A 72,089-nucleotide genomic window follows, 5' to 3' on the forward strand; every position below is an offset into this window, starting at 1 on the left:
TATCAGAAAGCCTCATTTAGGGAGAAATTTTGATCTCCCAGCCATGAGCTATATGGTGTTGCCCGTTTTGGTTGGGTTTCTTTTTTCCCCCAAGCTAAGACTTCATGAAAACCCTCTCTCCAGGGACTGGCAGCAACAAAACAACAGCCACCGCATTATCTCTCTGCTCAAGGCAGATACAGGTTCACCTAGAGGCAGAGCCGAGTATCCGAGGATATCAGCAAGTTCCTTGCTCTGGCTGTACTACAAAAGGCAGATCCGTCCTTTCGGAACAGGGGGATATGAAACTGCAGCCCTTACATTTGCAAAGCACCCGAAGAGTAAATGTAAGGGAAGAGAGGCTCAGGCGTGGGAAAGAGGCACAGCCTTAATGGAAAGAGCAGAGCAGCACCAGCCGGGATGTTTCCGCTTCTTCTGCGGACCTTGGAGTAGCCTCGGTGGCTGCCTTATCAGACGAAAGTGGTAAATGCGTGCTTAGCTTCTGAAGTCCTTGGGAGGCTCGGATCACCCGCGTCGGGACGTCAGGGACTGCAGCGCGCTCGGGGGAGGACAGTCCCGGAGGCTTGAGGAGAGGGATGGGAAGGTGGGCAGTGCCCTGCGGCGCTGCAAGTCCCCCGCTCCGCTCATCTGGGCTCAAGGCATTACCCCGAAAGGCAAAAGCCCCAAGGTCTGCTGGAGCCTGGGGGCACGGGGCACCACGGGGCGGGTGGCCAAAGAGAGACCAAGCGGCTGGTTCTGGCAGTGCCAGGCCGGGGCCGGGGCCAGGCCACGTTGCCCGGGGAAGAGAAAGGACCGCTCGGGCATCCCCGGGTCCTTTCTCCCGGTAAAGGAGGGGAACACTGATTTATCCTGCTGAATAGCGCTGCCGCATGAGTATGCAACAGGTAGTCCTTACTTTGTAAAGGCTGCAAAGGTGAAAAAAATAACATTCAAATCAGAGCTGTATTTACAGGTCTCCAGGAATTGGGAGCAGCTCCACGGCAGAGCCCCGGGCAGCCGGCGTGGGCAGCGCGGGCCGGGAGAGCGGTGGTGGGCGGGATGTCGGCGGGGCCGGGGGCGAGGGCGGCTCCAGCCCCGGGAGGAAGCCGGGGCTTGGAGCGACAGCGGAGGGGGAGGAGGTGGCCAGGGTCCCTCCCCGTCCCCGGGTGAGGGCCAGACCTCCTGGGCAGGGCGGTGCGGTCCTTCCGCGAGTAGGCAGGCGATGAAAGCTCTGCGCCGGGGCACCGAGCGGTGATGCCATGCTGTGTTGGGTGCTTTTTTTAATCTCTTGAAAAGTCCACTTCTGTTAGTACTCTTTATTTCCCACCCGTTGGCATCGCTGCCAGGCGGCTGGGTTCCCGCATCCAAACGTGCCTTCCAGGTCACACGCCAGAGTACCTTTTGTGGCAAAGATTGCACTGGCTGCTGCCGGTGTGTACACCTACTAGAGCTGCTGGCAGGACTTCGTTGGGCCAAGTCCTTTAAAAATTACAGAAAATACTTTGAGGAGAGGCAAATGCAACAAACCCACTTGCAAGTGTAAGCCCCCTCATTCTCCCTGCGTGTACATTAGTAATTTACTCGTTTGGGTGAGATAACCAGAGTATAGAAGCAATATGAAGTGGCTCAGTTGACCTAGAAAAATGGCTTATAAAATACAAACTACTGCTATATTTTAATGACATAACATTTGCATCAGGCCATCACACATTATCAGTGTTTCCTACCAAGCTGTTGTGCTTCAAGTTGTTTTTTTAATTATTATTTTTAAAATTTATTTTGTCAATACACTGCTGGGCAGTTCAAGGAATTCTCCCTTACGGGAATGTGAAAGAGAGTGAAAGAAATGGCAGTTGCTGTATTTCATAATGAGAAATAGTAGTTATTATGAAAACACTAAGTATTAAAGATGCCCTACATGAGAGATCTCATAAATGTTGTTTTGCACTACCATATCACCACTCTCACTTGGTTTTGGCTATAAATTCCAAGAATAGATGGGAATTCCAGCTTCACCTACTAGATTTGCAAAGTGTTTATGCATGTGATGAAAGGGGAACTGCTCTGTGGTAATTTATGAGTACCCTGTTTTGACTTTGCTCCATGAACAGAATGGTTCAATTCAAAAGGAAAATGAAAGGAAAAGTATGGCTCAAGATAAGCCACTTTTCTACAAACAATAGCTGAGGGACAGTGCCAGGCTTCTTTGCACTGGAGAGGAAAAGAATTAGGGATGTGAAAAAAGGAGCACATTCACAAAAGGCTGGGAATTGTCTGGGAGAATTAATCTGAGACATTTAAGTGCTTGACAGAGCCCAGTTTCCTGTGGTTACCTTGTAAATTTTACATTGCAAAGACACAAATAAATATATCTTTTTCTATCTTACTTATCTTCCCCCCCACACACTAAATACTTTGTTTCAACTGCTAAATGCTTTATGTTTTAGATGTCATGTTATATCGCTGTGCATCACCGACCACGAGCTCCTGCAGGCAAAGAGGACTAAAACTCATCCTGACTTCTGAGGAGGTGCCCTTGACAAATAGACACTCAGAATAATGAAAGGCCCATGACAAGGCAGGGTGACCTCAGAGTGGAAAGGAGACTGGAGAGTAGATACGTCTGTAAACTCTGTGTACCTTTGTGTCCTGTGCATCTTCCTCTCACTGAAACACAGTAATATTCACTGTCCTGGGCAGCACCAGTTCGACTAGGCACCTTAATAAAGTGCTTTATTTGTATTAATGCTAAAACAAAATCCAGCTGTGGCCCTGAAAACGTGCTCAACAGAACGCGTTAGAGGGAGACGAATGATCAGTCACATCAGGATCCCTTTATGCTATGCTGGCAGTATAAGGCATTTAATAACAAAGAAATGCAGCCCCTGTAGCCCTCCCTGGGCATGTGCCTGGCTGGGTGCAGATGGTAGATTTGTGTGGTATGAGGCCAGCTGTAAGATCTTGGCTGTGTTCCTCTGTCCTCTGCTGTCGTGCAATGCCATTTGGAGATCCCTACGAGAATGGCGTGAATGAGGATAAGACCCTAATATGAAAGCTAAGTACATACCACAGAAACCTCCATTGGGCTAGGCAAATGCCCAGTAAGAATTACTGGTATCATATTACTTATTTATTTATATCGAAACATTTTTTCCTTTACTTAAAACTCGTTATTTGTTCTTACAGGAACACACAGTCACAGACTACCAAGACCCCCCTAATTCTCCTCTCTCTTTCTTTTAATTTGTTTGTAATGTCTAATTGTTTTCTCTTATGGTAAATTAGTCATGCACTCCCTCCTGGTGGAATGGTTTCTTACATGCTTGTGTAGCTCTTAACATAATAGGACGTCTGGGTGTTGGTTGAATAATACAAATAATCAGACACAACACTTTTACAACACGTTTATTTTGGCAATGCTGATATCCTTTGTCTGATTAATGCTGACATTTGATAACTGAGCTGTATTTGCACAAATAATTATGAAAAGTAGATGCTAAGCCTGACTACTTAGATTAGCTATCACACATCTTACAAAGCACAAGACAGTTTTTGGCAGTGTAGGACTGCCTAAATTCTTTTCTAGGGCTGAGGCACAAGAGAGTTTACAATTACTTAGAAAAGATGTGAAGAGGCTCAATCTAAATGTAAATTTGTTCCTCACCAGCCCATCTTACAGTAGCCTAAGCCTAAGCTGTTATTTTCTCCTATTTCAAATCCCTATTTGAGATCTTCAATGACACCATAAGAGCAGCCAACTTATAATGGCCAGGCTCAGAGTTATAAGAGAGGACTGATGTTTACAGAGCTAAATCAAAATACTAAATGAAGACACAAATGCATCCATACAGGCCATATGTATGGATAACCTAGCATAAGTCTGGTTGAGTCTATCATTATTCCCCCTTTATATGTTGCAGATCACGAGCTATAATTTCTTTGTGGGCACATTGTGCTCTGTGATTATACCATCCCAGAGGAATCCTAATCAGGGCCAGCAGGTGTTACAGTGACACGTTAACAACAGCAATGAGGCATAGCTTCCACAGAAAAATGTGTGACATTTTCAAGTTCACAAATCCTATTTTGTTTTCTTCTTTTTTGCAAGTTCTCCCTCAACCGCTCTCTCTCCCTGAGGGATTCAAAGCCCCAAAGACCTTTTTTAAGCTTTATTCTTGGTCTCAGGAGTTATATCTAGATTTTCACTTCTTGCTCTTTATTTGTACAAAACCTGATTATTAAAGGTCTCAGTTCTTCACCGGAGCTTCTGTCCCACAGTAATGATATCACTAATTGCCGTAACTCAATCATGGAATGGAAATAATTGCATGACTAGCTCTTGTAAGGGACTTTAGCAGTAGAAGAAGAGCATAGGGAGATGTTAGGCACATTCATCCAAAACTGTGATCCCCCAAAATCCATCAGCCAACCCTACAGGCTCCTAACTCTGTTGGTAATCTTAATTTTGGCCATAAAGCTCCATGGATGACCAGAGCTTTTTCTCTGTATATGTCTATGCCTGCTCATTCAGAGCCAGAAGTGGAGCCCCTGGGCATTGTGCAGTTATCACCAACGTTTCTATAGGGATTTTTGGGGTCCACACAAAACACAGAGGCAATCAGCTTTGATGAGAGAACAGCAGTACCTCACCTCTTGCAGAGGTGGCCATGTGACAGGGCAGCAAGTGAGAAGCCTGACTTTGAAGCCTTCCTCAGACTGCAGGGGTTAAAGACCAACCCGACTGCAGGGATTAAAGACCAAACCCTTAAATACCAAGGGGCTGGCGGGGCTTGCTGACTGCTATCAGTAATTCCTGCTAGTGCTGAGCCTTTGGGTGTGCGTGTGAGAAACCTCCTGGGATCAGGCTCAGGTTGGGAAGCAAACGTGTCTCTTGCACCCTTGCTGGGGAGAGAGCTTGCGCTTCCCTCTGCAAGCAGCAGGTGGTTCCCATAGGTGAAGCCATCCCTCCTCTTCCCAAACATGGAGCTACCTCTTCTCCCAGTTCCTCCAGCTCTGAGTTAGTGCTACCCAGGCTGAAATCTACAACCCAGCTACAGGTGGGTGTTCCCAAGTGTGCACTGTTCCTCTTTCAATATCCAAGGAAACGTCAAAGAGACAGAATGTAAAGTCCTTTATGTTCAGCACCACAAAGGCAGAGTTTTTCCAGTCTGATGCCTGCTTGAGAGTCACAAAAGTTCATGCTGAGGTCTGACTTGGTCTGTTACCCATGGTTCCATCTCTGCAGAGTACAGCCAGCTGTCATTTCCAGTGGGCAAATAACCTCCAAAATTATGTATCATGATATTGTACCAAGGAGCATATACCCTGCTGTTAGAGTTATTACCTCTTTTAGAACTAAACAAAGAAAACGTGGTTTCCAATAGTAATACATTTATACTTTTTCTCCTCACAAACCACCTGTGATGTCAATAAACACCCACATGCACACTTCAAAATGTATCATCTGCTTCCCATTGTAGGCACAAGTACTTAGGATCTGCTATTGTCCATAGCACACCACTGTGTGCCACTCATTTTCCAGCTCCCTAACTTTCAAAGGATCATTTATGTTTGACAACATGCAACAGGGAGAGACAAAATAAGTCAAAAACCACTGAGACTCAAAGGCTGTCTCTAACCATAGGCACCAGAAAAGAAATAGCTTGTTTTGGATCTTCCATCATAGACTGTGTGGAGCTGGCATAGAAAGGTAGTGTTAATTTATCAGGTATTCAATGGGGAAAAAGAAAGATGGGTCATACACTTGTTACTTACTGAAGATGGATGCTTGTAACAGTTTCTGGTTATTGAAATTGATATGCATTACTGGATACACTGTTTGTAAGATAGTTTGATAGAATCTCAACACCAGAAATATTTCCCAGAATTATGAGACATTTTAAAAGCCAAGGAGCCAGACTAATAAGGTGCCTGTTGGTTGGCAGTGTGACCAGTTTGGCTATCCTGCAAGGAAAGTGTCACCTTTCACTGAGCAAAACATCAGTCTTAGAATATTACAAATTATCCATTTCTAATGGTACAGTTGGCTGAAGAAAGCTACAGAAAATATCATATTCTGCAGACACACATACCTCTGATAAGTAACCAATACCCCAATATAGCAAACATTTAGTAGGATTAACTTCCTAGATATATCTCTGCCAAATTTAGCTATTAGAGTCAGTATTTTTCCACAGTGCTTCATTCCCACTTGTATTATTTCCCCCTATCCTTAGCAGTTCTACAACAATTCTTTTCTGACCATGACTAAGGAGGCGGTTCCCAGCCAAAACTAACCCCCAGATTTTCATTCATTCGCACTTCAATTCCTCCTAAGATGCATGGGCAGACATGCTGCATTTTTTGTTTTACCTCTTTTCAGTAATTTCTATAAATCTACCTCCATTTTATCCTAAACCTTTAGCACCTGAGGCTTTAGTGCCAGTTCCCTTCAAAGCTGTAGCCATTTTTGATTTAAGTCTGTTTTTTGAGATAGCTGCTCCTTATTTTTTTTCCTGCCTCTGACAATCCCAAACAATTGCTTCTTACAAATACTCTGACTGTCATGGTTTAGGACTTCCTTTGTCCTCAGTGCATCTGCTGTTCTGTTAGAGCTCAGAAAAGCTGATTGCTGAAGTCTGCTTCACAATTCCTGTGTTTCTACATGGAATTTCCTCTTCAGCTCTCTTATCCACATGTGGGGCATGTCATTGCATTCCCATGTGACACGCAAGCTCTCGATTCTGCAGCACCTTTGAGGCAAGCACACAGCTACCTCCTGCAGTTTAGACTCAGCTGAGAAGGCTCCACGATGAGTTGAGGAATCAGGGATTTTTAAGGAGCATGCAAACCGTGTCTAAGGACCAAAATTAAAGGCTCAGAAGAAGCAGAGCCAATGAGCAGGAATGCATTATCCTGACATAAAGAGAAGTATAAGCAAGTAGAGACTGATTTCCATTCACTGGAGGAATGTTTGGAAGATGGACCATTGATTGTGGGAAACGTGGAAGAATACAATACCTACAATCTCAACACTGTAACTCACCAAGAATGGTATTAGGGGTATGCTCAGGGTTCTATGCTCTTTCAGTATATATGTAATTAATTTTTGAATTTAAATAAATATGCTAGCACCTCCTTTACAGAAGCCAAAGAAGCAGCTTTGCTTGCTTTCTTGTCTTGTAGGGTGTTACAGTTTGTCTCTTATCAGTAGCAGAATGGAGAGTCCAGGTGTTTCCCTGCACCTGTAACAGATGGTTCAACAATAAAGATGTTCACTAAACCAGGGAGCTAATATTCACTGAAAAATATCCTCAGATCAGCAGACCCTTGTAGCATATCCAAGAGGTGTCATTAGGACTGAATTATTAGAATTTCAAAGAAGGCTCAAAAATTTGACATGCTGTATCTTTAAAACACTGGGGGTTTTCTCTTTTGAGGCTAGATTAAAGCAGTTCTTTATATAATTTAGTATCAGAAATGCTGGTGTTTTATAAAGAATAAGATACAATCTGATAACTAATTGTTTTACTGCATTTCAGGTTGTAGAGTTGAGCCCAGAATTCTGTTGAAGTGTCTTGCCAGGGCAGGAAAAACAAGGAAGAAGAAAATCTTTCTAGTTATCTTATTTTGTAAAAAAGCTTGGAGTCTGTTCTCCAGTTTCTGAAGGAAGAAATATCTCTTTGTCAACTTCTTGCCTGGCAATGGAATTAAAGCTCTGCTAATCTTTATTTAAAATTGTGAGGTGACAGCATGGTGCTAGCACTGACCAACCTTGTGATGTTAAATGTATTTAAATGCCTCACCTGTGCAATAATTAGTCCCATACTCATATGAAGCTCTTTTTACATTAAAGACAAGATAATCCAAACCCTCAGTTTATTGGATATGTATCTTGGTCTGGGAGTGATTACAAGTTCACACTGCTGTCCTTCTTACACTGATGCTGCAACTTCCTAAATGAATTTTATCCTGACCCTTGTTAAGAACAGGCACTTGTTGGAGAGGTGCCACAGGGGTGGGTGTCCCAGGAGTGTTGCTCACATCTGACGCCAGCCCTCAGCCCCGAGCTGAGGAGGAGACGGGACCCGAGTTTGGTTTTCCACCCTTTCTCCCATCTGTGCTGCTGTGGGCTTGGCTCTCTGTCCCAAGGGCTTGTGTTCTCCACCCCAAGGATGGGCTGGTGAGCTGGGTGGTTTGCTCATCTCTAGGTAGCTGGGCCATGTGAATGGTCCAGGAGCGCGGGCTGGAGTGTGGGCTGGAGCCCTGCACATGCTGCCTCTGCCGCTCGTTTCCCTGGAGAACGTTAGATCCACTGACTGTGGTGGCACAGCTTGTGACTGCTTGGGTAAGACTAGATTAAGCCCAGAGGAAAAAAAAGTGTAGGAAGATATCCCTACCAAACTGGGACGTCAGCACAGAAGTGAAATCACAAACCAGCTGCCGCTCTGTGTGAGTGCAGAAGATGATTCAGCATTGGATGCAACACAGACATTAATTAAAAATAATAACAAGAAGCCATTGAGACTTCCATGGAAAATCTAACGTTCTTCTAAACATCAAGAGCTTATGAAATGCATAATAAACCATTTAGTTCAAAATTTTCTGAAGAGTTTTTATAACATCTGACTTTGGAGGTTCTTGACAATTCATCTTGTAATGAGCTAACAATTTACTGCAGGGTGGCAAGTATGTAGGTATGACTGGAAAAAAGGAAAGCTGTTAGTCATTGAACTTTTCAAGGAATATCACAATAGGATTGGCATTTTCAACCTGTTTATTTGAAATTTAGAAGAGAAGGGGAACATCTTCAGTCACCAAATTTGCTCATAGCAAAATACTATTCTGGTGGCTCCAGACTGTGACAGACTCTAGGAAAACCTTAATGAAATTACATAATAGACAATTCTGTGGTAAACTAAATTCAGACCCATGCAAGACTGGGAACTAGAGATGAGCAAATAATTCTTTCTAAAATGCATTCAGCATATATAGCTTTTGTATGTGTTTGAGAAATGCTGAAGACATTTATGTGAATATGATTGAGAGCGGTTTCTGAAAGTTTAGAATAGCTGAATTGAGTGAAGTGAAAAAGAAACGTACGGCAGAGTGGAAAATGTGACAGTATGACATAGAACATGGATCAGCCTTTCTTCACCAGTTTTGTATGAGAGGGAACTCTACAGGATTTTAAAAATATAAGCTAAAACATATACTCTGCATCATAGCTTAGCAGCAATAAGAAAAACTAAGCTAACAAATATAAAATGAAGTTTAGAATAACAACAGGAGTAAATACAGAATGGGGGAGAAAAAAATCACATTTTGAAGGGAAACGATAGAAGAACAATAGAGAAGCTCAGAGAGTTTGTAGAGCCAAAATGATCAGTTTGCTATCACAGGAACCTCTTTAATGTTGTCTATTCATTTGGACAAGTCAAGAAAGAGTTCAGTAGTTAAAATCATAACTTTAGTTCGCTTTGGAAAGGAACTACTCTGTGGGTTAAAAGTAAGAAATGTGTTGGTCCCCCAGCCAGTGGCCATTGTATCTGTGTGTGCTGAGAATAACTTGGAGATGAGAACTGGATTAACTTTTCATCATTTGATGAAGATCTGTGCTGAGCCTGTTTTGGCACTCCTTAGAGATAACTAGCATCAGATTGTAAGTTATATTGCACACCTAGATTTCTGTAAATCTACCATCACACAGCAAAGTGGAAAATTTGGGGGAATGGAGAAAAAATATGGATGAGGAGAAAAAGGAAAGCAACGTTACAAATAAAATTATCTTCCAATAATTAATGAAACACCCCTATGTCTAGGACATACTTCCTGTTACAGTATGTTTGGAAAACTATCCCAGTGCAGCCTGACAATGACTTGTACCTCCCTCTCTTCCACGTGTCACATGCCCTTTCCAAGTGGATGAAGAATATGGAGGGCAGGGAGGAGGAAGAGACTGGTGGAGGCTCCATGAGTCACCACAGCTGTGTACAACACCTGCTGGCTGTGCCTCCCTCTAACAAATCCACCCCATACACCACAGACCTTTCTTGCATGAGGATATCCCTCTGCTGTGTTCAGTGGTGTAGAAGCCTTTCATTCCTCTGAGGATGAGCAGCTTTGCTCCAAGGAGTCTCAGCATAACGTGGCAATTCATGAGGAACACGGCAGTGCAATTCCACTTCAACAACAATGAGTTTATGTTTGTGCCACCTCTCATTTTTAATTCATGAGTACATTAATTTTGTATCATTTGCATCATAACTAGAGCTTTTCCTGCAAAGGAACACTAAGGATTCATTATTTTTATCTTTTTTTCCCCACTATTCTGCTTTGCTCTTAGTAACCTTCTTTACACAAATCAATATTACTTTTCCCAAAAAACAGGCATGTGGGATTTATTCAGGCAAAGTGCTGATTTAAAACTGGGACAATTCCCTTTAGCAATAAACAGTGAACAATGATGTAAAGTGTTATGGTGTGACAGCCATCATCTGAATGAAGAATACACACCTGACTCATCCTTTTTGCTGTCTGTCAACAGCAATACATTTGGATGTGGCAGTGCTTCTGTATGTCACACAACAGGTTGCCTTCTCATTTCTTTTGGACTTTTGTACTAAAAATATGTGCTCTCCACATTCCAAAGATGTTTACCTGTTTTTATAACACTCCTGTTCTTCACTGAAGGCCAAGAAGGATTTGTAACATCTATTAAATCAGCACTTGTTGCTAATTATTTTTATCACATTTTGTAACTTTAAAGCTCCCTTTAGTTGCTTTAATTTTGGGCTCTGTACACCATCCTTTTTCCATTCAAGACAAGAGTTCACTATCTCAGGAGGCAAAGCCATGTACTATTTTAACAGACTCCCAAAGAGATGAAAAAGTTATGAATGGATCTTGTGGTCTAGATGAACACCTATTGTGCTGATGTGACTGTATGAAACACAAAAAGAGGATAAAAGGGGAGGTTCACTTTTGGCATTCAGAATCTTTTCCTTTATTACGCTTTCCCTGAAGCATGTCCCTGCCTTTGTTTAACTCCATCTCCTGCTTTCTCTTCTCTTTTAACTGCTGCTCATTCAGAGTATTAAAATCCCCTTTGTCCTTTGGGCCACATTACTCCTATCTTCAAATCCTTGTCGCCTGCAGCATAATTTTTAAGGTCTGATCCTCCCATCTTTGTGGGGCTACCCCTGCTTCATGCTTCTTTCCAAGCGTAAAATATAATTAGAGTAAGAAAGATGCCGGAGGCCTGCAGAGTTTGAAACCATTATGTTTAAGTCTGGCAGTAGGTCAAGGCAGAGATGCAGCTGCAGAACTGCACTTTGGTGTATTTTTTATGCCTGATCTGTAGCAGAGGTGAGTTGTGCAAAGTACCTGCTGAAACCTTTGTGTGATGGAAAATTACAGTGCCAGGAAATATACCACCAAAAAGAGAACGGGAGGAGAGGGGAAAAAAATAACAGCTGCTCATTGAACTCATACCTCACTATGGGATGAAAGAAGGTGACCAGGAAAACCTAGTCATGGGTACTTGGCAGTGTTTTCCTGCCTCACCTCCTCAAGAGCAAGTAATGCCCGTCCATCGCAGGAACAGCAGTCACAGCCTTTCATGATGGATACAAACTATGGCTTCAATCTCTCTCTCTTTTTTCCTCCCCAAAATGACACATTTATGGTGTTTACCCTTGAAGAATTTTCAAGACTATGTACTTGCTAGTTTGCTGCAAAATTAGTTAAAGACTCGAAGTGATGATATATGTATCCATTCCTGTATCATGCATGGGATATGCTGGGAGGAATCAGGTTACAGTTCTGCTAAGTTAATAAATGCTGTTTTGGGTAATCACTGTGATTGCACAGACTACAGGCAAGCTCAAGACAGGAGTGCAGGTGACACTTCAGTGGTCACTGTGTGATCAGAGACAAGCCAGGTACATGTTTTTCTATGTCCAAGCTCATTGTCTGCAACAGTGCAGCTCTCTGGAATGAATCTGGAGTCTCCATCAGTGACTTACACTTTGGGAGGAACCAACTGCTACAGCCATGAAGGTTCAGACTCGAGTCCTGCTGCTCTTATTTGATATCATATCTGTAGCTTCTTAACAGCCCTGCAAATTCAGAGCTCAGCCTCTAAGCTAGAGGTCAGATTCTCAGGCTGTGTCTCAATGGCTTGATAATGTTCTTTTGAATATGGGAAAAATTCACAGGAAAATACAAACTGTAAACTCAGTATTCAGTAGATTGTATGCTTTACTTTTTATTCTTTGGTATCTTAGTGAATTTGCCCATAAATCTGTGTTGCTACTGCTTGTTTTATCTGATAAGTGATATTAAATACTGCTATTCTTTTGGCTGGGTATAATTTGTCCCAATTAGTATGCATATTTGAAATTTTACGTTGTATTAAATGAAGACTACAACCCAAGCAGAACTATCAAACATAAGGTTAAGAATTTAAATCTATATTGTTAACTCAAGGCCACCACACAGTAAAGAGCAAAGCCTTTTAAAGAATACCACACAATACATTACAGATCTAAGCTTTTCAAAGCAGGATATGCAGGATTAGGGCTACATTTGAATCCAAACATGATAAAAGGGAAAAACCAAATAGGCAAAACAGGACTACTTTACAGTGTTACATAAGAACTCACATAGGAAAGTAATTCAACCCCTGATTCTATTTTGTAATGGTATCAGGAGGAAAAACAATATCTAAAAACATGAATTTCTTTTTTAATTTGTCCTTATCTGATCTGATACCATAAATATCAAAATGCTTTAATCCAAACTGTTTGGCTGTTGCCATCACAGCGCCGAGCTCATTTTGTTTGTGAGCCTCAGTCCTGTATTTTCTGTTTCAGCACAATTCAGCATCTCTTCAGTACCAGCTCAGCTCTGACATTTGGGAGTTTGTGACCACTGAAATACTCAGCTTCGTGACGCTTTTCAAATAACCACAGCATTATCTACACTATGTTCTATTTTCAAGCTGGTGACAGATATTCTCAGTACTGACTCAGTCTTGAAGTCCCTCGCATTTTCAGAAGAAAATGCTAAGATTACACTGTCCTTTGGGACTATGTATACTGCCTACATAATATACATCTACTTTGTAAGCAGCTTAGGGTAGGAACCGTGTATTATATAAAGTTGGGTGTATAGCCAATGCCCTTATTTAGTAATAACCCATACTTCCACTCCTCCTGACTGCAGTGCCTGGTGGCAGACTGGGATTTGTTTGTGAGGAGATGAGTGGTAGCACAATAACATCTACTAAAATGCACTTGTTATTCCTGCCTTTCTCATTCAAAGATGAAGACGGCAAGCAGCCAGCGGCATAACTCCTTGGTAATTGATATGCGTAAGAGGCTCCTAGATCCTACCCATGCCATTCCATCTTCTACCTCCCCACGAAGAAATGCTGTGATGGAGATGGCAGCATCATCTTCAGGAGAGTACCACTGCTCTTTTCCTTCCCTGTCTCCCTTGCACTCTCCCCCGGGCTCTCAGAGAAATATGTTGCCTTTGAAACTCATGTGCCAGGATATTATTCAAAGATTTATGGTTCCTGATTCTTGCTACAGTCCGCTTTTGCGGTTTTGTTTACTTGGCAGGGTGGTGGAGGGAGGAGGGAGCTGGATTAGCCTCAAAACCCCACAACAAAAGGCAGAAAAGCGCTGCTTTAGGCATTTAATAATCTGCATTTCTAGAGAATTACTGAATGTGCCGGAATTATCTCTGGAAAATCTGGTGTATTCTAAAAGTGTTATTCATAGCGCTTAAGAAACACTTCACATCAAAATAGATTTGAAATCAACAGGAGTTTAGTTCTGACCTGGTAACCACTGCCACATACCATAAGAGAAGAGCAAAACAAAATGTTCTGGTTTTATTTTACTCTACCTTTAGAAGCATAAACGTTACACTGATAAAAATAATCAGAACCACTGGGATCCGTGCACTGGGAAAAAGAAAGGCAAACAATTCAGGGTTTTGGTCAAGTGAAAAATTTTCTTCCCATTTGTAAAGACCTTTACAGCTGAGAGGGGACTACAGTATTTCCCTCAACATCGTTTGGGGAGAGGACTGGACTATTGCTTTTGTGGATATTTTTTTTAGGAGAGGAAGAAAACTACCTAGTCTTTGCTCATGGTATTGGACAGATATCATGCAGTGGCTCAAAATGCTAATTTGCTTAATTGCATTAGTCCACTCCCCTCCTGTTATGGGAATTCAAGCTTCAATGGCAAATTCAACCTCCTAATGAGATTATGGTGACGTTCCAAATATGAGGCTGTGGGGTGGCAAAGGAGCCACGCGTTTCCGTGGTGACTGGCTGAGTGGTTAACCCTGGTAAGATGGGGTGGAGGGGAGAATCAGCCTGAGTGACAGTACTTCATCCTTTAAAGTTCAGTTTGTGTCTGAGCAAAGCAGAAATAGTGCCAAGCAACGACCATGGGGAAATTGCCCTTGTTTTAATCTTTGTCTTTTCCAGCTGATGTCAGTAGAAGGGGACAAGACAAAGGACCTCAAGCTGTGGTAAAGATCATTAAAACAGAAGAGTATAAAGCCATGGACATGCCTGTGCCATCTATTAAATATTAATATCAGCTGAATGCAGATATTTTTCTTTGTTATGCTGTTTGATACCATTGTGATTATTATACCTTTTATCCACTTCATGTAGTTTTATTCCTTTTTTAAGCTCCTTTGTAATGAAGGTGCCTTTTAGTCAGCTCCACCAGCTAATCAGATTGCTTTCCCTTCATTACTCACATTGAGCTTTTAAAGCCTGAAGCCTAAGCTAACTGGAATATATGGTCACGATTTAAGTAATGTGGAAGAGCTGAAACTACGCCAGAAACACAGCACATAGCTGTGTTTTTATTGCCTTCATATTAAGAGCAGGTGAGATGCTTTTGAATCAGGGACTATTCAATCAAAACCATGCCCAATTACTGTACAGGACTATAACAGACGTGTTTATCACTCACACATTTCAGTGGAAACAACTAATAGCCTTTTTTGCCATTTATCCAATAAACTTTGTGAAGACAAATGCAGGGCAATGTTAAAGAGACCATGTCTGTGAATGGAGAACGACAATAATTTTTTGGGAGTATATTATTTTTTCCCAAGGTAAAGATATTTCTGAGTCAGAGGACAATGCTGCCCACATGCAATTAAGGAGTCTATAACCCCCATACACAGATCCCCCGAGCCCAGTTTAGTTCACAGCAGTGCAAATCTAGGGAATTTCCACTGTGGTCAGTAAAGTTAAGCTGTTGTCAGAAATAAGCATAAAGGCAAAATTGTTACCTCTTTTCACAAGCCTGAGTATGTGAGAAAAGATTGGAGGCGCAGGCCTGTGGGCAAACCTGAATGAAGGGCTTCAAGGGCTAGATGAATTCAAAAGTGATAAAAAACTTACTCTGACCACCAAGCACCACTGGCGTGTGATTTGCCTCTCTCCTTTGTGGCTGCTGCCTGGGAGGGTGCTGGTGGGGAACAGCAACCTGGTGCAAGGGCAAGAAGAAAAGGAGAGACCATTACTATGTGACACCACCAGCATCAACTCCTAATTCCTCCACGCTCTAATTTAGTACAACTGAGAGTGTCATCAATTGCTGAAATCTTTTCACTATTTTTAAACCTTAGGGAGCAAATGGAAATCACATTTTAAAGACGGAAACTTAATTAGGGTTTTTGAGAGCTAGTCATTTACCAAAGGAGAAGCGGCAAGGGCAGCTCTACATTCCTTACCTCTCCTCTGGGAAGGTTTCTGATGTCTGCTGCCGATCCACGCGGTGTTTCTTTTATTGTGGATTTATCTGTGATGGCTCCCGGCAGATCGGTTTGATGCAGCTGGTCATCAGGATTAAAATGGAAGAATTGATAGGTTTTTCAGTTTGCATTTTTGTTTTCCTTAATTACAGGAAAGCCCGTAATTCTCATAATCACATCCTGACCTTGATTCCCAAGATCATCTATTTTTGAAGATACCTACACTGTAATCAAAGTTGCCATTACGGCTCTGCTAGTTACATGTATAGCTGCTTTCATCTAGCTAGACTCATATTAAAGGTTCCTGCAACATTTAGGCTGCTGAAGCCAATGGCAGGAAGGCTGTTGCAGCAGTGGAGCCCTTACAGCCCCACAGGGGATGATGGGCATCCACTTGTGAGGACCAAGGGCTTGGTGGCCCTTCCCATGACAGCTCCTGCCTCTATGGCTCTGCTGGAGTCACACTTTGGCTTCCTAGAATAATTTGTTACCCCCATCACAACCAATTGTCTGCAGTTAGGTCTTTAAAACATGATCTTCTTCAGTCCTTCAGCCCAAGTACTTAGTAAGTGCGTGGACAATTTTGCTCATTAAGTTCTCACAGTCCATGTGGGGTGAGAGCAGCAGCCACTGCTGTGGCTGTGACACACATTTGCAGCTCCTCCTCTTTAACTCTGGAGTTTTTTAATGAAAATTTTTCTGTCTTGGCTTTCTTCAAGTTTCTTTGTTTCCTGTTGCTCTAGAGATCAGAAGTCATTCTGGTGTAATTCTGAAAGTTCAGCAGGACCAGTAAGTTAACAGTTTAAGAGGTTGAGAGGCTGGGAGGAAGGCAAGATAATCACAGCACCTTCATAAGGTATTTAACACTCAATAAAATACAATCAAATATTTTGATAAATAAATTAGGAGCCTAATCTCTCTTGGCTTTCCTAACAGTGAAAGAGATGACTTGTCCTGATTCCACTTGGTGGAGAAACCTAATTAAAGCATCCAGATTTAGATGAGTTAGTATATGATGTGACGACTCCTTCCCACTCCTGTTCATTTTTCCACTGCTCACATGGGTAGGAAATTCAGATGTATGTTACTATTTTTTTTTTAGCCATGTGATGTGACCCCTTATTGTTAATGAGAAGAGATTAACCTTTTGAAATGTGAGGATGAAATTACACTCTTTTCAGGACTAGAGACACGAGCTACTATAATAATGTAGAGCCTAGGAAAGAGCTATGGAGACACCCAAATCTCAGATCTGAAATTTGTTCCTATAATGAGAAAACCAGAACACATATTAAATGGTTATTTAAACAGGCTCAGGATCACAATCCCAACCAATTCTGCTTTGGCCAGGAATAAAGAAGAGTTAAGAGAGCAAGGATGCAAACTCAGACCTCCACCCACAGTTTCAGTGGGAGAAAAATTCATCTTCCAGATGGGTTTTGCCATTGACTAATCCTGCAACAGCAAGAATTTTTATTAGCATTAAGAGGCCTAGGAACTAAAATGAGCTCTTAAAATGCAGCCCCAACACTGTCTGGAACTGAATTTTGGGTGTGTAATATACACTCACAACAGTCTTTGGCTGTACTATGTTTTGAACACAGCTGCGAGCACTCATGTACTTATTCCCTTAGAAACATCCGTCTAGGTTATGGAAACATTAGGAAATATGGTTCTAGAAATCCCTAGAAAGTAACTACTAGTTATTATGAGAGACTACTCTCATCTGACCAGAAGAACTGTGGAATATAGACAATGTTATGTGGAAATTAGTGGGGGGGGGGGGAGGAAAAGGATATGAAGGCGAAGAAATACCAGGATATACCTTTGTTATGCTGCATTACCATAAAATATAAACAAATGGGAGAAAATGCTCTCATGATTCCAATTCAGAATTTGAGGGATTCCTTAGTTACAGCTCTGCCAGAGGTGAGGGGTCAAGGACACTGCCCTTCTGAATGCCAGCAACATTTTCAGACTATCTGACATAAGCTGAGGTGCTTGTGTGTCCACAGGGGAGGAAGAAAAAGGTATCCTGCAATGGGCACTATGTAGGTCCCTACATTTGTTGTGGTTTAACCCCAGCTGGCAACTAAGCACCACAGAGTCCCAGTCACTGCCCCCCTACCAGTGCAGTGGGGGAGAGAATAGGAAGACTCAGACTCGTGAGTTGTGATAAAGACAGTTTAATGGGACAGAAAAGGAAGAAAACAATAATAATGATAAAATAATTCAAATATACAAATCAAGTGTTGCACAATGAGACAGCTCACCACCAACTGGTACCAGTCAATTCTGGAGTGGTGGCCCCCAGCCAGCTCCCCCCCAGTTCATATACAGAGCATGATGCCATATGGTATGGGATGTCCCTTGGGTCAGCTGGGGTCAGCTGTCCAAGCTTTGTCCCCTCCCAGTTTGTGCCTCTCCAGCCTTCTCACTGTCAGGGCACAAGAAGCTGAAAAGTGCTGTAAGTTGCTCCACAACAATTGGAAACATCAGTGTGTTTTCAACCTTACTCTCATACTAAATCCAAAACACAGCACTGTACCAGCTACTAGGAAGAAAATTAACTTTGTCCAGCTGAAACCAGGACAGAAAATGCAGAAAATACTTACCTACATTAATGCATCTCCCTTTTAGTTCTACTGTCTTGCACATCACTTGGAATGTCATGTCAAATATTGCAATGCTAGAAAAAGAGGTTTTGCTGCTGTAGTTGACATAGTTTCAACAAAAGCTGAGGGCTGAAGTTTTCCATCCACCACAAAAGTAGCCTGATGTTGTATATTTTAGAAACAAAGTACATACAGATCATTTCTAGTTGAAAGATGCTTCCACTCATAGGCTAATGCTTTTATGGCAAGATCTAGAACATGTTTTTTAGTATTATCAACATTTGTTTCAGTTTCTCTCTTCCATTTCAGCCTGTCTGCTTCTTTCTTCCTTCCTTCTTTTCCATGCCTTCTAATTCTTCTGCTCCTACTGCAATAGTGCTCTGGAGGCTCCTGGCAGTCCTGTCCATACGTGCATGAGACCTCCATGCTACAGCTCCTTGGATCCTGACCCAAGGGTCTGAGCCCTGCTTGCTGGAGCTGCCAGAGGGCTGCTGGTGTGCAGCTTGCACAGTGCTCAGCCACGTCCCTTCTGACTGGCAAGAGGCTGCCTTGATGGCTCATCTGGGCACATCAGGAGCTCAGCTCGGCTCAGCTAGTGCTGACAAGGTAGGCACTTCTGACACTAAATCTGACAGCCTGACAACACAGGTTTAATACTAAGGAGGACAATTTTCTCTCCCTGTACCTCATTAATATTTGCTTGACTAGTCTCATGTCTTCTTCCTTTTCTCTTCCACTTTCACTTTCCCATCTAATTTCAATCTACTTGTGACATACTCCCATCCATTTTCCATTTTCTCTTAGTTTTCTCCACAAACACTCCTGTAATTCTCTTCCCTAAAGTAGCAGTGGCCAGGCACACAGAGTGGTTGAAGCCTAAGGGGTTACTGAGCTCCTGAGTTCTCACTAACACAGCTTTGTAAAGGGTAAAATGAGACAGAAGTGACACAATGGGTCACGCTCTCAGGAGAGAGGTCAAGGTGCCAGCCACGGCTGAGACACACTTTCTCATGAGGAACTTTTAAGGGATATCAAAGATGAGGCTGTCCAGATGTACTATGGCTGCTGTGTGCCAGAGGAAAGGAAACAGGCCCATCTTTGCAGAAGCTTCTCACAGGAGAATGAGGGGATCTAAGGGAAGAACGAAAGCAAAAGGCACTGAATGGCCCAAGCGAGGCAGGGTAGATCTGACTCCCATCTGAGTTACCTGGTGTGCAGCATTTAAGACATGAGGTTTGGCTGTCCCACACACCTATTCACATTTGCATTCTACCTCTTATTAATGGTAATTACTCTTATGTTTTGCTGTAAGAGGGAGGGAGATGTGGACCTTAAAAGGCACACTGCTTTCAGAAAGCCATTACTGCAGCATAACCTCCTCCTCTTCTCATGGCGGAGCTCAGACAAGTTAGAATTTCTCTGAAACCACTGACTTGCTAAAGTTTTTTGAATAACTGAAACATACAAAAGAGCTCCATATTAATACAACAGGAATTCACTTTCTAGATGGCAGCTGATTAGAAGTGGATGACTTATTTGATTAAAGAACCTTGATGCCTGTTGGTCAAACTGGTAACTGATGTACTGCAGGGACTGCTTTTTGACCTATCCAGAGAGGGGTAGGCACCTGGAGGCAAATGTCTAATTTTAATTTAGACCCCTTCAGCAGAAAGTCCCTTTTTTTTGTTGTTTTTGTCTCTCAAACACTGTGTCCCAGTCTTGTCACCCCAAGACACACTGATATTTACTTATGATGCCTACTTAGAGCTGTGCAGTGCATAGCAAAAATTGGTCTTATTGCAGAAAAACTGAAGTTCACTTTTTTATCACTGGCCAAATTGCATACTGTGTCCATTTAGGAGGAAAAGAGAAGCTGAACTGTTCAGAATAGCTCTCTTCCATCCTCCTTTGAGTTTCATTATTAATGACATTTTCTATTTCAGCAGACACCTAAACTTTCTTTATGAGCTTCCAGCACAGCCTGGCACAACTGCCACTATTTAAATCTCTCCTATACAAATACATTTTATCCATCAGTATCTCATGACCCAGGAAGACATAAAACTCAATTTACTCATTAACCTTAGCTTTCTGAAACTGCAATTACTGCCCTGTGCACGGTCAGTAATTGAATTGAAAATGGGTAGCATGCAAATGCCAGTCAGTGCTAGCTACTGCTAAATAGATAATCCTGCATGCTTACCAAAATTGCATGTGGCACACAGACAGCAGGTAGAAAAGCAGGATGTTAGAAAGGAAAGTGCACAAAGTAGCATGTACAGGGATTAAGGAGATGCAAAAGACCAGACTCACAAGAACACAGTGGGAATAAACACAACATTATATTAGCTTAGGTTTACGATTACAGTTAATAGCATGCAGTTATTACTTTTGCATTGAAAAGCATTTTCTGAGTGGATGATTTCACCACAGAATCAGATCTTTTCTCCCTGCCTTTTGTAATTCAAGATGCTGGCTAACATTTTATATAGCCTAGTATCTCCTGCCCCAGCTGTCATGAAAGAGATCAAGACATTACAAATAAGGACTGGCCTAACAGAATGAGATTCAACTTGAAGTGTGCTTGTCTTTCAACATTGTTACTTTTCATTTTTTTTCCTCCCGCTGAAGCATGAGTGTATGCTTATCCAGGCTTGCAGACAGTGCTTTTCAATTTTTCAGCTTGATCTATGTGTAGATGACCCTGGTCTCTTGCAGCTACATTTCATATCTCATCACGGCCCTTGCAGAAGTATCTCACTGGTTGGCTGAGTGCATTTATCATGAAACCTCACACCCCTCTCACATTTAACTTAGTTTTTTTAGCTTCCTGGTTTCAGTCCTAATTTCTTAATGTCTTCCTTCACTACTGGGAGATGCTCCAGTAAGTAAAAAATACCACTTAAAAGCTCGACTCACCGTGGTTCTGAACCCTTACAAGGCATACCTACATTAGTATTTTAATTCAGATCAGGACCATTCCCTCTTGCTGGACCTTGGTTCATGTCACAGAACTGTGTTGGAGAACATGAAGAGGATATCTACTTGAGGAGTCTAAAGCAGAAGCTGTTCTTCAGGAGCACAGGTAGCAAATTCCAACTGCTATTGGCAGTCACTGCCCGAGGCCAGACTACAGCAAGCCCAGAGCAATCCCTTCCCTAGCAAGGTCCATTCAGTTTGGCAGAGCTCTCATTTTGGATCACATCACTTGTAAAGACTGACATAGCACCTGTAGCATCGGTATACACAACCTTCTCCTGCTTCAATTTGGTAAGTGCAAGAAAGCACCTACAGAGAATCTACAGCTCTGTATAGAAAAGTGTTATTCTGCTAATCTTTATGTTGGAAGGGATCTCTCTTTAATCTGATTTTAATCAGCAGTTGTCTGGTTCTCCTCTTTGGCTGAACTTGTGTCAGCCTGACTAATAACCTTGGTTTAGCTTCCTTAGCTGTAACATTTTTTTTTCTAGTGATCAGACAGCTACTCCCCATTCTATGTACTTTTGCTTAATTTAATCACATGATGTAATAGTTTTTGTAGAGACAATGGTGGCAGTTGGTTATTCTACATAGAAAGATGTATTTAGGACTCACACATAGAGCAGCCAGTGCAATTACACAGGAATAACAGCAAGGCCTTCAAAGTGGGAACACTGGACAGGGTCTAGACAAATACAGGCCTGGGCTGGTAAGAGGGGACTTGAAATCACACAAAGAATGCAAATACTCATCAAAGGTAAATTAAAGATACTCACAGTTTGGAGCTGGGCAAAACTAGTGTTAGGAGCAAAAGAGAGCAGAAAACATTATCCGACACATATAAAATTCACTGTATATTGTGAATGCAGATGAGATGTACTTGCAGACCAGTGGAAAAAAACCAACCAAGGTTCATTGAAGTGTGAGCAAACATGAAAATAGCCCGAAGTGGAAACCTAGAGTGAGGAAGAAGTTGCCAACATCATATTCCTCTTGGCAAAGGAGAGGAAGAAACCCAGTCATCAACACCACACCCCACCCAGTGTGTGTGCAGGTGCTTGTGTACATTTCTCTGCAACAGTGTAAATTGATTTTTTTCATACAGTGAGAAGTATTAATTTAGTTAAATAATAGGGACTGTGAAATTTAGTAACTGGAGTGATCTTAGTAACTGTATATTTAATTTTATTTAAGCCTACTAAAATGTCAGTTAGACGAACAATATATTCTTGACTTCCAAATAAGGCATGTCCCCATTTTGGCTTATAACAAGACTTTGAGAATAACAAACTGATTTCAATTAAGATGTATTTTGTTGCCAGTTTAAGTAATCCTGGTCTGGATGCAGAGAGTTCACAAAAACCTGCAAAAGGGAGTTATTTTGATACAGATTTGTATCCAGCACCAGTGGTGCTGGATGTTACAAGTAACCAAGTTTAAACTTATCAATGTGTCAATGTGGAGATTTTCACTGCTTTTGAACTGCTTTTAATGTGCATTTAAGGTGACAGAAATAGTGTAAATTGCCTGTGCTTTCTTTGGAGTGGTGATTATACGTCTTGTACAAAAACCAACCATCTCGTCTTTCCTCCCACACATATTCCACTGAGGAGAGTTCTTTAAGGGACATTGGAGTGACATGGATTTGGGATAGTTGATAGATACTATAATCAAAGAATATAAGACATATAGAAAAGTAATATTTAGCATCTAAGAATATCTGTCATATCCAGCCATCATAGACTGCATGAAAAGGGAGATCCACTTGATCTAATTTACCTGGATTTATAAAAGCCATTCTACACATCCCTCACTGAAGGCTCTTAGAGATACTAAGATGCCATGGGACAAAAGTCCTTTTCTGGATGAACTGCTGTTTAAATGATAAAAAGGTATTGTGTAAACTGATGCTGAAACTACATTTTTGAATGCAGTTCTGACCCTCTTGAAAAGAGATGATAAAAGATGTACATAGGAGGGCTGTAAGGGTGTTTACAGTTATGAAATGGCTTCAATAACAGGAACAACGGAAGATAACACGACTTGCCAAGACTGCAAAGGATATGACTGATGGAAACACTTGATATAAGATCTTAAAATTATGGGAAGTTATTTTACCATAGAAATGATAGAAAGGAAACAACTATTCAACTGTTTCTTCTTGTAAGAAAATGCTGGGGGAGGAAATAAATTAGCAGATGATAAATTCAAAATTAAAGAAGCTCTTTTTTCCCATAGCCTATTTTTATGATGTAGCACTTACTACCACATCATATTGACGGTATCAATAGTCCTCATGGGTCTAAAAAAATTCAAGCAATTGGACCAATTATTGGAAAAAAATCCATTATGCTATTACGATTCATCAGCTCAGGGACAGCAGAAGTTTACCATCCCATTTCCTGCCCAGCAGGGGAAAAACTTTATTTTCTGTAAATTCTTGTCTATTTTAGGACTGCAGTGGGTAAAAAGCCTCCATTTTATGCTTGTCTACATCACACAGAATTAAGTTAATGAGGCTTGAGCAGCCCCTTCCATTTCTCTGTTCTTAAAAATCAAAACTGCATTGGAGCAAAGAAAGCATTGACCTTTCCCAGAGGTCATCTCTGGCTGCAAATGGATGTTCTGGTCTCCTCTTCTTCCCAGGGACTACTGGAGCTCTTTGGAATTTGTCCTTCCCCCCCCGACATGCCACTGAAGCCCCATTAGGGGCAGCTGCAGTATCCTGCAAGAAGGACTGCAGTCAGAAGCCTGGAGCATAAAGTAAGTAATTTCATAATTTGGCAGGTAATACATTTTGGCTTCCTTCCCTCTACTGCCTTCCACTACTGCCTTCCTTACCTCTTTCCAGGCAAGCTTGGACAATTCCATAAAGCCTGTGTTTACATGGCCACTGTGAATCTGCACCACTATCCCTGAGGAAAAAACCTGACATCTTTCTTCAGTGCTGGACAGCTTTTAGGGACCCAAACTCACACCAGCTAGGGAAGGTGTCTGTGGGATTGTGTGTACTGACACATAGTAGATTTTATAATCCCTAAATACATCATAAGAAGGCTTTAGAGGATATAAGGAACTCTGGGCTAGAAGAAAGCGCAAAAACTTTAATCCAAACAAGCGTCTTAATTTCCTCATCACAACAAAAATCATAGCCACCACCAACCAGGATTCCTCCTTTCTAAGAGCCAAAATCATCTTCAGGAAATAAAAATTCAAACTTATAACTAAAATAAAACTAAGTATTTCAGAACTATCTGTTAGGATCAACAGGAAGCTGGATTCTTTTGCAAGGGCTGGCACATGGCCAGACCAACATAAAATTTTGTTTAATAATATTAACCCTGTAATCCTCCGTGACACAACATGATCCTTGAAGAATAATGAATTGAAGCAGAACTCTGAAGTACCTAGAGCTAAAACAAAAAGTTTACCTCAATAATTTTAAGGAAAAACACCCTTTACAAGAGACAGTTTACCTATATTTTAGCCAGAGTTGGAAGGAAAAATAGTTTCACTCCAGGCCACCTAATCAAGTACATAGAACAGATTCCACAGGAAATTCTAAGAATAAAAAAAAATAATATTATGAGTGCTGAGCAAAAGCAAGGTAATAAATCACACTGGGAGTGGTTTTTTTTTGCATTTTGATTCATTTATTAGGAAATTAAGAAGGCCCATCTGGATACTTATTGATTCCTGAATAAGTCACTGAAGGGGATCATCAAGAAGTATAACTAAACAGATTGTATCTATCATGCAGATCACTGGAAGTTAGCTAAGAATAGCTTTTCTGTCAGAAAAGATACTTAAGAAAACAGTTTTGCATACAGAAGGTAAAGTGTCTTTCTAATCCTTCAGTACTTCCTTCCTGGTACCAAAACAACACAGTCGTGCATGTCTTTGGCTGTATTTTCAGTGCCCACAGCTACACACCACTGTAAGTTGCTGCTTTGGAAAAAGCAGGAGTTTTGACGGAAGAGGCATTTACTCAGTAGGAGACAGGGAGAAGGAATTGCTCACCCAACAGGGCAGGGAACAGACTCCTCCACTGGCGGAACTTCACTGACCCCTAATGGACAATCCCCACCAGTGCGCTGCCCTGGCAGCAATTTCCAGCCGTGCCAGAAACCTCCCGGCGCTCAGCACTCCTCCTTTCAGCCTAACACCAACTCTGACACCTCAGCTTTTCACTATTCAGTGTGAACATATTTATTCCACCTTCGTATCTGACCGTCTGAAATGTTCTAAGAAGCCAGAAGGAAGAGGAAGGTGAACAGTGTTTAATGCAGCAATTCTGACAACTAGTTAGGACACAGCAAATTCAACTCTTTAAAAACCAGAGCAAACCAGTGTAACATCTTTCAACAATAAATAAAAAACCGTTAAGGACTAACACCTCCAACTGACCCATTTAAACTACTTTAAAAGGTAGATTTGCAATCAGCACAATCAAGAATCTGTATAAACGATGGGAGTAATTTGAAAGGCACAATCCAAGTACTTGTGCCTTTTCTACCCAAGGAGTGAAGCTGGAAGACAGGGCCAGGGAGCAGAACGAAGCCCTCACAATCCAAAGGGAAACAGTCAGTGACCTGCTATACCAGTTAAGACACATCCAATGAACCTGCCATCAGGAGAGCAAGGAGATGTTTCCATTACAGGAAAAGGACTCTCTGCTTCGGCAAAACCGCTACCATTTCCACTGAGTGAAAAACTGCCAACACCAGAAGGGAGAATGAATCCACGCTGGTTGGTGCAGCTTCTTTTTGTCATTCAGACTGCAGAGATGAACTCATTTCCCAATACAGGAAATTGACCAAGCTGCAAACAGGCCGCATTTCCCATTCCCTGTCTAGAAAAGGTTTTTGTTCACCTTTTTTTTTTTTTTTTTTTACTACTTTTGTTGCTCTGTTCCCCTTTTCCTATGTACCTTGCTTTCCTTCCTATCCCAGAAATGTACCTGCTATAAATCTTCCAAACTAGTGAGATTTTGACATGCAAAAGGTAATGGCATGGAATAAAAAGGATCCCAGAACTGATGCCCACATTGACAGCCAGCAGAACAGCCCCGGTTAGACAAGCAATAGCACCAGTCTGTAAGAAAACTACTGGCTTCCAAGGCTAGCTGGATTAACTAAAAATCCTTGCCCAAGTCGTAAAGACCCACCAAATTTCCAATCCTGCTTTACATCTAGCACTCTAAATAATGATCACTTTATGGTATCACTTTCACAAACAACAATGATAATAACACAAACCAGTTAAGGCAGACCCTTTGCTGCCAGAAATTCCTGCCCCTTCAGTGTGGTGACATAAATAACAGATTAAATTAAATTACATTACTCTCTGGTTAACAGAGCCCCTTGGGAGACAGTCTTGAAGGGCAAAGGCATCCAAGTAGGCTGGACATGCCTCCAGAAGGAAATCTTAAAGCTGCAGTAGCAGGCCATCCCGATGTGCTGAAAGGTGAGCTGGCAGGGAAGAAGACCAGCCTGGCTGAACAGAGCTTTGGCAGCAACTCAGGGAAAAAGGGTTTATGACCTTTGGAAGAATGGGAAGGCAACTAAGGAGGACTACATGGATGTGTAGAGGTTATACAGTGAGAAAATTAGAAGGGCCAGAGCCCAACTAGAACTTACTCTGGCTATTGCCATAAAAGACAACAAAAAACATTTCCATAAATACATCAGCACCAAAAGGAGGGCTAAGGAGAATTTCCATCCTTTACTATGTTTATATGCAGGGTAAACACAGTGACAAAGGATGAGGAAAAGGCTGAGGGACTTAATGCCCTCTTTGCCTCAGTCTTTAATGGTAAAGCCAGTAGTTCTTTGGGTACCCAGTCCCCTAAGCTGGAAGACAGGGCCAGGGAGCAGAACGAAGCCCTCACAATCCAAAGGGAAACAGTCAGTGACCTGCTATACCAGTTAAGACACATCCAAGTCTATGGGGCTGGATGGGATCCACCCAAGGGTCCTGAGGTAGCTGCTGGTAGTGTTCAACGGGCCACTTCTTGTCATTTTGAATCCTGTGCTTGGTTTCACTACAAAAAAGACACTGAGGCGCTGGAGTGCCCAGGAAACGGCAAGGTAGCTGGGGAAGGGTCTGGAGCACAAGGCTTATGAGGAGGGGCTGAGGGACCAGGGGTTCTTTAGCCTGGAGAAAAGGAGCCTCAGGGGGGACCTCATTGTTCTCTAAAATCACCTGAAAGGAGGCTGTAGCCAGCTGGGGGTCAGTCACTTCTCTCAAGTAATAAGCGACAGAAAAGGAGAAAATGGCCTCAAGTTGTGCCAAGGAGGTTTAATTTGGGTATTTTAACTTCCAGTCCTTTTTTCCCCACCTTCTTCTCGTCTTTCTTCAACAGAAGTACCAAATCTTGACATTGGTTATATATCTCTGCTCTGAAGGAGTAGAACATCTAGTGAAAGGAATTTGTGACTGTCACTATTTCTCTTGCACACAAACCACAACAGTGCATAATTCAAGATGTCCTAGTAAGCCAGTGGTTTGAGTTTTTTCTGTATTGTGACTATTAGATACGAGAGAAATTTCCAGTGCTCCTATTTTCTGTTCACTTGTGAAGAAATGATTTGTTAACTCAGCCCACTGGCTGAATGTCCACTACAGTCAGGTAAGAGGCTTATGGACACAATCAAATACTGTTTCAGTCTCCCAATAGATACAAATTTTAGTTTTGGTCAAAGACACAGTGCTAACTGGACATAATACGATTTCAGGAATTTACTGTACTAAATCCTAATCACATTGAAATCAGCAGCAAACCACCACTCAACGACCACAGCCTATTTAATAATTTCAATATTTCACTATTTCCCTGATTCAAGAAAGTCAAGAAACCACCACTACTTCAGAGTAGATGATACCAACCAATTTCTGACACTCCTGTGATTTCTGCTTGCCATGCTCGCTCATCAAAAGGCACTCACATTTATTTTGTCCATCATGAAGAACCTGCCAGGGACTAAAGAACCTCAGCAGCACCTGATGAGTTTAGTGGTAAAAAGCATTGTGGGCTCAGTGTGAGAAGGAAACAATCCCTACACACTCCCTGAAGAGTGGGAATGCCCCCCCCAACCAGGGTTTCTAAAGAACAGCAATCTGCTAACTAACACAGATGTGCCAGTCCTCATCTTCCCTTTTTTTTTTCCATCCTGTGATCCTCAGTGGTTGTGCAGACCATTCAAACAGTCCATCATTAGATGGTAACACAGGCTGGGCTGACTGCTGAATTTCCATATGAGACAATGGAGAAGCATGAATAACATTTTTTCCCTGTCCCCTCTTCCCACATCACACCACAAATGCCTGCTGGGTGGAGCAAGGGCATAAATAAACTGGTTTTGATTCATATAAAAGCTGAAGAGATAAAATCAGGAGACAAAACCCTCTTCATAGTATAATGGATGCAAAGCACACAGGTTTCCTGAAAATTTTATGATTTCCAATGAATAATCAAATACACTCAAGCACTCAAACACTTATGTCCTTCTTAAATGCAATAGTTTTTAATTTTTGGTACAAGAGACTGAGATCCCAATCTGCCTATATACAAACAGCACAGAATTACAAAAAGAAAGTTTATCTAAGTCGAATTTCTTAATTTTTATTAAATTCAAAAACTGCAGGAAAAAAAATCACAAGTTTCTAGGTACAAATAAAAACAAATCAGCTGAAATAAAATGGTTGTCAAGTTAAAATCCACTTTCCATAATTTTCCCTTCCTTGCTACTGCCCACAGTATCATCTGAACTCCTAGAAGTGCTTTAGAAATCCATTTTATCTCACCAATAGGATAGTAAACTGTAAGTTTACTATGTAAAAAAGCAAACTGCTTAGGCACAAGGTGGCAGAAGACATAAGCACAAATATCAACCATGCTTTCCTTAATTTGTCAGTAGAAATCCAGGTGTGCTACATACAGGCCTGCATGGCATTGAATTCAGAATGTCAGAGCTTACTCAGTGAAATAAGGGCTTTTTTTTTTTTTTTCATTTGTGTTAACAGTTGTGTCTTTTTTTCTCCCATAAAACAGAGAGAAGCTGTTAAAGTCAGTGGTATACCTTACTGTTCAGTGCCAGAGTTCAGGCTAGAAGAGTGGCAAAAGTGACAAAATGGGTTCCAGCACCAGAGAATGTAAAGTAGAGAAGCTGTAGTGTGAAAAAGACTGGTTCATACTTGTGTTGTCAGTGTAATTAATAGTCTGGCGACCACCTGCTAAGACAGCATGACAAGCAGTCACATGCTATTTGAAGATATCAGCTGGGCCAGGTCATCACTCTCCCAACAGAGCAGTGATCAAGGTGAACAACTAATGTCTGCTGCTCTTCCAACTACACCTAAAGGAACTGTTAAACAGAAAATTAAATCATAACAAAATTAACACAAGTGTTGTTCCATATTCCACATTCTACCTTTTACCCATCACTTGATACTTGCCATTCTAATAACAGGTGCAGTTCCACTGTCATTCATAAATACAAAATTTTATTTGCACTTCATTAGTTTAGAAAGACCACAATGTTTCTCAATACCACAACATTCAGGACACACCAAGTTATTCAAATATGTATCTACTGATTTACCACAGCTAAACTAAACAGTGCATTTAATAAAAGATATACCAAAGATATAATTCACAAGTTCATTATCAGACAAAATCCTAACACAGTATTTGCTTGATGGGAATAATTTCCACCATTAGGAAAGAAAATAATTTTACCTTAGCTTCCCTTCCCCCAACCCTACAGATGTCCAGACAAAAATACACATATATATTCCTTAACACAGGAAAATGTATCATCTTAATTTTTTTTTTTTCAAGAATTTGTCTAGGACAGCAGCATTGCTTTTTATACCTTCCTTTAGAGCTTGAATATATCTCCATCCTTTTATTGAAACTTAATGATTCTTGTAACCAAATTTACGTTTATGCAGAAAATTATATATGCTATTTCAAAGTGCAATCTTAGATCTGCACCAGGTGTGATGTCTCAGTACACAAAGAAAGGGTGCAGCATTAAACAAAATAAATAAATGACTGCCAAAAATTAAACTTAGCTTTTCAATAAATCCAGTCAGCAGAGGATGCTACAGCCAAAAATGTTTTCACTACATTAAAAGGAAACGTAATGCTGATTATGGAAGCTTTGTACATAAAGTCCTCTGTTTTTAAAAAATTTGTCTTTAAAATAGTTAGCAAAGCACCATATACTTATCTTCATACCAGAAGAGCTTCTGCCTGCCTGTTTATAATAACAAAGAACTATTACAACATTTATGTCAAGAATAGGTATAGATTTAATTTCTCCTCCTCCTCAACTGGATGTGTGGCAAACCCCCACCGACTGTACAGTATTTATAACACTGGGGCAATGAATGAAACATCATTGTGAGGGAGAGGGGTAATAATTAAATGTTATAGTTGAATCCTACATAGGATTGCATATTTGCATATTTACAAGTTAGTGTGTAGCTCTGACTCGAATAACAAAGTGCAACGAGAAACTGCCAAATGATTGTAGTGCAGAGTAGTACAGATACTTCCTTTACCCTCCTGCTCCTATTTTTCACTCTGGAGGAAGTAACAAGTCAACAGCAACGGACATGTGGCCTTGGGGGAGGCAGTTCTGGTGGGATTTCTGGCTCTGGTTGCAGGGACAGGATACTGTTGGACAACTCATTTCTTATAACATCCAGTGGCATCTTAAAGAAAAGAAAAATCACCTGTAAACAGTCATCTGCATAGAAAGAACTCATTTCAAGAGTTCACTGACAGCCAATGCCTCAATTTCAGGATCTTTTAGATCTTACTAGTGAGATGCAGTGGTCAACAGTCTGTGACTGCATCATGCCCACTATATATTATCCAAGATTTTCACCTGACAATCTGTACTTGCTCTCTGTCCTCCCAAGCATGTGCAGTCATTATTTAAACATTGATCACTTGTGTGACCAGAGGAATACTACCACCTGAGTATTTTACCTTTTTCAGAATGTCATCAACAAGTTTTAGAAATATTTCATCCACATTAAAATTATCCTTGGCACTGGCTTCACAGAACCGCATCCCAGTTATCTGCTGTGCAAACTGATGGGAGAGAAAATAAAATAACTCCATGAAAATATGTGCAAACAGCAACAGATAGCAAATATATCCTCCTCATAAAACCTTAAAAAAAGTCCCAAACACACAACTTTCCCCAAATCTGTGACTGCACTCTAATTCAGTTAATAATCCTGAATCTGCATGGTACAGCAAATATTGCAACATATAGCTAATTTTTGCTTAAAGTAAGTTTATTGGAAAAGCATTCTGCATTTGTTCAGACTTACATCTGAGAAATTCATGTATTCAGTTGACACATATTGCTGCAGACTGCCAAAAAGTAAGAACCCAGAACAGCTAATCTCAATTTTATTATTCAAAATGTAGAAAAGGGAAGTACAGATGCAAGAATTAGCCTTGACTCCAAAAGTCTGGAATTAGCCTTCACTTCCAAATGTTTGTGTATGCCCATACTGACATTGTTCTGACCAAGATGGTGCTGAGTATCACACTACAACAAACAAACATACACTCTTGCCATGTTCCTTAACACTTTTGGGTTTGCACGAGAACAAAAGGAACATGAAAGCAAAGGTGAGCCAAATAATCAAGCAGGGCTGTTGCCTGTCCAAAAATGGTACTGAGAAGCAAACATCTGAAAGAAGGCCCACAAAGATTTCCTGAATAGAGATACATCTCCATTAGTAATTCAAGTCTTCACTACCCCTTCAGAGCCCAAAAGGAGTATCCCCTACACTACTGTACAGTGTAACCCAGCTTGTAGCTTACTCTTTCTTCAGACCAAAACCACACTACTCCAGCAGGAACACAGATAACTGCACTTTATATACAAATAAACACCACATGGATTTTGAGAGACCACCACCACCACTCTTAATACACTCCCTGCATCCAAAAGTCTGAACAAGAGCAGCCATGGACCATCAGCAGCAATGCCACAACAGCTTTGCCTCTATACCTGTCCTTACCTTCTCTCCCTGCTGCCGAGTAATCTCTCGATCAACTTCACAGTCCAGTTTATTTCCAACTAATAGAAGCTCTGCATCTTCTGAAGCATACTGCAATTAAAACATTTCTAATTAACTAAACCTAGAAACATAAGATTTTGTGACTCAAACACAACACAAAAAAAGGGAAATTCCTCTACTAAATAAGGAGTCACACTGACAGAGTTTATAGGTAAACATTCTTCCCAGCATTGTTTCAAAAATTTTCAGTTTTTAAATTCCATTTTTAAAACATGACTTGAGAACTAGCTGTTCTAGTTTATCTAAGAATGAACATAATGACCTTATTTCACAGACAGGAAACAAACCCTCCTCCCCCCACTGCACAGGTTAATGAGCAGTGTTACAGATTTTCACTGACACTTCTAACTGGGACAATTCTAGTTCAAGAAAGCAGGAGTGGACAATCATTTTGCAACAAAAACACATCAATGTTAAATCCTGGCTAAAAGACATCACTGAAAATTAGCTGACAGTAGTTTATTAATTCTAAATTGATGACGCAAATTTCTTTGAGGGAAAAAAAATGCTGGTTAAAAAAAGCATGTAAAAATAAAATACTTAAGGCATACCTTATCAATCATTTTCATCCATTTTGGTAAATCGTCAAATGTTTCCTTCTTGGTGATATCATACACCAAAATAATTCCCTTGGCACTTCTGTAATAAGCTGAGGTAATGCTGTTGAATCTCTCCTGACCTGCTGTGTCCCTAAGAAGCAGCAGCAAACAGTGGCACAAATATTTCACCAATTTGCAAAGTACAGAATAACTTTGTTTACATTTTAATAATAACACCCCCACATTCATTAGAGACACTACATTTCCTTCTACATGTACGAATGTCAGGAAAAAAAATGGAGCAGTACTTTCAATCATAAAAAGTTTTCACATTAAAACTTTATCCCATACTAACTTCACCAAGAAAGGCCACCAAACATTTCTATATGTGTCTGAGAATGAACCTATCCAATGAAAATGTACCAGGAGATAAAACCGGTTTTGAGTTATTGGGGTTTGTTGTTTGTGGTCTTTTGGTTTGGTTTTTTAACAGCCCTGAAAAAATTAATGGATACATGCTTATCAAACACATCCAGACACCCAACTATAAAATGAGCAATGCACTGATAATTTTGATTTGAGCTTTCAGACTCTTTTTGGATCAACCACAGCAATACAGCCATGGTTCTAAAACTACTGCAGAACCTACTGGCACAGAAGTGAATGAAAAGAGTGAGCAATCACTAAGTGGCAAAACTTTTGCAAGTAGGTACCTGACTTTCACACTCACATCTACTTATCTGAGGTGTGCAAGTAACATTTCCATGCTCACTGTCAGCACTGTAGGTATTTCAGACAGGGTGCATTCACACTGGAGGCTATTTTCCAGCCATGACACTAAGTCACCCATACTAGCTATGGCTTCTGTTCCAAAGTAGATGAGACAGAAGGGTTATTTTTTACTGAACCATGGAAGCTTTTGAACTGCTTTTAATCAGATCATCAAGCCTGCCTAGGGAAGATTTTTGGCAGTTATACTAAAAAAACAGCTGGTGCATATCCTAAGTCTTAAAATGTGACTGGCATCTCAACTGGAAAGTAAGTTATATGGTGCTCCAAAGTGATCAAGCATTTGCTGCTTGAGTTCAGCCTCCAAAATCAATGGATAATTTTGAAATTTCTCTGTTAGAACAAGTCAAAAGATGGATCAAAATTAAAAGGGGAGGGAGGAAAATTGTGTGCATGCGTGTTGTGACTCAAAAATTCAAAATGAATCCTTTTCAACAGTCACATTTTAGACAAAAGGAGGAGAATGAACTTGGGAATGAGATTAACAATGGAGACCTGAAACACTTGTTACCAAGAAAAAAAAAAGGTCATGTTCACAAAATGCCACATTCATTGTCCTGAAGATTTAATCCCTTTAAGGTCTATGCACAACAAGCAGCAGAATAAACTACCACAAACCTAACTCTTCATAAAATGTTTAGGAATTTCAAGAAAGTGAGTTTCAAAGTGAAGTACTTAACTTTCCCCTGGAATTGCCACAAGTGTACTTGATAGCAACAAATATCTGCTAGTGATTTTTATAGAGTAAAGCAGTGTCCACTGGAAAAAGATTTGGAACCTCTGCTTCATAGCCTGCAGGAAAATAATGACTTATACTTCACTGCAAGCCAATGACACTGCAACATGGGGCAGAAGAGAACAAATTCCTATTGCATCCATTTTTGCTTTATTTTTATTCAAATCCCATTTTCAGAACTTTAGAACTACATTCATACAAACCTCTGGGACCCTACAGAAGATGAAAACAGGTAGTCTGTTTCAATAAGGTCAAGCATCAGTAATATTGCAGACCAGTTTTACAGGGTTAATTGGTTGCTTTCTTATCACTAATGAGGCATTTTTTCTAAAGCAATACAAGTTCTGGCAGCTGAAATTATATATATATATATATATATATATATATATATATATATATATGTTACTCAGATCACGTAACTCTACATTCTTTTCTATTACTTCTTTATTATGGTCAGATTCATTTTTTGGAAAGTCCTTTGGATGTTCAGTCCATTAAAAACTTAAAAATTTTAGTACGAACCGTTGATTTTCCACATATGGATAACATTGCTCTAGTCCTTATGAACAGAACGCTCAGAATTATGACCTCACAGAGCAGCCCCTGTCACCTGTTGCTAATCCATCCTACTGATCAAGTGTATTGGGGATGGGATTTAGCTCCATCATTCTGAGCACATGTAACTGCATGGCAGGTGGAAGGGCATACCTCAGGTGGGAGAATACACCAATTCTATCTCTGGTTAGAGCAATGGGAGGAAAAATTGCTTCTTGGTTTTGTCTGTTTGTTTTGCTGGCCAGTCTTTTCCCTCTTTTCTGTGCCCCTAGTGGAACACAGATATAAAGGGGATATTTCAGTCACCTGCCTGTGCCTTCAGGTGAGTGCTAAGGACTTTTAGGAACTCCATCACAGGGTACCAGATCACTAAGTTCATAAATTATAAACACAGAGGGGAAACAAACACACTGATATTCAACTACCCTCCCTGAAGCCAGTCATCAGAGAACTGGATAAGTAGGCCACAAAGAGAACTATGCAACATTACACAACTCTCCCACTCCAGCTATCTCCAATCCCACATTTCCCCATGCCTGCTGAGTGCACTATCTCCAAGTCCACCTGGTACTATCAGCTTCTCCTTTCTCCACAACACCCTCAGGCTCTTTAAAAGTTTATAGCATTCCTAGGCTGCTGCACCCTGGGCTCCCATTTGTGTAGGTCCTTCACCCAAATGTCACACCACCTGTAGCCTGGCTTGCTGGCTATTTGGGACACACCACATGTTGTGGCCAGTTTAAAACACCCATGGACAGCCTGGCTGCCCACTACCTATAATAAATGGCCAGATGACCATTGACTGCCACCTGAGTCACGCCAATTACAGTGGATTATGGCTGACTTTCTTCGCCTTGCTTGAAGTCACTGACTGCCCCACACTTCACCTCTCCTGCTGCAGCAGGTGGAAATGAAACCAGTCAGCAGGTTTCTGATTGTGAGCGTGATATTCTAACCCTTATTTCCTTTGAAAAGTGGAAGAAAATAAGCTGAATTTGCTGTCTCTAACATTACATTGTATTAGTCTTCAAACTGTAAGGTGAAAGTTGGAACACTATTTCTGCAATAAGTAAGTTTAGAATGTAACCCCAGCTACCTAAGTAAACTACAGTTTGAGAAGAGTATCAAGTTGATCTTTAGCATGGAAAATCTCATCTTCTACCAGCTGCTATCATATTTTTCATGAAAATGTGCAGCAAATTCTTCCAGTGCTGAGGAAAAAATGACAACCCCTAATGCAGAGCTAACATTAAAAGTATATCCAATTTCAAATGCCTTCTTCTCATGTGCAGGGCTGGAGCAATTATTCTTGCTATATTATTTTTGTGGATGTATTACCTTCCTGCAGCTGGAGTAACTTAGTAAGGATAGCTACTGAAGCACTAGTGGAAAGCTGGAAGAAGAGATGACCCCTATTTAACCGGGCTAACAGTACGTAACTTCATGACTTTATGAACGGTACTAAGTGCTACTAGTTCTTTATTTGCTCTGGTCAGAATCAACACAACATCAAAAGTCAGTTCAATTTAGTTCCAATTAAACTCCAGAAATTCAAATAAGAAATTAATACAACCTAAACAATGACTTGGCATAACTGAAAAAAAATCCCATCAGACTACTTTTTTTTTTTAAATACTAAAAGCAGTTTTCTTCTGTTGATTTTTTTTTCCAATAAAGTTTTCTAAATGAAAAGCATTGGTCTTTCTAATTTGTAATCAGAAACATACAGTGACTACTCGAGCAGCTATAATCTGCAATTACAGAATCCAACTGCTTGACTGTTTTTTGCTTCCAAAACAGAAACTAGACATCACTCCAAAAAATACAAACATACATTACACCAAACAAAAGCAAATAAAAAAATCACACAAAGCCCATTTTCAAGTGTTGACTTGTCATGTTCTATGGCAGACTGTATAAAACACAATACAAATACAGTTAATCTTAATTAAAATTGGTTTGGATAATTTCTCTTTTACATAAATGTTCTCTCTGTCTATCTAAACCAGTTGAAACAAACACATGGACAGACTCAAAACTGTCTCTTGGCTCTCCAGTTAATGTTTTATGAGTGGTGGTGTAAAGTGGCAGTAGAAGTGAAAATATTTTGAAATTTACAAAAAAATTTAACACTAATTTAACCCTTTCACATGCTCCATGCTTTAATGGAATCTACATGCAATATTTTTAAAAACACTTTAAAGTAGTTTTAGAGGTTAATTCTACCTGTCAAACAGATTTTTTTTCCTCCCATAAACCACAAATATATTTAAGATCTTTTAGTATATAAATAATTTATTTCAGAGGTACTGAACCAAAGAAACTACATTCTTACATATTCTAGGACAGTGATTTTCCAAGACAACTGTCTCTTAGAAAACCCAGCAGGCAGAATGTGAACTTTTTACGAGAATGCACTGGTTTGAAACACCTTCAGAAACAAAGCAAGCTTGTCTTGTTCCCAGGTTGCTGGCTACATTGGGCATTAAACCTGTAGAGGCATCAGAGAGCTCCCTTGGCTCCCCAGTGAGGAACTGGGTGCAGGGGCAGGGCATAACTGCTTCCCACAACCAGGTCCTTCCTTTCAGAGGGGAAGCTGGAAGTGACCATGTCAGCTGCTTGTGTCAGTGACTGCCCAGATAACTCAGGTGAGAGGGCACAGTCAGGCACCTGCCTGTCCTGCTTCAAAGCATCAGTGAGAGGTTCCTATTATTTGATCCAGTTTTCCAGCTTTGAAGCACTGATTCACAGATGCTTGCATTTACCTGGACACTTACACTATCCAGTACTTCCAGTTACTCTACCTCATGGCTTGAGCTGCATGCAGGCATTGCTTCTCACAGGACACAGGAGCTTGTGTCAGCCTAGAACTGCAAGGCAGAAGCTGATTTACTGTATCCTACCACTTCTGGCTACCCAAGGGGCACTACTAACTGTTCCACATGGCACAGAATAGGTGGATACTACTCTCTGTTCTCAGTGAAGCTCTATCATTACATCATCTAAGAAGTAGAAGGTTGTTTCCAAACTGGAAGTTGGGGAAATAAGGGAAGCAGGGACCAGACAGGAAGCTAGAGGTGAGAGCAGACACCTCCGTGATCCTCAGGGCACAGCTGCCAATTATGAAAGGAACACAGCAGACAAGCCCTTTTGTATTCTACTCTCCTAACAGCAGCAGGTGTGAAAGCTGCTTTCAAAAGGACATCTTGCAGACCTAATTGCTTGAAATATTCAACACAGTACTGTTTTAATGCATCTTTTGATAAACTCAAGTGGTAGAGCTTTGTGGAAAACACTCTGCTGATAGCAGTCAGGGGAGAGACAGGTCAAGTGACCATAAAAATACCAAAGTGAAACTTAAAAAAAACCTGTTCTTGTTTCACTCCTGAAGTAGAATCACCAAATTACTAAAAAACATAAGCAAAATTGCATGCTTTGAAATGTACCTTTAGTAATTCTAAGGAAACAGATAAGCATAACTTCAGAAATTATCTGTTCACTGAATAAAATAGTTTTCTTGTAGTAAAGTTACTGCAATCAATGTACGTAACACTACCAGGAAGTATGAGGCAACCGAAATTCTGTCACTGTGTAGGTATGAAAGGAGACTGATTTAGCCATGCAATTGAACTCTGCATTCCTGAACTTCCAAGTGTTTGACTTGGTAGACAGCTTTCCTCTTCAATCTAACCACTGGAGGTACAATAAGGAGCTGAGGGAGCTGGGGTTGTTTAGCCTGGAGAGGAGGCGGCTCAGGGGTGACCTTGTCATTCTCTACAACTCCCTGAAAGGTGGCTTTAGCCAGGTGGGGGTCGGCCTCTTCTCACGAGTAACAAGGGACAGGACAAGAGGAAACAGCCCCAAGTTCCACTAGGGAAGGGTTAGATTGGCTACTAGGAAAAAAATCTCTTCACCAAAAGGATTGTCAAGCATTGAAACAGGCTGCCCAGGGCAGTGGTTGAGTCACCTTAACAGACATGACCCTTGGGGACAGTGTCTAGTGGGGGACTTGGCAGCACTGGGTTAATGGTTGGACTCATTGACCTTAAGGGTCTTTTTAAACCTAAATGATTCTGTGATAATAAGAGTTTATAGGTAGGCCCAACAACATACACAACACAATTCAGAATTCATTAGCAAAAGTCATACTTATCTAATTGCTTTTCTAAAAAACTAAAAGCATGCCGAGGCAGTTTTAAAGATTAAGTATAAGAACAACATTTTAACAGCCACTGTTGGAGACAAAGTGACACTTAGGAGCAGGATGTCATGTTCACTAATTTTATCATATTTTAAAATATTATCTCTTTACATTGTGTCTTCCTTGCCATTTTAGTAGGGCTTCCCACAGAAGTTATTATCTCATCTTAGCAACCTATGAACTTTTAAACTTAATTTTTGAAGTTTCCTATATCCTACTAGCATATTCTCAATATGTGGAAAATAATGGTTTAAACATCTCTTTTCCAAAAAAACTTCATTCCTAGAATATATTTATTCAACATGAGAATTGTTTTTATAAGCTTAGCACATTTCACAGTACGAATGCATATTAGGCATACATTAGCATCTCCACATCAGAATTTTCTGTTACCTCTGTCAGCTTCAGCAGACCCTGGCTAACAATTGCTGGCTCAACTGCCAGTCTTGTGGTCATAGGTTTCCAAACAGGGACAGATGAATGAAGACATGCCACTAACATTCAAGTGTTAGGTGACTGATGAGACCAAAGATGAAGCAGCAGTTAACTCAGAGGGAAGCAAGACAGACACATGGTGTGACAGACAGAATTGATGGTGACCTGCCAAGAGGAGTTAGTAAACTGAATTCACTGCATCTATGTAGTTAAGAACAAAAAACTACCAGAAAATCCCAAAAGTGTAATAAAAAGAATATTTAGAGCTTTCCCCCCCTCCATGGATTGTTAGCAGCTTAAACAGTTTAACTACAATGCCAATTACGCATCACACACTGTTAATAAACCAAAGCTAAGCTTCTACACAGTAGTATGTAAGATTAATGTATAGAACATAGCTGGTTTATTCTCTCATAATTATGTTTATGTATTGTACTGCTCTGCAAAACAAAGGAGCTGTTAAGCTCAATAATTTCTAAACAACAAAAACCGTATTTATCACTAACATGGAGAACCATTACCAGAAAACATGTAGCCTACTCCAGAAAGGAAGAGTTTAGCTCAGACATCGAACTTCCTGTAGTAGGACATCAGTACCAGTAAAGGTACAGTCTTATTTGCATGAAATTGCTTTATTTTTCCATGCTGTTTAGAGTGGATATGATTTACTTAAGTCTTGAATGCCCTTCGCTTTGAAGTTATTTAAAAACAGTGTCAAAGAAACAGCACTGCCTATACCAAGTTTTAGAAAAACAGATTAGAAAATACTTCACAGTTGCTTTATGATTGCTGTTACAATGAAGGTCAGTTTTAATCAGTCCAGAAAAACAAAGAAAACAAAATGCACTTTCTCTAATGTCTATTTAACACAGTCAACTTTTGTTGTTTGTAGAACTCCTATTTCTTGTGTAGGTGATGTCATTCTTCCAGGAAAAGGGGCTCGAGGCCTTTGTGATGCATTAATATTTCAGTAATTACACTCATGCCCTACTTCTAACTTTATCTCTCCTTCTCCTCCTTTACCCTCACAAAAATCTAAGAGCTATTTGATTTTGTTTAAGTCTTGTGGGGATGGAGGAGAGAAGTAACAGGGTAAGAGCTAAACCAGCTTATAACAGTTAATAGTAGTATTAGACAAGCATATTAATTCATGCTAGAACATAAAAATTAAAACATACTGCTGGTTGCATGTTTGTTTTACTTACCAGATTTGTAATCTAATTTTCTTTCCTCTTAGCTCTACTGTTTTGATTTTAAAATCAACACCTATAAATAAAATACAGTAAACAGAAAAGGAGGAATAAGAAGCAAAAGTAATGAGGGTGCAGTTATTATTTTTTGATACTTTTTATTTTAGATCAACTTGTAACAGTCTGAACAAGCAGAAGGGTTTGCACCACTATGGGTCAACTCAGGAACATCATGGGGATTTGACAACCACTATATAGCCTGTGAGCCATCCAATTTGGCAACATCACAACATAAACCTTCCACTTCATGCAAAATTTCCAGCAGCAGGTAAACCCAACACAACAGTAAAACAACAGGCACAGTATGATTGTTCCTCTCCTGTTCACCTTGACTGTCAAGGACAAGCCTGTTCTACTTCCAACTGGCACAGATGCCCTGGAAGCATGGAGCAAAACCAATCCCTCCACATCAGTTTTGCTGTTTGTGAAGCAGGAACAATACAGGTCTGGCTTCCAGGATGGATGCTTAGCATCTGTAAAGTGCTGTAGTAGAAGTGCTGGAATTGAGGTTGGTTTATAAAGAAGTTTGTCAGCACTGTCATTGTTAACTCCTACAAATATTTATCAGCAAACTTCTTATATTCAAAGAGGGCATTTGACTTTTAAAATTTATTTTATACCTGTATGGTATTTTTATTCACCACCTCAAAACTCCAGTCACATTTTGAATGCACGCTAAATATCAAAGATAGAACCACAAAGACTTTGTTATACAGAAAGATTTTAACTTCTATTAAAAAAAATACTGCTGGCCACCAACACAAGACATACTGTGGTCAAACAATACCTAGACACAAAAGATTACCACCTTAACTACAAAAATATTTCAGGGAATAAATGTCCTAGAATATCATAGATTTGTAGATTGTGAACCTGTTTATTTTAGGATACATTTGTATGAAGATTTTTGTTTCAGTTCTTCCTTCTAAACATCATCCCTCCTAACAGTGCTAAATCAAAAAGGGAGAAATAAAAAGACATGAGAACACGGTTCAGACCCATACACTCAAGCAATAGAAACATAACGTGTTGGAAACACTTTTGCTATTTCACATGCAATTGTAAACTAAGAACAGGGAAGAAACTGAAGAGGAAAAATGGTTTTTATTTTCTCAAACAAGAACTACACATTTTCCTGAAGACTACCTGTGGTAAAAATCGGGTGTCCCTGCTAATATTAAGAAATTAGATTGAATTTTAGCAGAAGGGGCTGAACTTGGCCATTATATCCATACTTTTAGTTTGCAGAGCAGGTGGACATTGTTCAGTCAGATTAAATAAATGGAAGGACCACTGACCTTCATTCTCCTAAACAAATATCCCCTCTAACAGCTTGCAGCTGGACATTGTATATTGATAAAACTAATGGTCATCACACCATGACATTTGTTCTTGTTCTCCATGTCCTTAATAGAGTCTAGCACACTTAATCACCAATTCTTGGAGAGCTATTCAAGACATATGATGCCTGTACTTCACTTACCAACAGGTATCTCATTCAAACCCCAGGAATGAAACTGTTAAACTGATTTGTACTAAACAGTCTAACATTTTAATGGCAATTTTCAAGTATTCAATGCAAATTGACAAAAATATTAGAATTATTAAAATTTCAAAGAATTTATTAATCCTAACTTCAAGAAATCTTTTTGTACACTTCTGAAAAGCGGCTGTCTGCTAGTGCAAAAGCAGAAGAGAAATGACCCAGCTATGTTCTAGTATCCAAAGTGTGCGAAATGAGAACTCTTGTAATTCTATTCTAATAATGGTATATTTTTAAAGAAACACGTCAATTTCTACTGTTATAAGCCTTTTCTCTATATAAATGCATTTAAAATATAAAATGCAATTGTCTTAATAGTCACAACCTTGTCTACAAGATAGTAACTTTACTTAATTAACTGTAATTGCTTGCCTCAAATCTCTTCTGTCCTCAAGGAAGTTTGAATATAACTGCCCAGACATCTCAATCCCAATTCCCAATCCTGCCATTCTGTCATGCACAACATATTATATTATTTGCCATTTATCTGATATTAAAAAAGTCTAAACCATCTCTGATCCTAAGGTGAGTGTTAAAACCGCCACAGGGACTTAATGAGTGTTTCAATAACTACAAAACCAAAGTATTTTTATTTTTATGGAAGTGGTTTATACACTGCTGTCTTACACAAACAAGAAACAAAAAGCTTTTGTTATATTTTTAAAAATGAAAAATAATGAACTATGGAGAGAAAATTCAACTGTTGTAATAAACCACATTTTCAACCTGGGACTTCCTGGGACTGGAAGGCACAATATATGAATAAAATGAAGTAGAAAAAAGCCTACATATTAAAGAGATGGTTTCAAAATAAATAATATGTCAACAGTATTCTTATTTTAAAGGCAGATCTTTCTGTTAATCATCCTAAAGTTATACCATGGAATATTTCCCTACTGTGAAATTTTGCAAGGAACAATACATACAAGTAACAGTTTTGGAAAAGCAGACAATCTTCTACAGAATTGTTTGAATCATTTAATACTTAAGTCAGACAGAATGCCAGAACTGTGCAGAGGTTGCTCAACTACTTTTCATAATTAGTAATGCTCTGCAAGCATCAACACAATACCAAAAGCATCATGTCTGCCAATACTGAAGGAAAAAATCAGGCAGCTTTCCTTTTGCACACGAAGAAACAAATTCTTAAGCCTGTCAGGTTTCATTAGCATGTTCCACCATAGACTGCCAAAGCCAGTGCTTTGAGTTTACATACAAATTAGTAATTCAATTAAAACAACAACACAATAATTTGTTTTCCACTTCAATTTCAAATATTGCATTGAATTAAGAAAAAGGTCGATGAAAGAAACTATTTAGCTTGACATATGTTAATGGAAATACCTAAATGAAAAGTTTTGCTATCCATACAATTACTCCAGCATGTTTTTATATATAGTTCAATAAAATATTAGAATCAACAATTACTCTTGACAATTCCATTAAATCTGAACAACATATCTTATAAAAAGAAGTGATTTTAAAAAGCTCTCTTTAGCTGCTACAACACCAGCAAACTATCAGTGGTTTGCATGCTACCTAGCTTGCATTTAAAGGCCTGCTGGCTAATTTATTGTCAGTGAATAAGAAAATATACACATGCCAGGAAATCTGACAAGTGCATGTGCTTATGACCATACTGAAGTGTGCCACTTGCCAGCTCACAGTGATGTAAGGGGAACGAAAAGGCTTATTGCAATCTCCCCTCCCATTAAAAAGCCAGCCTTGTCTCTATGTATCAGGCTGGCACGGGTAACAGGCAATCAATAATTTTCCAGATTTATTACACTCAGACAACAAGTAAATCCAAATCACCATCTCTCTTTTTATGGATTAAAATGGTATGTGTTTTGGATGTCACATTTTGACCCTCATTTTTCGCTAGAAAGGCCTTTTTCAGGAGTCCAAACAAACATCTTACGAGAACTAATGAAAAATGCACAAAAATACACATCTCAGTCTCTGGTTTGGGTTTCTGATTTTGCACTTATTTAAGCATTTGAAGGTATACTGATTGAGCTTGCGCTACAACTTAAAACTGCAAAGGAGCAACTCTTCTCTCCCCACAGCCTACATATATGTCAAACAAGGCATTAAGGACAGCACCACTAACGTGGTGTGTATCACATAAGTAAAGGATTTGCAACATTTTATATATACATTATAACCATATATATGGTTGTTCTTAGTAGCACATGAACTTTGGATGAAAAATATACTTTGTGCAAAGAACATATATTACAACATGCACTCAACTGAAGCTATGCCTGCCTCCTCCAGGAAAAACAAAGGGCTACTAGGATAGAAGGGTTTAAAAGTATATTAAACACACAGCCAAAGAACCCATCTGCACTCTTTTCAAAACTAAACAGCCTTAAAAGAAAGAGAACAGAGACTCAAAATAGAAGTTCTAGATAAGGGCAAGTCACTGAGGATGACATCTCTTGTCAATGAACCAACCTTGAAACTGTTTCAAACTCAAGACTGAAATCCTATAAAAATGAAACCGAGTCCAGAACTGACTACAGTAGGTTAATTTCTCACCCCAAACAGGAACTAGAAGTCATCTACAAAAGCACAAACTGAAATACAACTGGGTGCAGTGCTTCTTTTTAAAGCTAAAAGTATTTGTTTAGAAATAAAATAGCAAAGAAACTTCTTACTATCCACTTTGTGTTTAAGTTTGCAATATTTAATTTCTTTTCATAAGAGACAGAAAAAGAAAGTGGAAACAGTTTTGCTTAATGCACACAGAGTGACCTTTCAGTGGACAAGATTTCCTGGTAACAAAGTTAATGGAAGAGCTGGGAAAACAGATGCAAATAGAGCACAAAAAACCCCTCCAACTAAAATCAATTCCAATGGATTCAGTTTTCAGAGGCCTATTAGTGATTTGCATCAAAGTAATTCAATCAGTGAAAGATAATCAGACCGTGCTTAAAGAAACACAATCAGTTTAAAAATTCAAAGGTTATATACCAATTAGCCATTAAAACAGACATATAATTTGAAGACTATGACAGATTATTTAATTTGGACATCTGACAGCATAATGCAAAAATTTTTCTTACTTATGCTACATTCAATAACTAAGGTCACATGAGTTTTGACGTAATAACCATCTTTATTAGTCCTGGTCTGTAACTCAAACAATACAATACTTACACCTATCCCAAAACTGCCAAAGACAACAAAAAGATGCTCAAGAGCATGCCTTCTGATTACCATCATCTTGGGGGGGGGGGGGGAAGCAATCCACAACAAAAGGTACATAGGGAGGACAGGAAAAGGTTATAGAAACTGCTCCCAGGAAAAAAAGCTCAAACCCATTTTGTCTTATTTTAATTGAAGCTCTAGGGCAAGCACTTAGTTTTTAAAACACACCAAAGTGGAAAAGCCTCTTTCAAACTGCATGTTATAAATTAAAAAAATTTAAAGAAGAGATTTGGAATCATTTAGTGCTGAGTCAGATATAAGCCTGTGTGGGGATTATTTTAGAGGCAGGTAAAATACATTGTCCATAGAGCTTCAAACATGTAATTCTAGAATGATTAACATGCAGACATTTGAGACTGCTCGCCTAAAATAAAAGTGTACCCATACCTCAACTGGCAACTGTGCTACAGACTAGAATGAAACAGATACCAAATATTTTTCTTCTGTATAATATACATGCAGTGAGTAGATTTTGAAGGTGTACTTTCAAGTGATTTTTTTCAATACACGTCTTCTAAACATTTCAGATGCTTGGTACTTCCCAATTCAGTGAGAATGGAGAAAATTATAATTTCTTTACATTCTTGTGAACAGTAAAATCATAAGGCCTTTCAGAAAATGTAGGCTTTTGACACTATTTAGGACACTAAGTTCAAAGCATGCACCAAAATGTTGGTGAACAGAACGAGGTGGAAGAAGAAGAAATTGGAAGGAGTATTTCTCTGTGGTTTCATGAACAAGACTTCTTTTCAAACTTCTGATTATAAAACAGAAAAACACACTGAGCTACTGGTCTGCAACTGCCTGACATGAAAGGAAAACTGAATGGAAAAAGAAAGGTTATTTCACGAGCAACACTATTTAGATTTTTAGAAGGCAGAACCTATTACAAAATCAGACTGAAATCAGCATTTTGTTTTGAGCATCAAGCTTCCCTCTCCTTGGGATATCAGCAGAAATGAGTTGTAGAAGTGTTGCTACCCAACTTCCAGAAGGCCCAGGGAATCATATGGCCCTATTTTCTTCTTTTTCTTTGCTACTGACACGCTCAGCTGTTCACAGCAGAGACTGAGTCTGACAGCTGCATTCCACTCTCCTTGCAAACTAAGCTTCCCATTTGACACCATTCAAGTGGCCTCTTCACTCTGCCTGTTGTTTTACTTGCGTATTCTCATATATGTCCTGACTAGGTGCTACAAGGCTCTCTGACAGTCCTGTAGTGTTGATATAACCCAGTGCCCGAATATTTCTATCAGCTGAAGTTAACAGCTAGTTTATAAACAAAAAAAACGAAGTCAACTTCAAATTTACTCTTCCTTGTAACCTCTTGTTAATTAAAACCCCATACCTTCACAAAACCCTGTTCCTAAACCCTAATAATTTATATTATCTACCTACATTTTCCTGTTTTAAATTATGGTTTTGTTCACTTATGAGGATTCAAATGATTATGCATAGCAAACCATTGCTGACTATACCAAATGCTGTAAAATACACTTAGTTGACACATCTGAGGCAAACAATGACTGGCCAGGTGTTTTCACTTGCTGGAGTCTCTATGTTGTCTGTTACAAGTGACTACACTGCTCCTAAAGGTAAAAGGCAACTTCCAGGGGACACAGGCTTCTGTCATAATTTGCACTTCTTAAGACAAACAAGGAGGTTCATATGTGCTCCCTGATTATCTTAAGGTCTTGTGGAAGACAAAACTGTTTTTCTCTGTGAGTTTCCAGCCTCCTGCTCTTCTCTGTTTATAGTTCGGCAAGAAACTGCAGTAGCACCATTAATAAGGTATTGGTATGGTTTATTTACACCATTCTGCACTAGTCAAAAAGCCAACACATAAAGCCAGCTGTATTAACACCCTGGATACACAAAAGAACAGTCAATTCTCAAAGAAATACTTATCCCTCATCAAAACTTCCTTCCTTTTATTATACAACAGCAGAAATTTCTCACCTTGTGTTTAGAGCTGTTTCTTGATTAAAGCAAGAACATCTTACTGTTACTTTGTCACAATGTGGTAAACTAAGAAACATCTATTTCTACTCTTTCTCCCCTCCCCCCACACCAAGTAAGCTTTCAGTGCCACCTTATTGAAGGGCGAAAAATTTTTAAAGAAAAATTAAAATGAATTATACTTGTCAGAGAGTCCACAGGCACACAAGTGTATCAAAGAGAGAAATGTTCTTCTGGTTCACTCAGGGTGATTTTCTGAAAATTTTATAGATTGTTCTTCCTCTCAGATCACATCTAATTACTAAATTTATTTTTAAGCCATAATTTTGATTTACTGAAAAAAAAAATCCAAATTATTCGTAAGCCACATACTATGTTTACAGTGCCTGTAAGAATGAATACTGATTAGATAACCAAAAAGATTGAGGAGCAACTTAAAGGGCAGTTCTGAAAACTGGCAGGTACTTTTAAAATGAATAGTCTGATATTTTTAAGTGAAAATAATTATATGACAAGCTTATGGGAATGAAACTGAACACTTATGCTGTTAGCCCACATTTTTTAAGGATAAAGAGAATGAAGACAGGTTTGAATTGTGACAGAAACCCCAAGCATATGTATACATACATATAGAAAGATATATATGTGTATATTTGTACATCACATATAAATATCTATATACTGAAGACAGAAGTTGCCTTACTTAAGAGTATTCTGATAAAATACAAAGCTAAAGTTTTCACTATTGTTTTCTGCACTAGGAATTTTGCAAGGACATGGGTATTTTAAAAAAAATAATAGGAAAAATACCACTTGGAAGGAAAAAGCTGTGGACCTCTGTAAATCTTAGGCGTTTCCAACTTCCATACCATTTCACATGAAGGTGAAACAAGGTCAAAGAGCATTTCTGTGAAGTCGAAGGAGTCTTGCACCACAGTGCATTTACATGCCACTGATCTGGATCCCCCAGGCTGCTATTAGCCCAGCACAGATCACAGGTCACTAAATTCCCATCCTGATCCACAACAAACCTTCCCATTACAAACTCCACCTATTATTTTGCTTGTAAATGAGGACCGAAGGAAGCTTTAGTGTTTACTACAAGTGATACTTTGGTTTCCTATGAACAGCTGCTAAAAGAGCCAGCAATGCACAAGGCACATGAACTGCACTGGCATCATCAAGGGCAAGGCCTCTTTCCTGGGATGATTTTAGATCTGGTGAAAAAGAGCTGAAAGATAAGACTAGGTCTCAAGAGACTTTACATACTGAGCCAGCATGTAAAAGAAAAGCTGAGGAGCTCAACTTGATTTGAGGGACCAGGACAATCAGCATCCTGAGAGGTGAGTCAGTACAGGGCCTCAGGTTTGGGAGAGCAGGAACCTCAGGTTCAGAGAATAAAACCCAGAGAGAAGTGTAATAATCTGTGGCAAAATCAGATCGACAGGAAATACTGCTGAGTACAGAATTCTGTAGATCTGTCATGGAAGAAAAACAGCAGAGACACTGAGAATGAACTAAGATTTGGTGGATTAGGTAGGACATACAACCATGAGACTGAGCAGTAGTTGGACAGATGCTGGGAAGAGAACAGAGTCCATTGAATATTAAATAAAGGGACTCTGATGAAAAAGAGGGCAAGATAGCACCATTAAGATATATATATATATATATATATATATATATATATATATATTTAACATCACCACTATGGAGATGTGAATTAGGATATCTTTTAGGATAAGAACTAGTCAGGGAAGAAGCAGAGGCAAACACTCTTTCTTCACCCCCATCCTTGAATCTTCTTACAAACGCAGCAATGAGTATCTACTACCTGTGGAAAGATCATCCTTTTCCACACCATATTTGGCATATTTTTTTTATTTGTCAACTCTGGAAAACCTTCAAGTGATAGCTTTGGATTCTGCTCCTATGTGAACAATGCAGGTGCATGGGGGGAGGCAACAAATAATAAATGGAGATCAAATTTTACTTTAAAAGTGTAGATTTATATTTGTTGACAAAGCTAATATGCCAATATTAGCCTTGAACAAGTTATCATTCCATTACAGAAAGACAGTGGATTTAACACTGGCATGGAGAAAGTAATTTTACATTTTTCAAAAATCAGTAAATATTTGAGCATGCTGGGTATTCTCAGTGCTATGTAAATAGCAGATTTAAGGAGACACAATATTCCATGCAACTAATTTCATGCCCAAAATAAATACATCAAAAGAATTTTAGATCAACAGCACATTGTGTACCGTTATGAATAATGTGCTGAAATCTGCCAAGCTATTTTTGAACACTTTCAAAGAAGTTCCGTATATGAGCTGAGACTGAAGACATGTTGATGTGTTTTTATTAGAGAATTTTCTTTACCAATCTGGCAATGTAGTCTTCTTAAATTAGCATTTAAATACTGTATCTTTCTTAATTGATTCCACACCTTCCCTTTTCTGCAGAAACACTCCACTTTTCAATGACACGGCATTATTATCAGCACTTAGGGACAGGAGACAGAAAAGGTCTTTGTACATTTGCAATTCTTTCACTGTCGGAGGAAGTCCTCTGAGTAGCCTCTGCTTTCATACAAAAGCTTAAGGTGCTAAATGTTGTTCTCTTTGTCCTACACATCCACAGGTTTAGTATAAAAGCATGAAAGTAAGGTTGAGGCCATTAATTCCAAGGTAAGGAAATACATGTTCCAGCATTCCATTTTAAATACAGCTTTGCTAATATAAGGTACATAAAAGAACATGCAGTTTTTTGGTTGATTACATAGCCTTTTCAAATTAAATCTCAATATATATATTCAGTTTAGATAACTTCCTCTGAAATTGGATCAGTCACAGGGTTTTCACTGTTTCAAAACACATTCTCCACTTGCAATTCTTGAAAACCACTGCAGTTAATGGTGACAAAGGAAGAGCTTTAGGATTTCAACTGTGTATTAGAGGCTGAACTCAGGTTGTTTTGGAGTGTGGGTTATTTTCAATCTATATGAAATGTAAATAGCAGAGGTTACTTTTTCTTACTTTCTAGTGCAAAAAAAAAAGCAGAGTATGAGCTGACTATGAAAAGCTCTTTCATTTAGCATTCAAAAGATCTGGGGGAATCTCAACAGTTCTCAAGTTTACTCTGAGGACCTTGAAAGAATGCCATTACTATTGAGTCCTTCTACATGTATTTTGGCACAAGTTGATTTCTCTATGCTCCTTTATGTTGGCACAATTCGTACAACAAAATTATGTAACCTTCTGTCTAGCAGCATATCACTACTTATTTCCTGTTTTTTCTCTAAAATAAGGAAGCTTTTCTGCTTCAATCACTGTCTCAGTTATTTAGGAAATCAGTTTTGTTCAAAAGGCACCACCCTGGAAGTCTGGACCGGGGTCTAGACCACCTCCTCTCATTTCCCAAGATTCACAGCAGGAAACTAACCCCAATTACAGAGAGCAGCCCAGACTTGAAGCAACCCTTAATGTGGGTCAACCTAAACAAGATGCAGGAGAGTTAAAAACAATGTCTAGACCAGGAGAATGTATAAAGAATGCATTCCTCTATTAGTTGTACTTGAGTTGTACTATAAATTTAACTAATCTGCTCATCTAGAGAAGCCATCAGCATTTCTTCATTACAACATATCCCTTGAGCATTAATGCCTCTGATATGCTATCACTGTCTTTCTCACTTCTCCAAGGTTAAGTTGCCAACTTCAAAACAAAAAAATTATCAACATAACAGTGCTACTCTGCACTACCATATCTGGATTCTTAGACAGCCTAGGAAAGAATTAAATAACCGAAAAAACACATATTAAAACAAAAGTATGAGTAACTGTGCATTATTTTGTTATTGGAAGACCGTTTTGGATAGTACTAACTCAGCTTCCAAAAGGCAATATAATCACTTTTCATCAGATGCTATAAACTTCCTCACATTCCTAGCTACAATTAAGCATACATATTTTCCAGTGACACAGACTTTAACAACCACCTTGCTGCAATACTCAAGAGTTCAACTCCAAGGATAGGACTCTAATAACAACACAGGCTAACTAGCTTGTTTTCCTCCCTTTACACACTCGTGTATTAAAAGACAGTAGGCATTAAATTACCTCCAAGACTCGCACAGATGACTAAACCATGAATAAGACAGCACACTACAGAACTAGAAGCTTGCTCTCTAGTTAGTTGTATGAAGAGCCAAACACGCAGTGTTCTCAAGAAACAAAACATTAACCTCGGATCTAACATCACAGGGGGTTCTTCATGAAGCCATAGCAGCCATCTGGAGTTAATCTGACTGCAGTCTGGAAGAGTAGCTGAATACATTGGAAGAGTACACAGAATACACACTGCAACTTTTCAACTCCTGAAATACTTCTGTCTCCTTACACGCAACATCTAAGACTTAAGCACAAAAACCTGCTTTACCAACCATGCCTAATTTTTTGTTTAAATTGTTTGCCGTTAGCAAGGCTGAAACAGGACAGCCAGCAGCTTCTCAGAACTCCCAAAGGTAACTAGGACATCCACGATCCTTCCAAGAAGAGCTGTGAAGCCCCTGAGCTTCCCACGGCCTAGGAACCCACCCGGGGAGACCCAATCCCGCTGGCCTGGGCGGGAAGGGGACGGGGACCACCGCGCGTCCCGGAGGAGCGAAGGGTCTGGGAGGGAATGCCCGGCACGCGGAGAGCGGGCCCGCACTTGGGGAGAGGCGGGACAGGGGCTGGGGAAGGGCAGCCGCCGCACCGAGCCCCGCATTCCCACGGCCGGGCCCCGAGAGCACGGAGGGAGGAGAGCACCCTCCCCCGGGACGGGACGGGACGGGACGGGACGCGCTCCCTTACCCACGGTGGACTTGCAGGCCTCGCAGAAGGTGTCGTCGGTGAATCGCTCCATAAGGCTGGTCTTGCCCACCCCCCGCGACCCAATGATGATCACCTGCAGCTTGAAGTCGGCCGGGCGCGGCGGCTGCTTCCTGCGGCGGGACTGTCCCCCCGAGAGCGCCGGCGACCCCGCCGCCGAACCCGCCCCGAGGTCCAGCCCGCCGCCCCCCGCCCTGCGCTGCGGCAGCCCCGAGCCCGGCTCCATCAGCGACGCATGCGGCGGCGCCGCGCTCCCTCCCCGCCCTCCCCGCCACCGGCGCCGACCACTGCGAGCCAGGGGGAGGAGGGGGCAGCGAGGACGAGACGCGGCCGCCGCCCGGCCCTGCCCGAGGGGAACGGGAACAGCCACAGGAACGGGAACTGCGCCGCCGCCGCCGGGAGCGGCGCGCCCAGGCCCGCGCCCGCCCGCGCAGCGCCCTCTGCCGCGCCGGAGCCGCGGCCGGGCCGCGCCGCAGTGCCGGGGGCGGGAGCGCCCGCCCGTCCTGCCCCGCCCCGGCCCGGCTGGGCGCCCCGAGACCGGCGTGCGGAGTGTGGCCCGGGGGTTCCGCCTTGCCCCAGCCCCTCCTGGGGTGAATCGCGGTGCGCTCTGTCGCTGCGCAGCCAGGTCTTGCTTCGAGCTCCCAGTGGGAGCTGCCTCTGCCAGGACGGCCGGGTCTCCAGCGGAGAGGCAACGAGGATGGTTGAGGGATTGGAGCATTGCTCTTAGGAGGAAAGGCTGAGGGAGTTGGACTTGTTTAGCCTCAAGAAGAGACGACTGAGAGGGTGTATATAAATATCTAGGGAGGGGGTGCCAAGAAGATCAGGCTCTTCTTCGTGGTGCCGAGAAATAGGACAAGAGGCAACGGAGGAAGCTGATGCACAGAAAGTTCCATCCGAACATGAGGAAGAACTTTTTCACTGTGCAGTGACCGTGCACTGGAACGGGTTGCCCAGAGACATGTCGGGTCTCCCTCACTGGAGTTATTCGGGAGCCTGTGCAATGTGCTCTGGGATGACCCTGCTTGGGCAGGGAGGTTGAACCAGATGACTCACTGTGGTCCCTACCTACATGACCTGTTCTGCGATTCTTGATTTTGCGATTGTCTAATTTTGTCCCGCTTAAATTTACCTTCAGGTAGTCAAGCAGACCCCAGCCCTGGGCAGACGCCCTGTGTGTGGTACCACACATGCGTTTGGGGTCGTCCAGGGATGGATTTCACTGTCAAATCTTTGAACCTGGTACCTGCTCACTCCTGGGCACTGACTTTTTCATAACAACCTTCTGTGCCAGCTCAGTTGTTCAAATTCCAAGCAAATAAAAATATGGCTGTAGAGGATAAATAGTGTGAGGGAATAATAAATCATGTGAGGGAAAAATGATTGGGATGAGTGTTGCTCATTGTAGTTTTTAAGGAAATTTCTAGCTCTCCAAGCTCTGAGGACCTAGAGTTCAGAGAATGCCGATTTTTCAGATGCAACTGGCGGCAAAGGGCGCAGAATCATAGAATGGCCTTGGTTAGAAGGGACCTTTAAGATCATCTAATTCCGACCACACTGCTATGGGCAGGGACACCTTTCACTAGACCAGGTTGCTCATCTAACTTGGCTTTGAGCACTTGCAGGGATAAGGCATCCACAGCTTCTCTTCCAGAGGTAGGAGGGATTCATGGTTTTAAGAGAATCTGAAATCTACATGTAGGATAAAGTATTTTGAACATGAGAGGCACAGATAGCCAAAGCTGGTGGAGATGTGAGAACATTTGGTCCCATTTTCTATATTCTCACTACCCTTTGTAAGCTAAGGAAATTTATCAAGGGAATGTGAAATTGGGGATTACATTTAGGAAACCATTGCCATACAGGAATGACTTTCTCAACAGCTGATTTTCTTGAGCAAATGAGGCTATTTGACAGTGATGCTAAGTTTCCAAGAACAACAAACAAACAAAAATAGAAAAAAACCCCAAACAAGCAAATAAAAAGCCCCCCCAAATAAAATGAGAACTAGAATCAATTTAACATTTTTCTTAATTGCCACTAGTTTTCGTCACAAGAAAAACTGGTAGTTCTTCAAATAGGTAGAATGGTCTAAACCTTAAAACAAATAAAAACCTTAATGTAACAAACACTTCTTGTACATTACACGCACCCTACCCTCTCATTACTGATTATATATATAATATATAATGTTATAACTAGGTATTTAAAGGGGCAATTCACCACTAAGAGTGAAATAATCTAGCAAGTAAAGCATCATAACAACACTGCCTTTTTGGTTTGAGTTGGGTTTTTTTATGCCTTAGGTCCATCCTCTAGAATTATAATGTTCTCCCAAACCTGTAACTCTCATAGATCCTCAAGACTGCTCTGCTCTTCCTAAAGGGTGCAGGTGTGTTGTAGACTGTTCCTGCCCATTCATTGTTGGTCGTTAGAGTAGCCTCAGTTCCTCATGTTATTTTGTGTTCTACCAACTCACTTTCAAACAAGGTCATTCAAGCGGATCTATGCTGACCACTCTATTCCTGTACCTGCACACAGACACTCAGCAACATCAATATTTTCAGTCCTTCATTAAATGAACTGAACTGTGAATACCAGTCTTCAGTTGCATAGCCTCAAGTGGTTTGTATCATTTGTTCAGCAGAAGAGCTTTTTCCTGATTAGTCCACAGCTGCAGAGAACCTGCAAACATGAAGTGAATTCCTTTGTGCCTCCAGTCTGTTGCCAGCCATTGCCACTCTTCCTTTATATCTCTTTGGCTATTTGGTGGGGTCATTTCACCAGGCATACATGGATTTTTCATGTTAGCTAGTTCCTGGCATCCGGACCTTTCCTTCAGCATCTGTTTTCAGCTTTTCTATACTGACATGCACAGTCAACTACTGAGTATCATAAAGTCACAGAATTGTTGAACCACGGAATGTCTTGAGTTGGAAGGGACCCGTAAGGATCATGAAGTTCAACTCCCAGCTTCTCATAGGACTAAACCATGTGGCTGAAAATGTCATCCATGTGCTCCTTGAACTCTTGACAGGCTTGGTGCTCTGACCACTGCCCTGGAGAGCCTGTCCAGTGACTGACCACAATGTCAGTGAAGAACATTATTTGAATGTCCAGTCTGAACTTCCCCTAATGCAATTTCTGTCTATTTCCCTCGTGTCTTGCTGGGCACCACAGAGAGAAGATCAGCGCCTTCCCCTCTCCTGCCCACCTCAAGGAAGCTGTAGACTGCCGTGGGGTGCTCCATCAGCCTTCTCTTCTACAAGCTGAACAAACTGAGAACTCAGCTGCTCCTCCTAAGTCTTGCCCTTGAGGCCTTTCACTGTTTGGACTTTCTCCTCAGGACACACTTCATAGTTTCATGTCCTTCTTATATTGTGGCCCCCCAAACTGCCCCCAGCACTCAAGGTGAGGCCACCCCAGAGCAGAGCAGAGCAGAGCAGGACAATCCCCCTCCCTTGCCTGGCTGGTGATGCTGTGCCTGATGAACCCCAGGATAGAGTTGGCCCTCCTGGCTGCCAGGGCACTGCTGACTCATGTTCAATTTACCATTAACTCATCCAATAGACCCAAAGCCTTGCTGTTAATCCAAAGCAACCAGTAGAGCAATAGGTTCTTGTTTGTCAAGATCAAACTACAAATTTCAGGGAAAACCAAAGCATTTGGACAATCTGCAGTCCTGCAGAAAAGAGTTTGTCATACCCTCAACTACTTAACTCCAAACAGAACAAGGTTTTTTCTTTTTTCAATAGCTGGGCTTGGATTTTCTTTAGAAAACAGACAATACCATCAATAGCTGCCAATGAAACATTTTTCAAAATGATCTTCTGAATTTTGCTGCTTTAAATCAGACAACATAATCTGTTGCTTGGAAGGAAGTTTAGAGATTCTCATGCTTTCATCTAGATTTCTTATTCTGAATTAAGATTGAATGCAATTTTATTTACTTGCATTCATCTCAGGTGAGTTTAACTTTTTTTTTAAGTTTTAAAAATATATATGATTTCAGGGATTGAAGGTGTTGGGATCTGAGCTGCATGGTTATAACATGGATCAGTTTGACTGAGGGCGCAATTTTTTAAAACCAAAATACTGTTACCATTCACTGTGTAAATGCTCTTCATTTTATAAAGAGATTTATATTGGTATGGTTCATACAGTTCCCCTAAACGGGAGCCTGCATATATGATGTATTAAGTGTATGTGCATCAGTAGAATCTTACCAACCTACAGACATACATAAGAATATACTGACATTACTATATAAAAAGTTTTGGTGAAGCTGTATAAGTTTTATGGATATCCTGGCCTGCACTTCAACTCATTTATAAACTGAAATAAAAGATGAACATGGGGGGGATCAAAAACCAGCTCAAAAAGCAGAGAAAGCAATGGGATTTTGATTTCCTTGTAACTGTTTGGTGAAAAATAATCGATGTGGTAGTAGGTAGTGTAGTCTGAGCTGCAATGTTTTCATTACAAATTAAATTGGTATTGGCCAGCAGAAAAAAGGTTGGAGCAGAACTCAGAGGGTTGCTACAGCAGCAGGGATGAAATAGAAAAACAGCTTCTACCCTCTCGAAAAGCAAAGAAACAAAAGGGGGAAAAAAGTCCACATACCTCTCATTTTATTAATAAGCATATGCATGAAAAGAAGGCTATTTTAATACAAGATTCAGCTGTGTCCTTAGGGCAAACTGTAGCTAAAATTTACTTCCCTCCTCTACATCCCAGACACTCTTAGGGCAGCCAACGTGTGTTTATGTTTAGAAATGTGAATGTTTTAGAATGTGAATGCTTCAATGTGGGGAGCTGTTTGGAGATGTCACTTTGTGTCTGTACATTTAATTTCCACTGGACAGCCTTTAGTGTATGTCCCCTACATGTCATCTGTCATGCCCCAGGCCTAAACTCTTTCTTTTCTTGCAGGTTTTTTTTGCCTTCTGCTACGTTTTGTGCTCTTCTAGGTTTGATCCAGGTGGAATTTATTTCAAGAAAATTATTTAAAAGAAAATACATGAAGTATTCCTTGGGGGGGGGAGGTGGGGGGAGGAGCAGAGCAGGGCTGGTTGGATAGATCAGCTTCCCTGGCTGTCAAACCCAGTCTCTTTAAACTTAAAGGATATTGATGGAATATTGATTGGCTGGTTACTTTTCCGGTGGAAGGAACTCTTGCTACTCAATTGACTACAGCACTGTAGTTAATTTGAATGTCTCTTAATCAATCTTTCTCACAGGCTATTCTGTGATACTTATGCCATCACATCTGAACTGTGTTACTATTATAATTTATTTATCTTTTCAGTACACATCTAAAGGGATACTGTTACGCCCACATTACACATGGGAAACTGAGGCCTTGGTATTTTTGGCCGTGTACTCTTTGAGACTGATTGGAAAAATTTTAGATGGTTATGTTATGTGTTAAGTCTTGAGGATTTCCTTTATAAACTGCTTGAAATATACTGTTTTGGAAAGGGTGGCAAGAAGATTTTTAACACATTGACAGTCAAAATGAACACAAGACAGGGACTGGAAGCTTACGATGCCAGAGTGGTCTGAAAGTGGGATTTCAGGGCTTCTGCTATAGTACATTGGAAAATTTATAGCACTTTGGAAGAGTGATCCAAGAAATAGTAGTCTTGACCTATGCCGGAAGAAATGGTAGGCACAAGGGTATAGCTAACATCTTTCTTCCACAGAGAGCTCAAAGTTTTATAGAGCTTCTTCAAAGTGCATAGCAGAATGCAGATTCTTCCTCCCAGATTATTATCCTAAAACAATCTTTTATCAAATATAAATTAACTCAGTGGCTTCTGTTAGCTTTATTGCTCCTCTTTCTACTGTATGAGCTTGTGAAAAGATACCTGTCTGCAACTTTTTTTTCTCTTCTGTATTTTTTTTTCATAAAGAAACAATTACCTTTTCTCTCCCATTTTCAGAAACTTCATCAACTCAGAATAATTTCCCCTTGCAGTTCAGTGGTCTGAGTTTTAGATGTACTCTCTGAAGCCTTTAATCTGAGCAATAAACCTACTTTTTAGTATGTTTGTTCCTTTCTAGACTTGAATATTTTATTTACTATGTGAGTGAACTGAAAGAAACTTTTTCCTAGGCCAGGAACCCATTTTGAGATTTGGAAAATAGCAATTTTGAGTGATATCACACCCCGCTTTAGTTCCTTAGTATATTTTTCCCCCTTATAAATCAATATTAGCATTATTGCATCCATATTAGTCTCATTTTTGAGAAGTTCATTACATGCGTGGGGTATTCATCATCCAGTGTCAACATGTCATATTGAGTATGATTAAATCCAAGAAGAAAACAAATAAAAGTTTGGAAAAGTCCTACTGTAAACAAATCTGAAAATTCTTTATTGTACTATCAATTTTAAGCAGGTCTTCTCATTGATTTCAGCATTGAGTTTGGCCTCCTGATTGTACATTAAAATCTGAACAAAGACAGTAAAAGGATTTTATGTGAGGGAGGGACTTTCTTACTAGCACCATTAGTGTGAGAGTTAATAGGCTGCATTCTGATCATGGTCACTTCCGAGTAGGTTTCCCTTTGACACATCTTGCACATAGAGAACAGCTTTACACATGTAATCCATGCCTTTCTTCATGCAGTAGTGAAGAGCTTTCCACATCTTCTTGGGAACAGGATTAACTTCTACATATGCAGGGACTCTTGGGAGAACTGGAAGGAAGTAAGCAGGAGAAGTAGGCACTCATTTAGCCTTCATTTTTTAACAAATTTGGAGATGCAGAACACCTAACACCCTTTAGCTATTGCCATGGATTTGTGTGATCTGCCACAGGAACTCTGGTCTGTCCTGTGAAGGTAAGCAGGTCGCTATCCCCAGTGGAAGGGACTATGCTTTGCTGAATTCCTTGGTTCACAGAAAAATGTTCATTGACCTCTATGGAATCAAACTCGTGCATACTTTTTTTTGTGCTTGAAGTTTCCAATAAAGTTCTGAAGTGTGCAAAAAAATGTACAGAGCAGTTTTCCTGATTGCAAGCATATCTACCTCAGTCCCATTCCTAGCAATGCTTCAAGTAACATGTATTTGCTATTGAAACGAGAAACTTGGTATAGTGCAAAAAATAAGTCCTGAGGATAAATGGACCTACAAACAAATTCTTAGACTAAATTTAAAGCTAATGAGCCAATAATCTCTGACTACTGTAATATGATAGAATGTGAAACAATCCTTCGAATATGCAATCTTATGGAGCTCAGGTTGTTATAATAAGCTTGACTGACCAGGTTTTCTCGTTACTTTTAATTCTGTGCTTTTCTTAGAAATTTCAGAGAGCTATTGTTAGATAGTTTTCAAATTTTTGATTCATTTAAAGATAAATAAACTCTGAGGTTCAATAATCAATATTGCTAATTATTGTGATTAACCTCATTTAAATATGCCTTGATTTAGATGTGGAAGGATTACAATTAGATGAAGACATTCAAATACTTTGCTCACTATAAGGAGTAGCAGATTTTTTTATAAAACGTGCAGTCTTTATATGGGTTGGCTTTATTGTAAGCAATGACTTTTAAAAACTAAAGAGTTTTTTCTTTCTGGTATTTGTCTGTAAGATACTAAAGGATAAATTCACTCTAGATAAAGATCTAGACCCCAGAGAAAGTCAGAAATTACTGTAAGAAAGTGAACTGTTTATGCATTTCAAGACCACTAGATGCTGCCTATTCACTGCAGCATATCTTACAGTCTCTTTTATAGTGAGTTAGAGGAATTATGTAAATTATTCATAGTATCAAATAGAATTTGAGGCCTTTTGCTTCACACTGTAATCTGAATAACTGAGAATAAAGCTAAAAATATGGTAGAGATGTGTTGTGTAATTAGGAGAATAATTTCCTTGGCCACTTAGTTTTGAGCCCTCAATTACTGACATGGTGAATAAAAGGTATCAAGAAAATCCTGCAAAAAGCCTTCTCAGTGTTTTAAGAAAGGAGAACACAAAAAGGCCTCTTGTATTCTAGTCTGACTGGCATGGGAGGGATTTACTGTCAGGCAATTACTGAAAATTGAAAAATGTAATTAAGGTTCACTTAAAAGTTTATAATCTCACTTTAGCTCTGATGCTCATTATCATCTTAAATGTGACAACTATTGTTTTATAAACAACGTGAGAAAAGCTGGATTCTTACAGTTAACACTCAGTCCTTCCTAATATATTTCATTACCTGCTAATTCTGTACATGCAACGGCAGATTAAGGATAGACAGGAACAGAACAATAAAGTTTTTTCTGCATGGTTATAATAGAAAAAAATACTTCAAATCTCTAGCTTTAAACAAGCCTGTCCAGGATAGTTGTAAATAATGCTTAAGAATGAAATGCCACCAGCAATCACAAACCCATGTGAGTCACCTATCCACAGACAAATGGAAGCTCATGGCTGCATCAAATTTCATGGAAACAGTTGTGGTTTTTCTGTGCTTGACAAACCTGTATTTCTGTGTTCTACAAGATGGACTGCTGTATGAAATTTAACACCAACCATATGAAATTAAACAAGGACGAGTGCTGGATTCTGCACCTGGAGCAGGGCAGCCCTGGATGAATGTACAGCCTGGGGAATGAGAGGCTGAAGAGCAGTGCCATGGAAAGGAACTTTGAATTATTGGTCTTTGGCAAGTTGAATATGAGCCAGCAGTGTCCTGGCAGCCAGGAGGGCCAATCCTGTCCTGGGGGCATCAGGCACAGCATCACCAGCCACGCAAGGGAGGGGATTGTCCCGCTCTGCTCTGCACTGGGGTGGCCTCACCTTGAGTGCTGGGGGCAGTTTGGGGGGCCACAATGTATGAAAGACATTGAAGTCTTAGAGAGCATCCAAAGGAGGGTCACCAGGATGATGAAAGGCCTTGAGGGGAAGCTGTATGAGGAGCACCTGAGGTCACTTGGTCTGTTCAGCCTGGAGAAGAGAAGACTGAGGGGAGACCTCATTGCAGTTACAACTTCCTTGTGAGAGGAAGAGGAGGGGCAGGCGCTGATCTCTGCTCTGTGGTGACCAGTGACAGGACCCAAGGGAATGACCTGAAGTTGTGTTAGGGGAGGTTTAGGTTGGATATCAGGAAAAATTTCTTCACTGAGCAGGTGGCTGGGTGCTGAAGCAGGCTCCCTGACAGAGTTCAAGAAGCATTTGGACATGTGCTCTCAGGCACATGGTGTGATTCTTGGGGTATCTTGTGCAGGGCCAGGAGCTGGACTTCGATGATCCCTGTGGGCCACTTCCAACTCAGGACATTCTGTGATTCTGTGACTTGTTTGGAAATAAATATGGGACAAGAAATAGAATTACAGGGATTGATGGTTTGTCTATATTAACAGATTAGGATAAATGAAACATTGAAATAAAATATGCAGTATGAGGAAAGCAGGATTATTGCTCCTATGTGTGTTTGATACCACTGTTCTCTTTTCTAATGAAGAAGAGATGAAATTTCATTTTTCCTTTGACTCAAGTAGACCATTTTTTTCCAGTAGGAAGAATAATAAAGATGTGAAGCTAATGTTGAAAAGCAGAACTGAGAATTATCAAAGGTTTTGGAAAGATTTAGATAAAAAATTGCAAGAGTACAATTGTTCTCTTCATATCACTGAAATGACTCTAAGCGTTAAGCTTATTTTCAAGGTCTGAAAAAATGGTAATGCTTGAGTAAACAGTGCAATATAGAAAATTAGTAGTCTAGGTGAAGAGATTCATCACTCCTGTAAAAAGCTCTCCAGTAATAACTCATGTAAAGATTGTCATAAGAGACCATATATTTAGGTGACAGAAAGCCCAAGGGAGCAATGTCATGGTAAGAGCATGGGTAAGATTCTGAAGCAAAGTTTAGAAACCATAAGCCCCTGTATGTTCAGCTTTTGCTTTCCCCTCTCTTTATTTGCAAGGTGCAAGTTAGATATCCCAGAATGATGTTATGACCCAGAAAATTTAATGTGAATCAAAACACTCTCAAGTTTCTATTTTTCAGTGGTATATCCCAAATCCATTTAAGCTAATGGGAGGTTAGTTTTTTCCACTGGTAATTTCAGTACAGTGAAAATCCATCAGTGTTTCATTTTGACCACTGGCTAGGAAGTGCAGGTTGCTACCAGTTGGGTGGAACAGGCCTGATATTCCCATCCATGTTTCTGATACCCTTGTTTTTCACAGCCACTGCCAGTTTCGGGGCCATCTAGTCAGTCTTCTCTGCTGCAGATTTCCTCTCCTTTTTCAGAACAAGAGACTTGGCATCAACTATTCATACTGGCAGCACTGTGTGATAGTCATTAAATACAGTCAAAACAAAAATGTTATGTACTGGAGGTGGGAAGTGTCTAGTTCATCTGGTCCATGTCACTACTTTGTAGTGCACGTTTTGTTTCCCAGCAGTAAAAATGAGAATGATTTGGGGAACACTCTAATGGCTTGCATCATTCCCTTCTCTAGAGGTCTGCCAGAAAAGCTTTCAATCATGTCTGGGGTATGGAAGAGGCACTGTGGCAGAGCCTGCTCCAGTGAACAGTGACCAGCTGTGCGGGGTGAAAACTTTAAATTCTAAATTCCTGAAAACCATCAGTTATTTAATGGTGATATTTTCAGCTATGCATGGCAAGCCTGACCAAAGGACCTGCTTAGTGAATGTCACTGTTCAGAAATTAGTGTGTAAATGGCAGATTTATGTCTGATCACACAGTTGCCCAAGTTACAAGGTGGAGACCTTTGTAGGGAAGGTTTCTTCTTTACAACAATAATCACAAGATCACCAGAACAAATGTCTCATTTTCTGGATGGTACAGAACATTTCCTAAGGAAGGTAGAAAGGAGAATATCCGGGTTTTAAAATTAAATATATTTATATCAATAATTCATGTGCTTTTAAAGTTATTTTTGAAATGATATTAAATAACACTAATTTTCAAATTAACTTGGAAATCTGAGGACATGCCAGTGAGGATTTCCAGTATTGTTTTAGAGAAAGGGAAGGAAACTTGGCGATCTACTTATTTGCTTAAACCCCATACAAAGTAAAAAAAAGTTAATTTTGTTACCAATAACATCATAAACTGTCAATAAGCATAATTTCATGGATCTACATCTTTCCAAACAAACTGTTGTGTTTATTTCATAGTGAACTGTGGATCTGATGGAACAAGACAGTTGTATTGATATGGTAGTGCTGGATTTCCCCAGTGGGTTTGATATAATATATCACATTCTGAAAAAAAAGATATGATTCTCATGAGACAGCCATTGTGCACAGCATATAGAATTAAAGTTGGATTAAAGAGGTCTTGAAATGCAGATGATACCAGGCTCTCAGAGCTGGATACCTTGAGCAGGTTCCAAAGGGGTCATTAAAGCACTTCAATGCTCTTTTTAAAATCAATTGTGTAGATGATGATACAGAATCTTCGCCTGGATGGTTTAAAGATGACATAAAGATCGACCAGGGAGTATAATGAATACAAGTTTCTTTACAGAGAGGACCTCATTACCTAATTAAATGCAATTACAGAGTTCAAAGAACTGTGATTCAGAAGAGACACATCTATAACTAGGAGTCATTACAGTTCACAGCGCTGTCTTTGCCAGCACTGAGTATTCTTCAGCAGGGCTACATGGTCTTGGCATGTGGTTTTGGCTATGCTGTCCACTGTATTCTAATTAACTCTTTAGGGGCCATCTTGGGCATGTCTGAATTGGATTGGATCCAACTGGTTCCAATTGGATTGGATCTTGCTTACTCTCTGTCTTGGTAGATGAGTGACTCAAAGAATAGCTGAAAGTTCAGTGTAGGTGAAATGGAATTTTCATCTCAAAATCAAACATTAAGGCTATGTTTTAGGAGAAAGGAGCAAAGGGAAACAGGGAAAAGTGACTTTGCCAGTACACACATCAATAGGAACAGCATTGCTAGAATACTGTTGTAATTTTTCACAGCTATCCTATGAAAAGCATGTGGAGATATGATTGAAAGATGCAGAAAGGTACAGGGCAATGTCATCATGAGGTCTGTAGATATCCCTGCTCAGTTTATTGACTCCTAACTCTTAGGGAATTCGAAAAAAAACCAGAATACCTTTCCAGAAGTGGCCTGTGTTCATAGCTTTGCTTCCATGGACTGTTCATTACTTGCTTAGAGAAAGTCTGAGCTAAAAGCACTCAACATTTTTCTGAGATTCACACCTCTCTCCAGTCTGTGCACTGAAGCAGTTTCTCTCTTCAGGCAGATGGAGTAGGTGATCATTGTAGGTCCCTTCCAAAGGAAATATTCGAATATAGTACAGAGTATTCTGTTCTTCAGGGTTAACCCTATCATTGGTTCTTTTTCCTTGGGCTTTTCCTCCCCCAGTTGATTTTTAAGTGGTCCATATCCTGCGACTTTTTTTTAATGAAAGCATATTGGCTGCCTGGAACAAATATAAGACAAGATGAGCAAAGGAGATTAACCAAATATGTCCTGCAGAAGCAGTTGCATAATACTGTGGGTTTTTTTAAAAAGTTAAACCTGAATTATTTTAGAAAGGATGTTAATCATTATATACTACTCTAAAGACCCTCTATAATTACCTTTTCATTTTCACTGACTGCACTGATAGCAGAGGGTGGACCACTAATGATCTTTGGCTACATGGTGCTTTTTTCCTTTCAATGAAAGGACAATAGATAATTACAGCTTATTAATGGACAAGAGAACAGTTATATATATACAGGAAAAAAATGTTAGGGTCTCATTCAAAGCTGCAGGGGGGAATTTTCAATGCATAGAGGCATTCTGTTCTATCAAAGGATATGTTTTTTGTCTTTCCTCTAAACACTGATTCTGTGAAAGCTCAGCGACATTTTGGACGATGCATTATTTTGTTATGGAGCAGTGTGCAAGGATTTGCATCTTATGGAAGGAGAAATCTGCCAAAATTCAAAGATGTTTCTGATTTGGTTTATTGACTCTAGGTGAATTGTGTTGATCTTTTTCGGTTAACTGCAGATTTGAAAACAGGAATTTGAAGTGGGTTGTCAAATGTCCCGACACTGGAAAACTGTTGTAATCTGTCAGCATCCTGGATGACATTTCAATGTGTACTTTTGCTATTTTTAAAGATAATTTTTTAATATAACTTCAGTAACAATAAATGTTATTTGAATTTAAATGGTTTCCAGAATATTTTATAAGTCTCATGGCTGCAAAAAATCATATATCTCATTAATAGAGCTCGACCACCTGCCTCCTGCTTTGATCAGTTTATTGGGTGTTAGGAAGGGATAAAACTGTGCTGTAAATTGTAGCTATTTGTATGCACTAAAAACCCCTTTAATTCTTTTTTTTTTTTTTTTTAAGAAGGAAGAGAGATATGTCCTTTTCTCCAGTCCCTAACAAATACTGCTATGACTCAGAAGTGCAATTTGAGATTAGGTTATTTCCATTTCAAAAGGAGCTTTGAGAAGAGTGGATACATGGAAGATGCAAAACCACCGGAGTCTTTATAGACAACTATTTCTGAACTGTAATACACTGGGTTTTAAAAAATTTTATTACTTATTATTAAGATGCACCACAAGATGGCTCTCAAACAACAAAAATAGTCACGAAATCTAGAGCTCGTTCTAAAAATAGTTATTGAACTCTGACTAGGAGCATATTCACCAGCACAAACCTGTGTGTGGTGCTGTTGGAGCTAAGGAGAAACACTTTAACCACACGGACAATGCCACATGGATCCCTGTTCTTTTTCCTGCAGGTAGTTATTTGCTTACAGGAAGCAAGTAGAATATAATAGCACTCCCTTAAAAGTTCAACAGCAAATAGCCATGGCTACCTGTGAAAAGTCAACAGTGTAATTGTTACACAGCTGCTGGGTGCAACAGCAGAAGAACTCAATGGCATTTTTAGCTAAAGAATAATTTCAAAATAATTTATACCGAATTTTGTGTGAAAAAAAAGAAGCATTTGTTCTTAATTTGCAGAGTACTATTTTGTACTCTGCTATCCTATTGAAAGGAAGATAAACATGTTCCAAACTTCCATTTGTTTAAAAAAAAGTATGTGCAGAGCCATTATTTGACCGTCTTGCTTGCTGGAAACAAAATTAGTATGTATGCAAAAGTGAGGGGAGAAAATATGCATGTGGAGAATGAATAGCAAACAAATGTACATCAACAGCAACTTGTGTGCAGTAATAGTCTGAAGCAGGTAGAGTCAGAAGCGATTACTGAGGAGCCATCTCCCAGGAAGTATGCACTGACTTTGCTGAAAAGGAAGAACCAAACTTTTGTATTCTTGTCCTTCATCTCATAGTTTACCATCAAAAAGCTGAGTTTTCCTGCCTGTAGCAAAGGCTTAAGCAGACTTCAGATTTTTTAAAGGCAGTGTCTGATTTTGGGGGGCCATTGGGTAGGTGCAGACAGTCCCAGCATGGGATATTTCATGCCCCAGGCAACTAAAAGGCAAAGAGACTAGTCTAACCTGAGTCGTTTAGTCCAGTCAAACTCTCCTCAGAGCTTAAGTGAAAATTTCACAACCCAGTGGATGAAACAGGGTCAGCATCTTGCTGAGCAGATCAGAACACAAGGAACCAAGAGGAGAAAGTTGGAAGCTGTCCTCAGCTGGTCCTCATCTGTTAGTCATGGCTGACAGCTGCAATTCAGTAATTGCCCATGTGAGCACTTAGGAATTGTGTTAGGGCAAAAAATCATCTTTAATTCACCTGTTTGAATTTTCCCACAGATGGAGCAGAAGATCCCCTGTAGTCAGTTACCAGCTCTCAGCCAGGAGTTATACATGATCCACTTCATAGAAGGCAAAATAATGGATTAGTTTGAACTATCTTCAGCAGCTTGTTCAGATAATGTGTCCTGAAATGAGGTGCTCCCATAGTCAGGCACAGCAGAGATGTGATGCTAGAATATCTTTTATCTTCCTTCTCAGCTGCTAGCTGCTGCCTCAGACCCATACCTTCCTGTGGAAGGGCTTAGGGAGTACTAATAAATCAAAGACAGGCACAGATTTAATGTGTTAGCGTGTTTGCTGTGACTGAACTTGGGATAGAGAGCTTAGCCACAACCCAGTGTTATTATGGTTCTGATAGAGACCACTTCACAGAGGCTTGTGGTGCTAGTAATGAAATATAAGAGGATTACTGTTTTGGACAGAGATTTATATCTAGTCTTCCTAGCTCTAATAAGAAATGGTCCTAAGCCATATAAAATGGGATTTAAGACTTTCCTAAAGTTTAGTTGTGTTCTGAATGGGGACTTTGGTTCAGGGGAAGTATTTATAAACTTACGGATCCTGGAATGTCTACTGTCTGAGACTTCCTAGCTCTCTCTACAGCTCCCTGTGGAGCAGTCCAGCAAAATTACTGTGACAAAAGTTCTGCCTTGCAATTCTTCAGTCCTAACCCTGTCCATGTTTCTTATAAAGGACTCTTGCTGAGCTGGGCTCCTTGGTTACTGTTCAGATAACTTATCTTTCACAGGGGTGAGCTAAGGTCACAGAGAATACCAACAGAGTTCTCCTAATTTTTTATGATGTTTGATTGCCCCTGTGAAATCATGGGATAGACTCTGTCTGTTGACTGACACCAAGTGAGATGATGTATTAAGACACTGAAATGGCTGGATTAAACTGGAAGTCATGGCTGATTCCTTACCTTATATCATCCTGATCACCCTCTTCATCCGAAGCAAAACCTCCAGTTACAATCTCTTGAAAAATCTAATCTGATGAAAACAACCCATTGTAGGTGGTAATGAAAGAAAAAAGGATCCCTAAATCTGCAGAATGGACCAGCCAAATTATATCCATTGTTAGAGAATGACAGAATGGTTGAGGTTAGAAGGTACCATCCCTGGAAGTGTTCAGAGCCAGGTTGAATGGGGCCCTGAGAAATCTGATCTCGTGAGTGACATCCCTGCTCATGATGGGGGAGTTGGAACTAGATGATACTTAAGGTCCCTTCAAACCCCAGCCACTCTATGATTCTATGACCTCTGGTCCAACACCACTGCTCATGCATGTTTAGTCAGACCTTGAATTGCTCCACAGATGGAGTATCCATAACCTTTCGGGGCGACCTGATCCGGTGTTTGGACACCTTTATGGTAAAAAAGTGTTTTATCATGTTCAGATGGAATTTCATGTGGTTTAATATGTCCTTTGACTCTTCTCTAGTCACTGGGCACCACTAACAGGAGCCAGGCCCTGTCTTTTTCACTCCTTCCTGTAAGATATTTATATAAATTGATAATTTACCCCTGAGACTTCTCCAGGCTGAGCAATCCCATCTCTCTCAGCCTTTCCTCATGTGAGAGAAGCCGCCATCCCTTCATCATCTCAGTGGCCCTTAGCTGGACATGCTCTAGCAAGTCAAAATCTGTCTCTTACTGGGGAGCCCAGAAGTGAACTCAGCACGCCAGGTGTGGTCTCACCAGTGCTGAATACACAGGAGGAGTCACCTCCTGGCAACACTCCTCCTTATGCAGCCCAGGACACCGTGGGCCTTTTTATTGCCACAGGGGTGCGTTGCTGGCTCAGGGTCAGCTTCTTATCCACCAGGTATCCAAGTTCTTCCTTGGCAAAGCTGCTTTCCAGCTTCTTGCCCCCCAGTGTGTGCTGCTGCCTGGAATTATTCCTCTCTGTATGTGGGACTCTGTACTTTCCCTTGTTGAACTTCATGTGATTCCTCTCTGCCCTGTTTTTTGTCAAAGTCCCTCAACAGTGGCACAGCCATCTGGTGTATCAACCACTCCTCTCTTGTATATAATCTGTGAACGTGCATTCTGCTCCATCGCTGAGGTCATTAATGAAGGTGCTGAACAGTATTGGCCCCAGTACGGAGCCCCACGACTTGTGCCTCTAGGGATTTGCCTCCAACTGGATTTAGGCCCACAGACCACAAAGCTCTGGACCTGGTCATTCAGCTACCTTCTAATCCACATCACTGTCCATTTTTCTGACCTATATTTTGTCAGCTTGTCCATGATGATGTTACAGGATTTGATCTTGAAGTCTTTATTTAGGGTAAACAGTGTCCACTGCTCTCCCCTTGTCCACTAAAGTAGTCATATCACTGCAGAAAGCTATCAGTTGGTCTAACATGTTCTTCCCATTGTAAATTCTTGTTGACTACTCCCCATAACCTTCTTGTCCTTCATATATTTGGAAATGCTTTCCAGGAAGATTTTCTCCTATACCTTCATAGAGACTAAGTGAGACTGACTGGCCTGTATTTCTCTGGATAGTTATTCTTGGCTTCTTGAAGACAGGAGTGAAATTTTCTCTCTTTCAGTCTTCAGTAATCTCTTGCAGTTGCTATGACCATTCAAAGATAATCAAGAATGTCCTTGCAATATTAGCCAGCTCCCTCATCACGAGTGCAGGCTGTCAGGCCCCTGCAGTAATGTACTTCCACTTGGTTCTAGTGCTCTCTAAACTGCTCCTCTTCCACTAGGGTAAGTCTTCCTGGCCCCAGATCTTCCCTCTGGTCTTAAGTGCCTGGGATTCCTGAAGGATGGTTTTCCTTGTAGAGACTTAGGCAAGAAAGGCACTGAGTACCTCAGCCTCTCCATATCATATGTCACCAGTTCCCTGGATGCGTTCAGCACTGGGGCCATGTTTTCCATGGTGTTTATGAACGTGTAGAACCCTTTCAGCTTGTCCTTTACTTCCCTTGACAGACTCAACTCCAAGTCAGCGTGTACATGTCAGAGTCTATACTCCTGCTGGGATGTCTGCCTCTGCTTCCACCCTTCATATACTTAGCTGTCATAGCCATGTACCTGCTAAAAATATTTCAGAAGACATGGAGACAAGCAACAAGATTCTTCATTCTCCACCAGCCCTTTGCACGACAGATTGTGCTGAGTTTGTCAGCTTCTCCTTTCATTTGCACCTCTGGGCTTAGCACAGCTTTCACACCTGACTGCTGTCAGCAGCTTCTGCCCCAGAGGGTGCAGCATCACTGGACTTTTTTGCCTTTTGCTGTATATTTACAAGAACAATGTATTTTTAATACATAAAGGGTAAAGATAAAGAGCATAATAAATGTGTTCCCTATGTAGTTTCATTTATTTCTGTTTAACAATTTGTTATTGAAACTCAAAATGACAAAAGTGACTTGGCCAGTCAGAATACACAACCCACTGTATTGCTCTTTGGCAAGTGATGTTTTGGGATGCACAGGACACATTATCATTGCAGTTAGTATGCCATGGAGTCAAATGGGAAAATACCACACAGAAGAAATCTCTTGATCTTGTTCTAGGTTAAAATTCACAAATCTTTGCAGATTTAAATGAAAGAAAAATGCATTTTAATTTTTTTTTTTTTTTAGGATTAAACTATAGAACATTAATAATGAAAACAATAACAATGCTTTGGAAATAGATGTGTAACAGTATACTCTGCATTCTCAATAGTTAGGAATTTGAGTAAACTCAATACAAATGAAAATAAAATAAGATAAATTTCATCTGTGGTGTTCAAATGTTTCGCTGCTCTCTTGTGAAATTTACGTCCTGTGACTCAAGTAATAATACTTGAAAGTCTTAAGTGATAAAATGCAAAACAATGGCTCATACAGAACACAGAAATTGCATCAACATGCACTCAGCAAGTAAAGTCATAACAGGGAACAACAGGAAGGAAAATTATGGCTATGCTGTCATTGCTTTCAGAGGCAATGTGGGGATTGGAAGGGAAGATACCTGTTTGCAAAAATATTTCATTAAAAAAAAAATCTATTGACTTAGTCAGCAGTGAATAACTTCTTGGTGAATTAAAGCATCAACCACCCTATTTTATCTTGTGAGATCTGCATCATTAATCCATATGGTATCCATCCCCAGTACAATACTAGATTATGTAGGTGCATGAGGTTTATCAAAGTGTGCAATATTTTCTTAGCTCTGGCAGTCTCTGAGATGTCACACCACTCACTAATTGGCATTAGAAGAGGCAAAATTTTTTCCTCTCCATGTGGGGAGTTTATGTTCCTGAACAACTGACAGGACACCAGAGACTTTAATTTTCTCATTATTAAAGCTGAGTGTGCCACCAGCACATGCCCAGTTTCAACTGAAAGATGTAATTCAAAGCTCATGTTGATAAAGATGTTGGTTGAGAGATACTCTGAATGGACAATTTAACCTCCAAGTGTTTGTGCAGCTGGACCTGCATTAGAATTGAGGGTGCCCCTATGTCCTCACCGGCGTCAGAACTGTTGACTTTCAGTAAGAGTTTGAAACACTGAAGGTCAGGCTACCAACACACCGTTGAACCATCAGCGCACACGTTCCAAGAAGATGCAGATCAGCATCAAGCTGCCCCTGAGTGAGTAGCACTGGAGTGGGCAGTGCCTTCCTGGTTTTTCTCTTGCACTCATCCACCTAGGAGAGATAAAGATTAGCCCTGAGGTTGTAGCACCAAAGCCTAAAGTTCATCTCCCAAGAAAGAACAAATGTTTTCCACTGTACACCATAAA

The 72,089-nt window shown here is 40.3% G+C and overlaps 1 protein-coding gene across 1 annotated transcript; it reads right to left on the reverse strand.

The window, feature by feature from the left end:
• Positions 1-29,859: 29,859 nt before the first annotated feature.
• On the reverse strand, positions 29,860-52,959 carry RAB12 (RAB12, member RAS oncogene family). The gene is made up of 6 exons (XM_082285290.1): positions 52,568-52,959; positions 40,947-41,007; positions 33,038-33,176; positions 32,427-32,516; positions 31,375-31,479; positions 29,860-31,094 (listed from the first exon to the last, which is right to left on the reverse strand). Exons 1-6 carry the CDS (start codon positions 52,809-52,811, stop codon positions 30,981-30,983), a joined length of 753 nt encoding a protein of 250 aa, XP_082141416.1. The 5' UTR covers positions 52,812-52,959; the 3' UTR covers positions 29,860-30,980.
• Positions 52,960-72,089: the final 19,130 nt, after the last annotated feature.

The sequence above is a fragment of the Coloeus monedula genome (genome assembly GCF_965178545.1).
Source record: "Coloeus monedula genome assembly, chromosome: 1".
Lineage (NCBI taxonomy): Eukaryota > Metazoa > Chordata > Aves > Passeriformes > Corvidae > Coloeus > Coloeus monedula.

Excerpts from the sequence above, each read along its gene's own strand:
- RAB12 (XM_082285290.1), bottom strand. The coding sequence starts at position 52,811 with ATGGAGCCGGGCTCGGGGCTGCCGCAGCGCAGGGCGGGGGGCGGCGGG. Across the intron at positions 31,480-32,426 it reads CTCGGCAGCAGGGAGAGAAG|TTTGCACAGCAGATAACTGG; the intron begins GTAAGGACAGGT and ends CTCTCCCATCAG. Across the intron at positions 31,095-31,374 it reads TTGATGACATTCTGAAAAAG|ATGCCACTGGATGTTATAAG; the intron begins GTAAAATACTCA and ends CTTTTCTTTAAG.